This window comes from Electrona antarctica (assembly GCF_951216825.1).
Source record: "Electrona antarctica genome assembly, chromosome: 1".
Lineage (NCBI taxonomy): Eukaryota > Metazoa > Chordata > Actinopteri > Myctophiformes > Myctophidae > Electrona > Electrona antarctica.
Genome location: NC_136806.1, coordinates 14,856,134 through 14,928,222, shown reverse-complemented (window position 1 = coordinate 14,928,222; position 72,089 = coordinate 14,856,134). Strand labels below are relative to the sequence as shown.

General features: G+C 43.8%; 3 protein-coding genes across 4 annotated transcripts in view; 1 reads left to right on the top strand and 2 right to left on the bottom strand.

Annotated features, from left to right (window-relative positions):
- Positions 1-19,604, bottom strand: part of immt (inner membrane protein, mitochondrial (mitofilin)) — a 28,787-nt gene extending 9,183 nt beyond the window's left edge. Inside the window, exons 1-7 of one of the 2 annotated variants that reach the window (XM_079503236.1) lie at positions 19,378-19,604; positions 17,084-17,154; positions 14,679-14,868; positions 12,780-12,888; positions 5,101-5,199; positions 2,613-2,774; positions 1,121-1,254 (exon numbers count right to left, since the gene is read on the bottom strand). In XM_079503236.1, coding sequence (XP_079359362.1) covers positions 1,121-1,254; positions 2,613-2,774; positions 5,101-5,199; positions 12,780-12,888; positions 14,679-14,868; positions 17,084-17,154; positions 19,378-19,419 — 807 coding nt within the window. In that variant the 5' untranslated portion in view covers positions 19,420-19,604. The remainder of the gene's footprint in view (positions 1-1,120; positions 1,255-2,612; positions 2,775-5,100; positions 5,200-12,779; positions 12,889-14,678; positions 14,869-17,083; positions 17,155-19,377) is intronic. The other variant, XM_079503235.1, reaches the window with a different exon arrangement.
- Positions 19,605-27,567: 7,963 nt separating this feature from the next.
- rnf103 (ring finger protein 103) lies at positions 27,568-51,697 on the bottom strand. The gene is made up of 12 exons (XM_079514857.1): positions 51,649-51,697; positions 50,926-51,514; positions 49,451-49,632; positions 48,748-48,893; positions 44,190-44,344; positions 41,414-41,529; positions 39,786-39,855; positions 38,895-39,253; positions 35,064-35,196; positions 34,296-34,382; positions 31,974-32,176; positions 27,568-31,019 (listed from the first exon to the last, which is right to left on the bottom strand). The coding sequence occupies exons 3-12, from the start codon at positions 49,528-49,530 to the stop codon at positions 30,113-30,115; spliced, it is 2,256 nt and encodes a 751-aa protein (XP_079370983.1). The 5' UTR covers positions 49,531-49,632; positions 50,926-51,514; positions 51,649-51,697; the 3' UTR covers positions 27,568-30,112.
- A 16,889-nt stretch (positions 51,698-68,586) lies between these two features.
- The window catches only part of LOC306925331 (butyrophilin subfamily 2 member A2-like), a 13,817-nt gene continuing 10,314 nt past the window's right edge, over positions 68,587-72,089 (top strand). The window contains exon 1 of the mRNA XM_079504106.1: positions 68,587-68,661. Within this exon, the coding sequence (XP_079360232.1) occupies positions 68,607-68,661 (55 nt within the window). The 5' untranslated portion in view covers positions 68,587-68,606. The remainder of the gene's footprint in view (positions 68,662-72,089) is intronic.

Here is a 72,089-nt window from a genome sequence, read left to right as displayed (position 1 = left end):
CCCTAGTTAGCAGGGGCTGAAGACGTTAATAATATCACTAGCACACATCCCAAGCTAGCAGGGGCTGAAGACGTTAATATCACTAGCGCACACATCCCAAGCTAGCAGGGGCTGAAGACGTTAATACTATCACTAGCACACATCCCAAGCTAGCAGGGGCTGAAGACGTTAATAATATCACTAGCGCACACATCCCAAGCTAGCAGGGGCTGAAGACGTTAATAATATCACTAGCACACATCCCAAGCTAGCAGGGGCTGAAGACGTTAATAATATCACTAGCGCACACATCCCAAGCTAGCAGGGGCTGAAGACGTTAATAATATCACTAGCGCACACATCCCTAGCTAGCAGGGGCTGAAGACGTTAATAATATCACTAGCACACACATCCCAAGCTAGCAGGGGCTGAAGACGTTAATAATATCACTAGCGCACACATCCCTAGCTAGCAGGAGCTGAAGACGTTAATAATATCACTAGCACACATCCCAAGCTAGCAGGGGCTGAAGACGTTAATAATAGCACTAGCGCACACATCCCAAGCTAGCAGGGGCTGAAGACGTTAATAATATCACTAGCGCACACATCCCAAGCTAGCAGGAGCTGAAGACGTTAATAATATCACTAGTGCACACAGCCCTAGTTAGCAGGGGCTGAAGACGTTAATAATAGCACTAGCGCACACATCCCAAGCTAGCAGGGGCTGAAGACGTTAATAATATCACTAGCGCACACATCCCAAGCTAGCAGGGGCTGAAGACGTTAATAATAGCACTAGCGCACACATCCCAAGCTAGCAGGGGCTGAAGACGTTAATAATAGCACTAGCGCACACATCCCAAGCTAGCAGGGGCTGAAGACGTTAATAATAGCACTAGCACACACAGCCCTAGCTAGCAGGGGCTGAAGACGTCGAGCATCTAAAAAATAGTTACATCTTTCAGTTTGGATGTGTGCAACGTCTTATCCCATTTTGGGCGGGAACCCCTTTTGGTGTTAGCATTATGTTATGCTTTAGCTATTGAAAAATTTAAGAACGACTGACATAGAAACATAGCTTTTTCAGAAAACTGTCAGGATGTAGAAGACATTTTTAGAATCAAAATGGGTTATAATACCTCTGCTTCCATGGCCTCCTTCAGTTTGGATGTGTGCACGGCGATGGCCAGCAGGGCGGCCTCCTGAGCTCCGATGGCGTGCAGAGCAGCTTTGGCCGACGCGGCAAGTTTATCCTCAAGACTGGCAGACAGCGCTGGACACCACACACACACACACGCACACCATCAGTTTAACCCTATATACATTTGGAAATAGTCTATTTACAAGCTGTCGTATACTACTGACTCACCTGCCAGTGAGGAGCCCCACCGGGAGGACGACCTACTCCTCACCCCAGCTACATGAACAGTTTAGCTTGGTAGATCTGCTATTTTAGGCGAAGTGATGAGTTGTGTCCAAATAGCTCGGTTTGATAGAGGTCTTGCCTTTGGACCAAAAAGGTCATGGGTTCGATCCCGGGCACACTGCCAACTCAAAGTACGAGTTAGAGTAGCACGGTTCGGGTGCGGCAACTACTGGGAGCTGATGGTAGGTGTGCATGGCGCTCCACCTCAGCATTCCATCTCACATTGTAACAGGGACAGACTCCATCTCCCTGGGGGTCTAGCACATTGTAACAGGGACAGACTCCATCTCCCTGGGGGTCTAGCACATTGTAACAGGGACAGACTCCATCTCCCTGGGGGTCTAGCACATTGTAACAGGGACAGACTCCATCTCCCTGGGGGTCTAGCACATTGTAACAGGGACAGACTCCATCTCCCTGGGGGTCTCGCACATTGTAACAGGGACAGACTCCATCTCCCTGGGGGGTCTAGCACATTGTAACAGGGACAGACTCCATCTCCCTGGGGGGTCTAGCACATTGTAACGGGGACAGACTCCATCTCCCTGGGGGTCTAGCACATTGTAACAGGGACAGACTCCATCTCCCTGGGGGTCTTGCACATTGTAACAGGGACAGACTCCATCTCCCTGGGGGTCTAGCACATTGTAACAGGGACAGACTCCATCTCCCTGGGGGGTCTAGCACATTGTAACGGGGACAGACTCCATCTCCCTGGGGGTCTAGCACATTGTAACAGGGACAGACTCCATCTCCCTGGGGGTCTTGCACATTGTAACGGGGACAGACCCCATCTCCCTGGGGGTCTAGCACATTGTAACAGGGACAGACTCAATCTCCCTGGGGGTCTAGCACATTGTAACAGGGACAGACTCCATCTCCCCGGGGGGTCTAGCACATTGTAACAGGGACAGACTCCATCTCCCCGGGGGTCTAGCACATTGGTAACGGGGACAGACTCCCGCATTTTCGGCTGATAGGGACAATAGGCCCCTCCGACCAACATACCGGGACATACTTATGTTAGGGTTCAAGTGGTTAGAAGGTTAAAAGTCCTACTATTTGTCACATACATTGCTGTATGCAATGTATGTACTATTTGACCCATCTCTTGGAGCGGTATAACGCAGCCATGACACGCTCGGGAATCATTTGTCGTTGATCTAAGGATAAAAGCACCATGAAGCTGGAGGAGCGCCCCCTACCTGTCAGGCTGTCCTGCTCCGCCAGGTCCTGTTGAGCCAGTCTGGCCGACACCTCCTCCACGGGACGCTCCTTCAGAGGCTCCTCCCCCGCCGGTGGGGGCGGGGCTTCAAGGACCAGAGGCTCCGCTGGGGCCTCGTGGTGATGGCACTCTGTACGCACCTCTGGAACACACACACACACACACAGACACACACACACACACACACACACTTAACCGCTTGAAGCCCAGCAGCATGCCTATCTTAGGGGAGAATGTTCACCGACAATAGCCGATCTACAAGCTCACAACGAGAGATTTGGTGTAGACGGGAAAGAAAGTACGGATGTTGTAACTGAAGTCCGTTTCATTAAGACTAGAGGGTTTAACCTCTTTCAACCTGCCAGACCTGACGTACTGTACTTTGGGCATGTTGTGTGAAAATGTAAAAAGAAAAAAGAAATGTAGTTAAAATAGCTTATCTGTAAGTGGCTATTTTGACCATTTATTTTTTGTACTTAGTAATCACCACTCACATGTCTTGTAGATCGACTATTTTTGCTATTGTTGAAAGTATAAAATAGGGCTCGAGTTACGAATAAAACCAGGAATAAAGACAATTTATAAAGTAACTTTGCTGTCGGGCAGAAACCTTTTTTTTTTTTTTTCTTTTTTGTGGCTTTCGCCTTTTATTTTATTTTTATTAATTTTTTTATAGAGGGACAGACAGTAGGCAGGGCAGAAACCTTGTATCTCCATATTTTATGTACTTTCTCTGCGTTTGTGAATTAATGTCCTATTACGTCGTCATTCTACACTCACACAAAAGGAGCAAACATCGACACGCTCAATGCGTTTTGAGCTTGTAGATCTGCTATAAGCAACCATAATCAGGTTTCCACTCGACATCAATGATACAATTGATAAAATGGATACAAATAAGACAGTAGAGTGAATTAGTTTCAAGCAAACATACACAAAACAACAATAAGAAAGTGTGTTCATTAGTCTAAAGTTGCAATCCTTAAGTTGTATGTCCTACCCGTGCCAGTGCCATAATTTCTAACTGCTGAGTCAAAGTGCATTGAGCTTCATGTAATACCTCTTGACAACCAGTAGGTGTCCTACCTGACCATAGGATCCAAACATCTCAGTAGCAGACAACTCTTGTATCTATCAACAGACACACTTCTAGCACAGTGCTTCTCAAACATCAGGGCCCACTCGCGTTTGCGGCCCACCCATCTGAACTCTTATGGGTGGGCAGAGCATGTTTAATTTAAATTATCAATCAATAGAGGGTATGCGCGTGACACCATCATCATACCCGGAGGTTATGCGGCAACACTACAAGCCCATACATACATCCAAACAGAAAAGTACTGTCTGATTGCATTAAACAACGTTAAACTCACTTTGCTATTACAGAATTTGTTTTCATATAAATGTTATATTTTCAATTAAACTACTTGTGTTCTTCCAAATATGTTAACCCATTTAGACCTGAGGACGCATCTGTGTCATATTATAGCTTTAAACCCATTCTGGACGGGAACCCCTTTTGGTGTTTTAACTAAGCATTATGTTATACTTTAGCTATTGAAAAATAGCAGATCTACAAGCTCATAGCGCGCCACCGAGTGGCACGCTATGAACTTGTAGATCTGCTATTTTAGAAAAATCGTAAAAATGCGGCACAAATCTTTGAATATATATTCTTTTAGAGCGAACGTTTTTTTTATTTCGACGTCAGGCCTGAATATGTTAAGGCCCACAGTAACATTTTTACTCATGGCCCATGGTTGGGAAGCACAGTGCTGTAGCATTGTAGCCTGGTTTTATTTACAAAAAGAAAATCATTATAAAAAGGTTATGGAGTGCAGCTTTAGCAAGACGACAATACGGCAGTGAAGGAAGGGTCCACAGGCCAAAACCAACAACAATGTAGGCCTTTGGCAGACGCTCTTAATCCAGAGCGATTCACAGTAAGAAAGAACACAAAACACAAAACAACCATCAGTACAGTCAGCACACCAAGAGAACAAAGTGGAAGTTAGTCCCATATACTGTACATGCACTTGACAAACCATCCAAAGAATCTGACAGTCATTAGTCAGACAACACCGTCACCCTGTTTACAAATCACCTGTGGTGTCCGTGTGCGGTTAGGTTAGTGTTTAGGTCAGGTGTCGGACTAATGACTGTCGCAGTCTTGGTATGTCGGAAACACATGCCTGCACCCGTAACAACCACCACAACCAAACACACATGCACGTGACAAACCACCACATCCACAACCAAACACACATGCACGTGACAAACCACCACATCCACAACCAAACACACATGCACGTGACAAACCACCACAACCAAACACACATGCACGTGACAAACCAACACAACCAAACACACATGCATGATGAAGCCAGGTTTTAGTGGAATGAACAACATGCAGCAGACAGACATGCATGTCAGGTCAGGGGCGGGGCGGATCGGAGCGGGGCGGTCACCTGTAGGTGGCGTGGAGGTGATTTCGGTGTCGTGTGGTGCGGGTACACAAGGGACCTCGCTCATGCCAGAGATGACGTAAGACGCCTCGAGCGACGACTCTACAATTACAATGTACAATTTGTGCGACTTACACAGAGCGACGTACAATAATAAGGCAAGCTAAACACATAACATCAAATGCAGAGAGACAGACAGTGTAGTGTCTCAGTAAACTAGGATCACAGGTAAAACCAAGAACCTTAGCATCAGTCTTCTAAACAATATACTAACTTAACCTGTACATTGGAACTATAGGATATCGGGTAAACAATGAACATGAAGCACATATGTTATCTAAATTACAACATTGTGGTCAAGAAAAGAAAAACAAGCAAAGAAAACATTAGAACAAATTAAATGACCAAGGTTTTGTCTGCATAGTAGTCATATCTAGGTCATGTTCTAAGGGCTGAGGTGAGATCTGAAGAGACGGGACAGAGTCTTTCTGGAGGGCTCTGGAGGTGACACAGTTGACAGTTACGCCTTCCATAACGCCACCTTTTACTAAGACCCGAACCGTCACATTTAACCACATGTGTCGATTCTGGGCATGTCACAATTTAGGCATGTTAGCAGACGCTCTTATCCAGAGAGACTAACAAAGTGAAAAGTCAGGGTAATTGCTAAGGCTTTGACAGACACAGATGTTGAAAGTTGAAACATGTCAAGCTTTCTAAATAAACGATTTGTTTCTGTGTCTTCTAACATCAATATTTGACTTTGGTCAGAGCATCCAATATCAGAAGAACATTACTTTAAAAAACAGCTCAGATTCGGTTCGGTTGACAGTGTCTAAAATCAAAGCAAAATGCTGGTGACAGCGACAGTCTCACACTTTGACTTTGACTGTGTGCGTGTGTGTGTGTGTGTGTGTGTGTGTGTGTGTGTGTGTGTGTGTGTGTGTGTGTGTGTGTGTGTGTGTGTGTGTGCGCGCGCGCTTTACTCAAACCTGAAACCACTCAAGCCATCAATAATGTATCCTTACTATTGAATACAACACACTTCATGTAAATGCTGACTAGTACAGTACAGTACAGTACAGTACAGTACAGTACAGTACAGTACAGTACAGTGTTGGGCTCCAGAGGAACCAAAGGAGCCAGAATCGATTAGGTTTGGATTAGGCCTGTCACAATATTTACATAAACGCAATTATTTTGCATAATCGTCAAAAATCATTTCCATGTTGAAAAACACAAGTAAAAAAAAATCATAATTAATATTTTTCTTTGCATATTTCAGTTATTCGTCCCTTTGCAATTTTTTATTACGAAGCCAAAAACAGACAATTAAATCCGTCGTCACTCAATTATTTCTATGAAAATGTATCGACAACTTGCAGCTAGCAGTGCTAGCAGCTGGTATGTGGACTTCACGTGTGCTAGCAGCTGGTATGTGGACTTCACGTGTGCTAGCATTGGTTCTCAAACATTTTTTCGTTTTATTTCAAGGACCATCATAACTCTGACAATTATGGTGTACCCTGTAAGGGTCCATTTGGTTCCATTTGTACACTCTCAGAGTTACAGACCTGTAAGGGAGTCGTTAAGGGAACGGGAATCGTTAAGTCCTAAAGGATTCCAGCCCTATTAACACTTTGATTGCTACAAGATCTCGGCAGGCCTATTTGGATGTTGCTACCGTTTAACATTGCACAAAGGCCTTGTTCGGGGGCCCACAGCAAAATGTTCTCTTATAGCGAGAATCACACGCATACATCAAAAGAAAGCTGAACTTGTCCACTTCAATTTAAAAAATACATTTTGATTTTACCATGTTCCATTCTGGAGATATTGACCTTTTTGCAACACCTGCATTTGCCTGGAAGTGGTTATCTTGAACAGCGAGCAGAGTTATGGATGGTTTAAAGTCAGAGACATTGACAGGCAGATATAAAATTGAACCCAATAAATATCCTATACATCCTATACACCGAATGAAAGCCCTGAATGTGTACTTTTACGAGGAAAAGAGTAAACATTGATCCCATGTACAGTTAGACAGTAATTGGTTATTGAATGCAGCTTGTGCCCACCAGATAACTTCAGAGAAGACATGGACGTGAACTCCTCAATATTCACAAAATAAGGCCTATAGCAACATATAAATACTATATACCGTATGAAACAGAAGACTCTCTGCTTTCATAAGAAAAAAACTTCTACTGTAGTAATAATAAAAATCACACCCCTGTGAAGTGAGCGGTGCAACTGTTCTCTACAGTTGCGCGGTGCAATGGTAGAGAACAGTTGCACCGCTCACTTCACAGGGGTGTGATTTTTATTATTACAGTAGAAGTTTACAGACCAAACTGTAAATAAAAGGTTTACATGACTTTCTGTCTCAGTCCGTATATAGCGAGCTGTAGTGAATAAGTACAGAACAGTTGCAACGCTCACTTCACAGGGGTGTGATTTTTATTATTACAGTAGAAGTTTACAGACCAAACTGTAAATAAAAGGTTTACATGACTTTCTGCCTCAGTCCGTATATAGCGAGCTGTATTGAATAAGCAGAGAACAGAATATTGGACAGAGTTGCACCACTCACTTCACATGGGTGTGATTTTTATTATTACTACAGTAGAAGTTTTTGAGTGGTGTAAACCACTCCTACAACTGGCTTTTGTGTGCAGAAAAAAATGAGCATGGTTGCTATGTTCAAAATAATTTCTGACGTAATTAAATCACACCCGGGTGAACTGGATGACCGTAGCAACCATGCTCATTTTTTCTGCACAAAAAAAGCCAGTTGTGAAATCACATCCGGGTGTGATTTCATTACGTCAGACATTACGTCAGACCACAGCTGATCATGCTATATAAAACCTTACACCACTCAGTTCACACGGGTGTGATTTTTTTCTTATGAAAGCAGAGAGTCTTCTGTTTCATACGGTATATAGTATTTATATGTCGCTATAGGCCTTATTTTGTGAATATTGAGTTCGGGTCCATGTCTTCTCTGCAGTTATATCTGGTGGGCGCAATGTGCAATGTAACCAATTTATGAGAAACTGTACATGGGATCAATGTTTACTCTTTTCCTCGTAAAAGTACACATTCAGGGCTTTCATTCGTGTATAGGATGTATAGCATATTTATTGTGTTTATTGTTATATCTGCCTGTCAATGTCTGACTATAAACCTTCATAACTCTGCTTTTAGATGATGATGATGATTGCCTCATTGTCTTGATCGCAAAACATTGGGGGGGGGGGGGGGGGGGGGGGGGGTTCATGGGCACATTGGGCAGCAAAAGTCTTGATCCGTACGGCTATAAAAAGTCCCATTCCACCGTTCGGTTCAGAACTATAGTATAACGGTGAGACGCGTTGTCATCAGCTGATTTTGTTTTTCAAGCTAGTATAGGGAAACATGCCTGGGCATGCACGTTGGGGGCGATGGAGAAAAAAAAGCTTCGGATCACAACACCACGGTTTAGGACGCGGAAAAGTTCGTTATACATTACACCCGGGTCGATTACGTCCCCGATGCGTTCATTGCGGTCTTATCACTACAATTATAATGAATAAAAAAGCATTACAATCACACGTCCGAGTGATCTCCGATTATGACGGCTCTGCATGGCGATACGTGATCCACCAACGGTAGACTGTCTTTTGTCATGGCGGCCCCTCTCGATACTGTAGTTCGTTTGTTAGTTCGTAGTATTGTAGGCTCGGGGATCGTTTGGTCGCTACAGTATGAAGAAGGAAACATGCATCTGTCCATGTGTGTTGCAGACGTTATGCAATATGCAATGCAATGCCGATCGGATCCGGTGCATATGTGTTTAGGCAGCGTTCCGTTGATTATGTTTTTTTCCGAGAGCCATCTCGCAAGATCCTCCTTCTGGAGAAACAGGAGGGGAGGGGGGAATCGAGTACTATAGTGTTGGGTAAAAGCCAATAGTGGAGGAAAGCCTGGTGAGGCGAGGTTAGGTGAAATTTGATTCTTTTCACACACCGACTAGATCGGCATGGGCGCGTCCATTTTACAATGGCTTCTACACGTAAAGCGGCCCGACCTCCTGTTTTCAGGAGGGGAGGGTTTTTTGTTTTTTTTTCTGATCACGTGAGCGGGACTAAGCAGCAATGATAGGGTGATGGTTCTTCATTGTCCGGGTGGGTAAAAAGATGAATGAAAGTATGCTATAAAAAAGTGATTGAAACGTATTGATACGTGATTCGCACCCGACGTTTGATTAATTGATAACGTATTGATACGCGATTCGCGTCGGCTGTGTTAAGCAGACATTGTTGGAAGCACAGCCACGTCTGCAGCTGATAAGACAGAGCGAGCTGCTTTCTTTCCATACATACACCACAGAAGAATGGAGGTTCTGGAACGGGTCTTATCAGCCTTGGGAATGTTTGCACTGCAGACATACATGCACTGTGTCTGACCACACCTAGAATAATAACCGACGCCATTAGAGTCAGTGCTCTGGAGCCAGTGCCAACAGAATGCACGAAAAGGGCCGCGAAGGAAGACCCTGTGATTTGCCCCATGAAGCGGAAGTCGTCATCGACCATTTTCGAGTCGGGGCGCTAATCTAAGCGATAAAAACGCTAATATTCTAACCGGGAGGTCGCGATAATATTTTATTGAGCTCCTAACATCGTCCAGACGTTTTCAGATGGGGATTTCTGGGGGGGGAATTTTTTTTTTTTATAATTTTGGGTGTCCTTGGTACGAAAAAGAAAATCGAGAACCACTGATTTAGAAGCCATTTGTAGAATCGGCCTCAGGTCTTAATGGGTTAAACAGTTTTCCGCCCTGCTTCAAGACTATTATGTCTGATTGAACATTGAACATCATACATGTACCAGCGTGAGCTGTGATTAGTCTCCTTTTCAGTGAACAGAACAGACAACCCTGGGAGAGACGGTTTTCCCCCTTGTAGAATACAGAACACCCACTCTACGCTTTCAGCAAAATTTTCCGAATAAGTTGACTAAGAGAAATAGTCACATATTTAATACTTCCTAGTATCCTTTTGGTGTTAGCATTATGTTATGCTTTAGCTATTGAAAAATAGCAGATCTACAAGCTCATAGCTCATCTACGAGCTTGTAGATCTGCTATTTTTGAAAAATCGAAGAACGACTGACATAGAAACATAGCTTTTTCAGAAAACTGTCAGGATGTAGAAGACATTTTTAGAATCTGATCTCAGGTCAAAATGGGTTAATAGCCCCTAAACGTAAGAGCACATTCCAGGCCAGCATTTCCCAACCAATAATCAGCAGCCAACATACTGTAGGATTGGATGGTGTTTTGAAAAGGTCACGGGTGAAGAATAAGCTTTAGAGAGGAGCGTTGTCTGATGGACTGGTCCCTTGACTCCTTCAGGACGGTCAACTTTAATCGTTTTTTTTGTTTAAGTAGGAAAAGGAAATAGGATGTTCACTCTAGTCGTGACCCTCACAAATTGCCCCTCGAACCAATAATGGATCCCGACCCACTGTTTGGTAAACACTGTTCTACACTAATACGGCACCATTCTAAAGTGGTGAAGTCTACACCATATATAGACGCTACAGTCAAAACTAAAAGCTACACTACAGTCTTACCCTCTGTGACCTCTGGTGCTGCTGCAGGGGAAATCAACATTAAAAACACAGATTTGAATGAACCCTAACCCTGGCTACACACTACTGTAACCATTCTAAAGTGGTGTCATTCTTGGTGTGCAAAAGGAAGCTCTGAAAACTAGTGTAAATACAATTAGTCAAAGCATTATGTACTGTAGCTTGCTGCTGCTTAGCGGAAAATGAGAATTCAAAAAACATGTTTTCGTGACAAACAGATGACACAGCTTCCTTTCTCGACTTTCAGGGAGGTGTACTGTAGTTCCAGACTAACATCGTAACATTCAGAGATTGTGCAATAGTCGTTCTGGCTACGAGAGACTATAGTCTACAGTAAAACTAAAAGCTACACTGACTACAGTCTTACCCTCAGTGGCCTCTGGGGCTGCTGCAGGGGAAATCAACACAGTGAACATTAAAAAGGAATTAAAGATGGAACAAAGACAATAACAGGTAAGCCGGATTTACACTCATTTGTGAGCAGGTGTCGGGCACTGAAAGTAGCCGGTCTTCCAAGCTTGCGATTTGATGCGTTGAGAGCATGTAGATCAGCTCTTTGATGCGTTGAGAGCATGTAGATCAGCTCTTTGATGCGTTGAGAGCATGTAGATCAGCTCTTTGATGCGTTGAGAGCATGTAGATCAGCTCTTTGATGCGTTGAGAGCATGTAGATCAGCTCTTTGCGATGCACAACACCTGCACACAACAGTATAACTCCTAATATGTTACAGTACGACTGAAGAACCAGTCAGATTGAAAAAGGAGAGTGATGGTTTTCCTGGAGTTTAGCGGCTATAGCTAAGTGACTCGACTAGGAGTTTAGCGGCTATAGCTAAGTGACTAGACTAGGAGGATAGTTTAGCGGCTATAGCTAAGTGACTAGACTAGGAGTTTAGCGGCTATAGCTAAGTGACTAGACTAGGAGGATAGTTTAGCGGCTATAGCTAAGTGACTAGACTAGGAGTTTAGCGGCTATAGCTAAGTGACTAGACTAGGAGTTTAGCGGCTATAGCTAAGTGACTAGACTAGGAGTTTAGCGGCTATAGCTAAGTGACTAGACTAGGAGTTTAGCGGCTATAGCTAAGTGACTAGACTAGGAGTTTAGCGGCTATAGCTAAGTGACTAGACTAGTTTAGCGGCTATAGCTAAGTGACTAGACTAGGAGTTTAGCGGCTATAGCTAAGTGACTAGACTAGGCGGAAGATCATTTAGGATTCTGTCCCCGTCGGTGCAGGGTTCTTTGCAACGCTCAGCATGGTGACTCGCTTGCTTTAGCGCGCACGGCGATGCCTCTTGTGGCTCAGATCCCCTTCAGTTGGCACGCCTACGTCGGTGTCCCAACTCACTCCTGCACCCCACTCGTCCTAGGGAAACACTGCAACTGGTACGCAGTCCCGTTGCAATAATATTTTTCCCAACCCATGAATTAAATAAATCGCATCAACATCTAATAACATTATTTATTTTATTCGGAATGACGTTTGAATCCATTTTCGTACCACTTAGAAGGGAGGCAGCGTTCCTTCTAGCGCAGAGGTTCCCAACCACTGGTACGTGTACCTGTGCTGGTACGCGAGAAGGGAAGTTTTCCGTGCGTCACCAGGATCAATGGTATGGTGAATGACGATGATATAACATTATGTTGTGATATAATATAGCAACTGTCTTCCGTGTTTTGGTACGATGATGCGTGACCGTCACTCACCGCAACCTGCCTCCCATCGGGGGGGACGGGGGGCCCCAGCCATGCCGCTTCTGCGAACATTTTATGAACTGTCAGCCGGTCCGTGGTAATAGAAAGGTTGGGAACACAAACAAAAATTAGCAGCTACGCTTCAATCTAGCGTAGCTGCTAATTTTGTTTGTCGTCGTCGTCAGGTGTGAGGAGAGTGCTCCGTTTGTACAGTCAACGGAGCCTCAATCAAAGCCTCCCGCTTGCTCCACCTCGCGGCATAAAACGAGTGCATATTATACACTAACACTAGTGACGATAACAGTTTAGTAAATCCCCTCCTCTCCCCGCTCTCTCTCTCTCTCTCTTACGTTCTAGGGTCTGTGTTGTCTCGGGGGCGGGGCTCTCCACTGTCTTCTTCTTCTTCTTCTCTGCTTTGGACTCTTCAAACATCAGAGAGGGCGGCTGGAACAGCTCCAACTTGGAAACAACAACAACAACGTCGTCCAGTTTAACCACTTTAACCATGTAGATAAGCAGGCATAGTGTCTCCTGTAAGCCATTCAATTTAAGACCTGAGGCCGATTCTACAAATGCCTTCTAAATCACTAGTTCTTACACTGTAATTTAAGTAAAATGACAAAAATGCTAAATGCACCATGCTTTCCTCAATTTAATTGGGTAAATGTGCTTTTTTGTGTATAATAATCAGAATAGAATAGAAAAGACCTATCCTCAAACACTACAGCAACAGAAGTGAAGTTCATATGCAATAGGGTCTTGACTTGTGATTAAATACCTGCACACCAACGACAGAGAGAAGCACAAAAAATGGAGTTGGGACAACAGATGTTCAGGTCAGGAGGAGAACTACACCTCTACCCCGCCCTAAGCCCAAATCACAGGCGCTACCTAAACCCTGCCCAAACCACCCAGCAGCCTTATGGGCCTTGCAAACGGGGAGCGATAAAACGCGCCTATAGTTCATTTTCAAGCGCGGTCCCGTGAATTTGTTGTGCGCGTGCTCATTACGTGCACACGCCTGCGACTCACCAGGCCTGGATTCTGTTTAGCTTTTTTTAACGCTTGCGTTGTTGCGCCCCTCTTCAACAGACCTGGAGGAGACCTGTGTTGATCCAGACCCTCTTCAACAGACCTGGAGGAGACCTGTGTTGATCCAGACCCTCTTCAACAGACCTGGAGGAGACCTGTGTTGATCCAGGCAACAACGCCTGCGTTCCTCGCTTCACGTTTGCAAGGCCCTTTATGCTTCGCATTATTCACCCGTCTCTCTCTCCTACTCTCTCTCCCCCTTTCCCACTTCTCCGGTTCCTACTGGGGGAGTCTCGGTCCAGTCCACGAACCCGTACCAATGGTGCAAACAACTAGCCTGGGTTCCAGCCTGATTCGCTGCGTTCCGCTACTCAGTCTGGAAAGGGTCCTATCTCCAAGGTAGGCGGTAGGCTTCTGATTGGTCTGTGACTGTGGTGCGGGTTGGGGGGAAAAGAACACCAGTTTGACGTCATATTAATGCGCACTGCGCAGCTACTGCTGTTGTCCTGCAACATCCCAGTATCATTCACTAAACTCACCCCACACAGCCGGCAGTTTTTTTGAACAGCAACAATGTGGCTACATAACAGTTGACCTTAGGAAATAGGAGTCTGCTGCCTGCTGGCCGGACTATGAGCAGAGAGTGACAAAACAAATCCACGGAACGCAGCGAACTCAGGCAAGCAAAACAACCACCTCGCCAAACACTCCTGGCTCAGCAACCCTCGCGGAACCTACACCCCTTCTTCCCCTCGTCCTTTCCTTTCATTCAATAAACATCTTTAACCTTTCTCAAAGGTGGGGTTCTTGACCCGTGAAATATCAATGCTATGCTAAGCTGTCGTAATAGTGCAAAGTGCTAGCCTGGCTAATAAGCCAGACTCAAATCACACTGTCGTGTGGTATTTGAGTCTGGAGATGCTGTGTATGGATCTTGTTTCCCGGGGGGCGGGTTCAAACATTTTCTCTTTGACGCAATTGGTCACTGTCAGTCAAAGGTCTCAAGCATTGAACATCACTGTACCAAAGCCCGCCCATATTGCATACCGTGTCCCGATTGGCCACACCAGTTCTCTGGTGTAGGAAATGGGCGTACAATTGAGCCTCTCCAGACCGTAATCCGCCGGCAGGCAATTTTTTTTTTGCCAACCGCTGATTCGGTCTGGCTTATTAGCCAGGCTAGCAAAGTGCTGCATCATATTCATCGTCACACTGACCTGTTTTTTGACGGGTACGACGGTAGCTGGAATGGGCCCCAGCGCCATGCCAAACAGGCTGGCAGAGTACGGCACATTCTGCTCCACCGACGTACGAAACTTGGGGTCCCAGTTGGCGTAGAGCACCGTCCCGCCGACTCCACCGCCCAGCGTGACCACGGTCGCCGCTGCTATCTTACCGGCTGAACCCCTGGAGGAGAGGAGAGGAGAGGAGAGGAGATTCAGGTTAGACACAGGGAAGAGAGGAGAGGAGAGGAGAGGAGAGGAGAGGAGAGGAGAGGAGAGGAGAGGAGAGGAGAGGAGAGGAGATTCAGGTGTTAAAAGTGGTAAATAACTGGTTTCTTTCTAAACTAGCCTGGAAAAAACATCCATCAGGAGACCACAAGGAGAGGTAAACATCCATCAGGAGACCACAAGGAGAGGTAAACATCCATCAGGAGACCACAAGGAGAGGTAAAAACATGCATCAGGAGACCACAAGGAGAGGTAAAAACATCCATCAGGAGACCACAAGGAGAGGTAAACATCCATCAGGAGACCACAAGGAGAGGTAAAAACATCCATCAGGAGACCACAAGGAGAGGTAAAAACATCCATCAGGAGACCACAAGGAGAGGTAAAAACATCCATCAGGAGACCACAAGGAGAGGTAAAAACATCCATCAGGAGACCACAAGGAGAGGTAAACGCAAATTCCCATCGAAAGGAATTTCATCATTATACAGTATGTTATATTTTATTAACACATTTTGTGCCCAAGACGTCCACAGACATCCTGGGAATTACCGCTATGTGGTGCCCAGGACGTCTGTGGACGTCTTAGAGAAAGAAAAAAAAACACTTTGTGATTTTTATAAAAAATAAATAAAATGTCAAAAATAACATTGGGCACCCTGGGTCACTATTTTGAAAATGTTGAAAGGGCACACAAAGCGTTAACACTCTACCATACAGAATCCGATTGGAAAAAATTACATTTTTAATTACATCTCTTTGGGAGGCAGAAAAGCATTACATGGCAAGGAAAAGTACAGTAGGCCAGTGAGTGATGGCCAGTGCACAGTAGAGCCGACTTCAGTTTGCAGATAGAATGACACAGCAAAGAAGGGAACAGGAAATGTTATGAATTATTGACCCTTAATGGTTTTTCCACTGAACTCGACTGACGAGACCAGCAGGACCAAGTGATGGTCTGTTTATCTCTGGTGGAAACAGGATGGCATTTGATTTAATTCACTCAGTGTCTGTCAGGCATGACATAACATGACGGGAACCCCTTTTGGTGTTAGCATTATGTTATGCTTTAGCTATTGAAAAATAGCAGATCTACAAGCTCATAGCGCGCCACCGAGTGGCACGCTACGAGCTTGTAGGTCTGCTATTTTTGAAAAATCGAAGAACCACTGACATAGAAACATAGCCTTTTCAGAAAACTGTCAGGATGTAGAAGACATTTTTAGAATCTGATCTCAGGTCAAAATGGGTTAACCCATTTAGATATCTGTGTCACCTTTTAACCACTTTAACCATTATTTTTTAACTTTAGCTGTTGAAAAATAGCAGATCTACAAGCTCATATGAGCTTGTAGATCTGCTATTTTAAAATCGTAAAAGAATGTGTGCAAATCTTGTAATGTATATTCTTTCACAGCGTTTTTAACTCCAATATTTGCTTCTGTGGGGTCCCCTGGAACAACATATTTAATTTTCAGATGGGGGTCGCGGCCAAATACATGAAATAGTTTGAGAACCACTGATTTAGAATCATAGGATTTTAAGAAAACTGTCATGATTTAGAAGACATTTGTAGAATCTGGTCTCAGGTCTCAAGGAGTAGTTTGCCCAAAACATGACATCTTCCATCAATTACTCACCACATGAAGCCTTGAAAATGAAATCATGGAGCCATTTTATTTTTTTGTCGCATTCTTGAACCAATAATTCAGGAATGCGACACAGACACACAATTGTGTCAATTACTTGGGGCTCATTTGGCAATAACCTCACAGAACACATTGGAATTTGCTGATCTAGCTTTAATTGCCTGACGTTCCCAAATGTCCATGATCCAGAAAAATCATAACATAAACAAACGCATGTTTCACTTGTTTTCCAAGAGGGTTTTAAAGAGGGTTATTGTGTGTGTGTGACTGTGTGTGTGTCTTTTTGCTATGCCAGTCTAGCAGGCTACTAATTAATCATTAGTATCTTGTGTACACTCAATTGATCATGTCACACCAACAATTACCATCTTATAATCAAACGCAATTAAATCGTTAATCGCAATAATTTGAGGGACAAACTAATGGTACAGTAAAATGCCATAATGATGACTGACAGCCCTGTGTGCGTGCATGGCATGCGTGTGGTAGTTGGTAGAGGCCGACGGTACAGAGGGACCTTACCCCGACTCCCCTGCCGTGTATCGTCGACACTGCTGCAGAGGATGAGAGGGTCCTTTACCACACAGGCACTTCTGCAGGGAGACGAGAGAGAGACATAGACACACAGAGACAAGATAGAGAGAGAGAGCGAGAGAGAGCGAGAGAGAGCGAGACAAGAGAGGGAGAGACACGGAGACAAGAGAGGGAGAGACACGGAGACAAGAGAGGGAGAGACACGGAGACAAGAGACAGAGAGAGAACAAGAGACGAGGACAAGGTCAGAGCGAGAGACATGTAGAGAGAGGGGGAACAAGAGAAAGCAATGAGAGTGTTGATGACAATAAAGCATGCATGCAGATCCACCCGCCATGTGTGAACCAGTCTTTTCCAACCCGGGTTGATCCGGGCTCCCCTTGGGGAGGAGGGGATCATATCTGAAACCCTTTACTTGTACTTTTTGACAATAAAGCCGATTATGATTCAAGCCTCGTCTGTTTGTTTGGAGGAAGTCAAACATTTTCAAGCAAGTCTTGCATGTTGCATGTACATGTCTTGCATGTTTGGGTCATTATATAATCAAAAAAATTGAGAAAATCCAATCTCCAATCTTGCGATGCAACGTGCGTTGTGGCTGGTGCTTTGCCTCATGTGTGAATATGTCACAATGTGAATATAATGTCGCTGTTAAGACCACGTTTAATATACGATGATTTAATGAAATATTAAATAGCTTACGGTATTATATAAGCCTCTCCGGGGCGACCTTTACATAAATGGATACAATCTACAAATTGTGAGGAAAAGACAGCACTAGTCTGTACAATATGCCACTTGAAAACTGTATGATTGTGACTACTGCCAATCACATATCATTAATGCAGTGTTCCTTGAGGTGGGGGATCCCCAAGGGTCCTTCGGGGGTTTCCTTCCAGGGGGTCCCCAGCAACATAACACATAATTAGGAACTAAACAGACTCAGGGATGGGACCCTTTGGGGCGGTAACTCTGACAGTGTACAAATGGACCCTTGGGGTCCATTTGGTTCCATTTGTACACTGTCAGAGACTGAGTTAAGGGGGTCCGTGGTCTTGTATTATACAGAGCTGAGGGTCCATGGAATAAAAAACGTTTGAGGAAACCACTGCATCGAAGTACAGCAACGCATCAAGCATAACACTCAAATGTACACAATGTTCAATTCCACAGTATGTGCACACAAGGCATGTAGCCTGTCCTATCCACACTGATGCATGGGGCAATGACATGTAGCCTACAACATGTGGCATGTTGTTCCCCTGACTGCTAACACGAGTATTAACACCACTCAAACACAAGTCCACATAGACGTGGTACATTCTGAATCACAGTGGCTGGCAAGGTCAGGTCACACGCTCTTTATTACCCATAATCATAACTCCTTTCTCTCTAGTGTCTTCTATAGAACCCAGGCTGTGTACGCTCCAGCCACTTGAGAACCAACCCAGCCACTGACTGTCTGATCTCTCTCGTCTCGTCTTGTCAGGTATAAGACTGTCAGCAGTTATTAAAGTTTGTCTTTTACTGTCTTTGGACACCACCGGCAATGACCAAGACACTCAGACCCGCCTATAGCTCTCCACACACAGCGTTGATTTGCTTTTACACATGTCAATCTATAACTCTTTGCCTTTTGATTGGTGAACGGGCCAGGCCAGTCCGATGGGAACAACGCCTGTTTTCCACAAGCACGTGTGTGTGGTGGGTTTTCTTTGCACCCTCCTCCCTCCTCCATATCTGTGTGTATTTTAGCCAAATAGTGGCTATAGCTAACAATGTCATTCTCCTCTTTAAATGCACACCAAAGTGTCCAGGTGTGAGGCATCACGTTAACACAACCAAGCGCTCATAAGATGCAGTTTAGCTGCTGCTTAAGTTTAAAGCAAACCCCCCCCCCCCGAGGCCCTTGTTGTGCAAGCCTGTGCTGCTGTGGGTCATTGAATGACAACTAGCCTGTTAGCATGCTAACAGGCTAGCAGAGCAGTGCAGCCACTGAGGCGAACAGGGGTATAAAAAAAAGAAGACAACTAGCCTGTTAGCATGCTAACAGGCTAGCTAGCCGACCAGTGCAGCTATATAACCGACCCCCAGTGTGGCCAATCGGGTGCTGCGAATACATAACAATGATAAATGACAGCCACAGTTAGCATCATGCTAACGGGGCTACTGCTGGTCGCCTGATAGACAGCCTGCTCTGTTAGCGCTACACGGTCTGCTGCTTATATTAGACTGGTCTGTTAGCATGCTAACCATTATAGAAGCCATGTCGGTTAGCTTACCCGTGCTGCAGAGTTCGCCCCTTTCAGACACACACGCAGCATCGTTGCTTTGGTGTTTTTTTTAGAGGATTATTGTTGTTTTATTGATTCGATGCGGATTGGGATCAGTAAATCATTCTAAAAGCTAATGTCACCTCTTATTCAGAGTCTCTCTCTCACACACACACACCAACACACACACTGATAACACCAATGACAGCCACCGGAGAGGAGGTGTGTACGCACGCGCAGCCACACACGCACACACACACACCCCTCCCTATGACAAAAGGTCAAATAATAAACCATACAGTGGTTCAATAATCCCCACTGGACGGATTAATTGACTGAAGTATTTATTAACAGTTTTGCATAATGGGTACATTACATTTCACATGAAAGCACAACTCAATACAAAGACTGTTACTGTGGACACACTGATAAAGCATTATCCTTGTTTACAACAGCGTCCACAATTTTCAAGAACCCCACCACTTTGGCCCCTTTTCCACCGAAATTACTTTGGTTCTAGAACTGGTTCCGTTACTTTTTATGATGGTTTATTATTATCACATCATCTTCTACACCTCTTCCAACCTGAATAGTGACACGCCCACTTTGGTTGGTTCAGGGCAAGATTGAAGAAGTATTTTATTGTTTGGCCCTAAGCTTTTCCAGATCCCTAAAAGTATTTTACGGATCAACCCCCACGAGGGCCCCTGGGCCGGTAATATTTGCAGGGCCCCATAGCGCGCGTGCGCGCGACATTTTTGTGTTTTTCCGTGTTTTTATCATCTTTTTAACCTAAATTTAAATGGCCCCAGGAGCCCTTTTCATGGCGTCAAGCTGTCAAACCTGTTGCCTGTTGCCTGTCTGTTGCCTAGAAATGGATGTCTAGACACATCTTTTTATGTGGAATGTGTATTTTCAGAAATGTAATGTTAAACCTTGAACTAGTAAACTTGGCTGTTGGCTCTGTACTTGCAATATCTGCTCTTTTTAATCAAATGATTCCCGAGCACGGCACGGGCACGGCTGCAGCTCGCCGCTCCAAGAGATGGGTCAAATGCGGAGAACAAATTTCACACGACGTGTGTGACAAATCGTACGACTTTGACTTTTACCCCTTTACACCGAACCTCTTTGTCGAAAATACAGATCTACTGTCTGTCTGCAGGTAATAATCTCACAAACAGGACCAATCAGCAACAACTCCCGCGCGCCGTGCATGCTAGTGTAGCCCCCAGCCAAGACCCAGCCCGCAACAGCCCTGCCAATCGGGCTCAGCCCTATTGGCACGACAGGTTGTGCCGTGCGTTGGTCTGGCGAGTGGGAGACCCGGGCTCAATCCCCGCTTTCCGCACAATACTACACTAGCCAGGCCAAGGAAGTAGTAAGGTCAGTTTCAGGGTACAGTACGTCCTCCAGTTTTCGGTGATGAGGTGCATGGTGCATCACCTAAAACTGGAGTATGAATAGGCAGGCAGAAGGACACATTTTGTCACTCACTCATTCAGTGGGACACCCAGCTTTCAGAAAGATGTGGTTGCAGCAAATCATACAGACCTTGTATGGCTGAGAAAGGCCTTTCTCAAAAAGGCCTCCGTTGACATTGATTGGTGGATTTTGAACTTTACTGACCCCTCACCTTTAAACAAGCTATATATATATATATAAATATAAATAATATATGTACAGTATGAAACGCCCAGGATTCGTACCCAGGTGCACTACAGTGGCTATATAGGAATATCCCTTCAATCCAGGGAGATATTAGAGTTTTAGGTCATCAGGCTGAGGTTGTGTGACACACACACACACACACACACACACACACACACACACACACACACACACACACACACACACACACACACACACACACACACACACACACACACACACACACACACACACACACACACACACACACACACACACACACACACACACACACACACACACACACCTTAAAAGCTGATCTGCTACAAATTAACTTGGGATAAATGGGGCCGTGAGTCTTTTCCATGTAAGCGGTAAGCAGTGGTTGTCACTGTCAGCAACTGCAGCTAGAAGGGAGTGGCGGCTCGGCTGGCTCCTCATGTTGTCAGCATCTGCAGCTTGAAGGGAGTGGCTTGGCTCCTCAAATTCTTTCCACAAGTAGGTAGTGAGTCAGGCTGTCCATGATGCTGCTGCCGCTGCATTTAGTCAAATCCTCAGTGTTCATAGAACTCTGAGTGTACAAATGCCGGTGGTACACTGACTCTCAGAGTTAGTTACAGACTTCTTGTAAGGGTCCATTTGTTTCCAATTGTATACACTCTCTCAGAGTTACACTTCTTGTAAGGGTAGGCCTACATTTGGTTCCATTCATACACTCTCAGAGTTACAGATCTGTAAGGGTCCATTTGGTTCCATTCATACACTCTCAGAGTTACAGATCTGTAAGGGTCCATTTGGTTCCATTCATACACTCTCAGAGTTACAGATCTGTAAGGGTCCATTTGGTTCCATTCGTACACTCAGAGTTACAGATCTGTAAGGGTCCATTTGGTTCCATTCGTACACTCAGAGTTACAGATCTGTAAGGGTCCATTTGGTTCCATTCGTACACTCAGAGTTACAGACCTGTAAGGGTCCATTTGGTTCCATTCGTACACTCAGAGTTACAGACCTGTAAGGGTCCATTTGGTTCCATTCGTACACTCAGGGTTACAGACATTTAGAACCCCTGCTACTTTCGCAAGATGAATCAGTTTTGTTTCGTTCCACACCAGGTCATTACCTACATGAGGATTGGGCAAAAGCAGAAACCACATTTCTGTATTCAAATTAATGTTTGAGATTGAACTTACACATTTCCATGGATCTATGATGTATGCATGGAATAGCATTTGTGCCAGTGTTGTAGAAAATGTACAATTCAAGTCAATTACATCACAAGCTGTCTAAAACATCGGGGCTCTCAACCTGGGGGTGACCCCTTTAATTATTTTGGGGGATCTTTTTTGCAACTGAATGGCTGGAAAATGGAAATTTAGAGTTTACATAGTACATTCATAAACTTTCCTTAATGATTATATCTGGTTTCAGTATTTATTTATGTATTTTCTCTATTATTAAGGTTATTGTAGCGGTCAATTTGCATTGGTGGTTGGGCGAGGCGGGGGTCACGAGACATGGCCAAAGCATTTTCAGGGGTACCCATCCAAAAACGTTGATAAGCCCTGGTCTAAAAGATCAATTCACCCTAACAAAGTCCCCTCACTCAAGAACAAGACCCGAATAGCTACTTGAACTCCTTCACTCGTTGGTGCATAATGTGTCGACAAAAACAATACTGACTCAACATTAAGTTGACGTTCAAACATTCTGCTTTTATTTGCATGATTGGATGTCATGTTCCCACAGGACTTCTCCAGTAGCTGTCCTCACTCAGACACACAGAGGACGCCGGGGAATGGGCTGAACAATTAGATTCAAACACCTATTGTCATAAATAAAGCGAAGGAGATGCTGTGACATTTCAAAAGATTGATCTAGATTGTGTCATTGCATATACTGACATAATAATGTAAGGAACTGTTGGTTACATGACTTTCCATCTTGTGTTTTGCATTTCCCCTCCAAACAAATACAGTAGATGGTGCTATAAGCTCATAGCAGGTGCTGCCCATGAGTTTGGAAGAGCAGGCAATGCTGAGGTTCTGTAGCCACATGTCTGGTGAATAAAAAGTTACGGAAATTCAGAATGCCACAGTATATCTTCCTAACATTTTCCATAAAACGTTGATAAGATATGAACATGGCCCATGGGGACAATTGGGGAGGGGGGGGGGGGGGGTCCTATAGCTAAACAATTGATTTATATGATCCAAATAGAGCCTTACATGTCTACAACTCTGAAGTGTACAAATGGAATTATAAGGGTCTATTTGTACACTGTCAGCTGGATTGTATTGTTAGATTCAGGTCCCAGAGATTAAAAGATTGTGTCAAATTGTGGTCCGTAGCCGCATATCTATCTAATCTCTAATCATATACTGTACCACTACCTAACCTGGATTCATATCTATCTAATCTCTAATCATATACTGTACCACTACCTAACCTGGATTCATATCTATCTAATCTCTAATCATATACTGTACCACTACCTAACCTGGATTCATATTTATGTAATCTCTAATCATATACTGTACCACTACCTAACCTGGATTCATATTTATCTAATCTCTAATCATATACTGTACCACTACCTAACCTGGATTCATATTTATCTAATCTCTAATCATATACTGTACCACTACCTAACCTGGATTCATATCTATCTAATCTCTAATCATATACTGTAGCACTACCTAACCTGGATTCATATGTATCTAATCTCTAATCATATACTGTACCACTACCTAACCTGGATTCATATCTATCTAATCTCTAATCATATACTGTACCACTACCTAACCTGGATTCATATCTCTCTAATCTCTAATCATATACTGTACCACTACCTAACCTGGATCATATCTCTCTAATCTCTAATCATATCCTGTACCACTACCTAACCTGGAGCCCATATCTCTCTAATCTCTAATCATATACTGTACCACTACCTAACCTGGATTCATATCTATCTAATCTCTAATCATATACTGTACCACTACCTCTATATCTATCTAATCTCTAATCATATACTGTACCACTACCTAACCTGGATCATATCTATCTAATCTCTAATCATATACTGTACCACTACCTCTATATCTATCTAATCTCTAATCATATACTGTACCACTACCTAACCTGGATCATATCTATCTAATCTCTAATCATATACTGTACCACTACCTAACCTGGATCATATCTATCTAATCTCTAATCATATACTGTACCACTACCTAACCTGGATTCATATCTATCTAATCTCTAATCATATACTGTACCACTACCTAACCTGGATTCATATCTATCTAATCTCTAATCATATACTGTACCACTACCTACCCATATCTATCTAATCTCTAATCATATACTGTACCACTACCTAACCTGGATCATATCTCTCTAATCTCTAATCATATACTGTACCACTACCTAACCTGGATCATATCTCTCTAATCTCTAATCATATACTGTACCACTACCTAACCATATCTCTCTAATCTCTAATCATATACTGTACCACTACCTAACCTGGATCATATCTATCTAATCTCTAATCATATACTGTACCACTACCTAACCTGGATCATATCTATCTAATCTCTAATCATATACTGTACCACTACCTAACCTGGATCATATCTATCTAATCTCTAATCATATACTGTACCACTACCTAACCTGGATCATATCTCTCTAATCATATACTGTACCACTACCTAACCTGGATCATATCTATCTAATCTCTAATCATATACTGTACCACTACCTAACCTGGATCATATCTATCTAATCTCTAATCATATACTGTACCACTACCTAACCTGGATCTAATCTCTAATCATATACTGTACCACTACCTAACCTGGATCTAATCTCTAATCATATACTGTACCACTACCTAACCATATCTATCTAATCTCTAATCATATACTGTACCACTACCTAACCATATCTATCTAATCTCTAATCATATACTGTACCACTACCTAACCATATCTATCTAATCTCTAATCATATACTGTACCACTACCTAACCATATCTATCTAATCTCTAATCATATACTGTACCACTACCTAACCATATCTATCTAATCTCTAATCATATACTGTACCACTACCTAACCATATCTATCTAATCTCTAATCATATACTGTACCACTACCTAACCATATCTATCTAATCTCTAATCATATACTGTACCACTACCTAACCATATCTATCTAATCTCTAATCATATACTGTACCACTACCTAACCTGGATCCCATTAAATAGTGCTTCTAAAGGTTTTTCATGCCAGGTACCAACAAATTAATATGTAATTGGTTTGCAGATTCCCATCTGAAAATGTTTGTACCAGGGAGTCTATAAAGCTATATGATCACCACTTTGCAGATGAATTGGGAGGTTGTAGATTGGCTAATTTCAAATACCAGCCAACGTGCATGCAGGGCTTAAAGTGCTTAAAAATGATTTTGGTGTTGCAGTATATCAACGCCCACTTTGAGAACCGCTGTTTTTCTAAAGGATGTACAAAGACCGGTAGTATACAAGTGATGAGTGCAATGGTAGGAGATACATGTTAATGCCAACTCAAGGTACGGCCACGGAGCCGACTTGGGGACCCAACGCAGCTCCTCCAAGGAAAACAAACAAATGAACGGAGCTGAACGTGAATCCCCCCCACCGCCCACCCCTTTTTTTCCCTCACTGTATATGTTTCTTTTCCCTTTTTACCTCCATTATGATGAATTCCTGTTCTGTTCTTTGTCTATATAGAAGTGTCTATTTGTACGTCTCTAAATGTTTTTGATGAATTGAACATGGTGGACCCTATTGGAAACAAGTGTAATGCTTAATTGGGTCGTCCACTCACAGTTAACAGCCTTTGTATTGAGTTTGTGCTTGAAATGTACTGTAATTCTGCAAACTGTTAATAAATATTTCAATCAATGCAAGATATAATAATAATTTTGAGGTATTTATTTTTACTTTATTGGACTATTTCCAATTGTCAGTACTTTTACTTCATCATCATCATCATCTCAGAGGCAAATATTGCACATTTACTCCACTACAACTATTTGAAAGCTTTGGGTAGGCCTACTACCTGAAACTAAACCAGCTGTTCAATGCACTGAGGATGAGAGAAGCACAGCACCAACAGCCAAGTCATGCTCATCGCTAGCCTGGCTAATAAGCCAGACCGAATCAAGCCACAAATCATGACAATAAACACAATTTGTTTGGGCCAAACAAAATTTGAAAGAAGAAAAACAACAAAAACCCTGCCCATTTTTTCTTGTAATTATTTGTTCGGCTCAATTTTCTTTTGTTTATTTTCATGAGTTGTCACCATCCAAGTTGGCTTTGTCCGAGGCTATAAATACTTTCTGAAATGTCTATGGGAAAAATGTATGGAAAATTCTCTTCCGGGCCGGCCACTCGTCGGGGTGGGACTGCCACGCCCACGCTCTATGGAAGTATCAAGTATGAGCAAACCACGCCTGCAAATGTTTCTATGGCCAAGTCCTAACCTGCAATTTGTGAAACATTATGAAAGGAGCCCCAACAATGAACACAATATGTAAAATTATGTTTTAGTAATATAACCTTTAACCTTTGCTTTTATGACATTTCCGAGACCATTAAGATTTTATGGAAGATGCTTCTGAACATATTGCAATAGTTCGACCACTTCAAATGCTCCAATCTTAAAATAACTGAAAAAATAACCTTAGCCTACTTTTGTACTTTTACGCGACGCGTTGAGAGCTTGCAGATCTGCTATTTTCCCGGCGTGACCCCGCACTCGTTGGCTACTGGAGATGCGGCGATGACATGGATTTCTAAACACATTCTTTCAGCGCAAAATGCTGCGTTCAAGATCAGGAGAGTTCGGGGGAAAAAGCAATTATTGTGTATGGCATGGAAAGGAAAGGAGGAGCATTTATTTCACCATAGTAAATGCTGCATTCATGGTCTGGAGAGGGCAGTTGTTTTACAGACGGGAAAAAGGGCAGGGGTTGAAGCCCCCTTTGATGTCTATGTGTGCACGTGCCTGCATACAGAGAGGGCTGACAGTGTTTGTATGTGTTGATGACATGTAATTCTTTTATCCTATGTTGATGAATTGAATACATAGGTCCACAATGGAAACAAGTCCCCACATGCCGTTTACAATTCTGACTGAGTATTCTAAAAACATAAGTGATAAAAGTAATCAATCAATCAATGCCCCACGCAAATCTCACAAACCACGTGCGCCTCGCTTGTTGTGAAGTGATTTAAAGGTCACAGAGATGTGACCTTTAAACACACACACACACACACACACACACACACACACACACACACACACACACACACACACACACACACACACACACACACACACACACACACACACACACACACACACACACACACACACACACACACACACACACACACACACACACACACACACACACACACACAGTGACCGACGGTAATGATCCTTCCGCAGGTTCACCTACGGAAACCTTGTTACGACTTTTACTTCCTCTAGATAGTCAAGTTCGGGCGACACACACAAAGAAGCACATGCTCAGAGTTTGTTTTGTTTCCATTTTACAGTTCGGGGTCCAAACTCAAAATGTTAGTCTCTCGCCTTGGGGAACATGGGATCAATAATTCAATATGACATCACATATTAGCACTTGTGGCTCCCAACCAATAAGTCAAATAGCTGCATTCGACAGATAAGAGAAGGGAAAAAAAAAGACATGACATGAAATATATATATATCTTTTTCTAAGCTCATTTGTTTCAGAATGTCTTCATTATGAACGATAGAAGTTAGGCCTTACTGAACTTTTACTGAACTACATGTAACAACAAAATACAGGTACCTGACGAAGTATAATGGAACTAGCCTGGCTAATAAGCCAGACTAATATCACACAACACTGTCGCGGTATATTAGTCTGGGCTGGCTCCACTTGGATTTCATTTCCCGGGGGGGCGGGTTCAAACATTTTCTCTTTGACGCAATTGGTCAGAGCTACTGTCAGTCAAAAGTCTCAAGCATTGAACGTCACTGTACCAAAGCCCGCCCATATTGCATACCGTGTCCCGATTGGTCCGACCTGTTCTCGGTTGTAGGAAAGAGGCGTGCTACTGAGCCTCGCCAGACCGTAATCCGCTGGTAGGCAAATTTTTTTTTGCCAACGGCTGATTCGGTCTGGTTTATTAACCAGGCTATAATGGAACCACCCCAGGCCGTGAGCAGCGAGAGTATAATGGAACCACCCCAGGCCGTGAGCAGCGAGAGTGATACCATGCAATTGTACGAAGGTTTGTTGTGATTCTGGGTCACGGAAGACAATATGCTTCTCGTCGTGCAGGAAAGACCAGTATGATCATTCCTTACCTGCCGAAAACAGAAGAGGATTTGTCTGACCTGGCGGAATTTAGCTCATTCAGATTGGAGGATTTTGTAATGTTTCCAAAGTGGAACATTTTGTTCCACCGCCACATGTACCCCCGTTGTCTCATCATAGGTCAGTGGCTCTCAATGTGGGGGTCCAGCAACCCTCTGGGTTTCACAAATAGGCCCTTACAGGTATTTTAACTAAAACTAGAGCCAAATGGGGTCCTTATAATTACCAAGGTTGAGAAGCACTTCACAGACAATGAGACTGCATTCCACAGCAAGGCCAAACAAGACAGCATGCTGGAAAATCATAGTGTTATTTCTTTTTGACCAAACAGCAGAAAAAAACAGGGAAAAGCCTCTGCTTTAAATATTCTTTCAAATGTATGCCTCATGCAATGAGGAGGTTCCTTTATTTTGACAAATTACCTGCAACGACCGGTCTCACTATCTGTACTAGCAGTACACTTCCATTGACCATTTCAGAGTCTTGCCTTTTTTTTCTTCCTTTCGTGATGATGATGATGATGATGTTGTAGCTGGACGATAATAGCTTTCTTTCCACCTGTAGTGTAGTGCTTTTCTTTATCCTCGCGCCTCCTTACGTTGACGTTTTAGGAAGGAAATAAATATTTATGTTATTCTTGTCCTCTCCCACTGGTGTCCCAAAGTTCCAAGAGATATCATTGTCCTCACCAAGTGTCGGGGAAAAATGTTTTACATTTGCAAATGTTCTTCTTCTTATGACAAAAAAAATAAACTTGCTAGCTGTCTTCGCTAAACTCAATACACACTTCCAAGGGAAGCTAGGCAGCCTACAGTAACGTTCTGTCGTAAACAATGCTAACAATCCTTTTAGTACGGCCGAGAAGATGGACGTGGGGACTTTTGTTTTCTCCCCTCATGAAGACACGCTGCAACAAAAACGCCCACAGGGTCACGGAGAGACAGGGAACAGAGACATTAGTTTGGGGAACGGAGACATTCAATTCAAGATAACTGGGGCAGAAGGATTCTGTTTTTTCCTTGAAAACGTTGACAGAGGAGCTCAGAGATGCACAAAGTAAAATGAACAGAGTTCCAGAGAGGGAGTTCAGTTGTTACAACAACAGAAGACGAGGAAAAGAAACATGGCTTTTGTTGTTGATCGAGGACTTTTGAGATTTCACGGAGAATCTGTGGATCTTATAGATCACTAATAGAGGCTATTCTCTGTTACACTGTTGTCCAACAAAGTATTAAACGGGGCTTGTCAATTACTCAATTATACAATTGTTTAATGTTGACACGTTAATAAATAAATAAATGGTAAGAGTAATCAATAGGAGAGTCACTGAGACAACAAAGGGTAGTTACAGCCCTAGTTGATTTCAGGATATTCTCAACATGTCTAACGCTGCAGGAGCCTCGGCTAGGGATCCACACAGATCAAACCTCTCGACATCATCAAAAGTGCACGGTCAGACGACAAAGAGACAGCAGGAGAGGGGAGGACAGACGTCAATGGAGAGAGGAGACAAGGACAGAGGAGACAAGGACAGAGGAGGTGAGGGGGACACAGACATCGGAGGAGAGAGGAGTCGAGGTGGTTAAGCGGGGGACAGACAGACAAACAAACAGCACACAGTCAGGGGACAACTCTAAGTGGGGGATGTGTGGTACAGCACTGGGGGTCAGTCCTGGTCCGTAGTGTTTTGGTTCGGGGGGGCTGGGGGGGGGCTGCGTTTCTTCTTGTAGCTGGGCCAGCGGCACACGGGGCAGCAGTGTCGGCCGTTCTCCAGCCACACCACGATGCACTGCTGGTGGAAGGCGTGGCCGCAGGGCAGCGCCATCAGCAGCTCGTCACTCGCAAAGTTCTCCAGGCAGACCACGCACTCCGAGCAGTGCAGCACGGCCACCGGCCACGCCGACCAATCAGGGGCAGCGGAGGAGGAGGGGGGCGGGTGGTGGTGATCGTGGTTACACGACGATACGGGTCCCTCCTCGCTCAGTGGCTGCGGCGTTCCGTTCCCGTGGCGACAGTGGCGGCAGCACGTTTCGGAGGAGGAGACGGGACAGTCCTCGTCGTCGTCGCTGACCAAAGAACCAACGATCGGGCTCGGCGACGGATCGCCGCGTTCTTTGCTCGTCTGATTATTATCGGCATCCGGTTGTCGCGCGAGGCGACCGCTGCGGTCCACGAGGGAACAATCACTGTCCGCACTGTCCACAACGTCGTCGTCGTCGTCCCTTTTATCCGTCCCACTGCCGTCCCCCGACTCCGCCTCCTCGCCCCCTCCCCCTCCTCGCCGCTGGCGCCGCACGGCCCCACCACCCACGGCTCGGAAGCGCCAGGTGGGCAGCGCCTTCATGTAGTCCACGTCCACCAGGGGGCGCAGCCAGAGGTCGGGAAAGGCCAGGCGTTCCAGCAGGAAGTTGGGGTCGTCGTCGCCGCCCCAGTCGGACTGGTCGTTGTTGGCGCCCCCTTCAGGGCCGGGGAGCTGCTGCAGTGAGGCGGCCATGGGGTGCATCAGGTAGGAGGCGTACCAGTCCCACAGGCTGTTCAGCCACTCCAGGTTGGTGGTGTTCTCCTCCTCGCTCCTAGATGGGGGGGGGAAGGAAATGGTAAATGGTGCATTTATATAGTAGCGCCTTTATCCAAGGCTGGTGCTTCACAGCGTGCATTGCATTCACACACATACGACCGATCACCAATTATTTTACTCTGATCGGCCGATACCGATTGGCCGATACCGATGTTGTGCGTAAGGGGAAAATTCTAATATTTCCAAAATGATTATAATACGTCAAAACTGTTCCTTTGTGTGTGTGTGTGTGTGGGGGGGGGGGGGGCATAAGGGGACAATGTTTAGGCTTGTCACAAAGCGATATTATGGGTTATGGGTTCCATCTTGCGCCACCCTTATCCCAAAACGTATTTGCCATTTTTTACTATTTTGAAAAACATTTTAAAATAGTTCAACTAGCCGGCCTACATCAAGACGTGAGCTTGTAGATCGGCTATTTGAACTATTTTAAAAGGTTTTTTAAAATAGTAAAAAATGGCAAATTAGTTTAGGGATAAGGGTTAAGGGGTGGCGCAAGATATAGCCCTATATATATATATATGACTTTTATACCACTTAAATGGTATAAGTTAATTAGTTTCAACAGATCGGGTAAATTGTGAGAGATGGTGAGATAATAGTTCAAAGAGCTGCCAGTCAAAATGAGTAACAGTGAAGAAAGGAAGTTACACAGCTGTAGCTCAGGGTATTACAATATAACAATAATGTTATGGCCAATGGCTGGAAGATTGAACATGGATTCTATTGCTAGTCTGACCAGTGACCACTACATGTTTTAGTCTAGTTTTATTTGACTAAATCTACAGTTTATTTTGTTGGGCCTTGGTGGCGTCGTAATGCCTGATTTTACACTCTGTCGCATGCTGAGCTGCTATTGTCAGAGCGCAGCCAAACATAGAATGACTCGTCTTTTAGTTCTACTGGAAATGAACAGCGCATCCCGTCCGTCCGTCAATCCGTTCCGTACCTGGCGGCGCAGCGCCTCTTCTTCTCGAAGTAGTCGACCAGCAGGCCGTGGGCCAGGTAGGTGGAGAGGAAGAGGGCGGGGTGGGAGGAGTAGAAGGTCCAGTCCGCTCGCACCACGCTGGCCAGAGACGTGGTGTCTGCGTAGCGCAGCAGCTTCAGGCTGTAGCCGTACAGGGAGTCCAGGTAGGGCAGCTGGAGCAGGGCCTGGTGGAGAGGACAGTGGTGGAACTAGTGTTAATTTAGTACAGAGTCCAGGTAGGGCAGCTGGAGCAGGGCCTGGTGGAGAGGACAGTGGTGGAACTAGTGTTAATGAAGTACAGAGAGTCCAGGTAGGGCAGCTGGAGCAGGGCCTGGTGGAGAGGACAGTGGTGGAACTAGTGTTAATTTAGTACAGAGTCCAGGTAGGGCAGCTGGAGCAGGGCCTGGTGGAGAGGACAGTGGTGGAACTAGTGTTAATGTAGTACAGAGAGTCCAGGTAGGGCAGCTGGAGCAGGGCCTGGTGGAGAGGACAGTGGTGGAACTAGTGTTAATTTAGTACAGAGTCCAGGTAGGGCAGCTGGAGCAGGGCCTGGTGGAGAGGACAGTGGTGGAACTAGTGTTAATGTAGTACAGAGAGTCCAGGTAGGGCAGCTGGAGCAGGGCCTGGTGGAGAGGACAGTGGTGGAACTAGTGTTAATTTAGTATGGAGAGCCCAGGTAGGGCAGCTGGAGCAGGGCCTGGTAGAGGATGAATGGAACGAGTGTTAATTTAGTACAGAGAGTCCAGGTAGGGCAGCTGCAGCAGGGCCTGGATTGATTGATTGAAAAGCGAGAAAAACGTGTACAGTATAGAACTAGAAAAAGTGCCCTTCTGGGCACAGGTCTCCACCAGGAGGATAGGACTGTGTGAGATGTTTGGAAAAATGTTTAGGAGTATAATATAAACATGTTTTTTTGTTTTAGTTTTTTGCAACAATTTTCTTCATTTTGTTGAGGAAATGCAGAGCCAGATCACTCATAGCATCTTTGAGGATAGAATTCTGGATGAGCAGGACATGTGCAGCATTTTGAACGAAACGGGCCACTCCTGAAAACTTTGGAAGGCAATCTTAGCCAATCAGTGTAGAATCGGAGAAATCCAACAGACTCGTCTTGATCACATGACTACAGAGATCATGTGGACCGATTTGCGTGAGATTTGGATGAAATCTGTGCGACTAACATAAGCAATGTGTTTTGCAGAAATTGGCCTCATGGTGGCGCTATGACCGGCAGATGTGGAGCGATGCAGGGACAATGTTTTTCCATGGCCTCTAGGGAGTGCGCATACATAAGTTGTATACAGATCGATGCAGTTATAGCTAAAACAGGAATTGGCCTGTTATAGCGCCACCGTGAGGCTGATTTGGGGAAAAGAATTGTGGCATGTCGTCCTCGGCCTAGTGGAAATGTGCGTGTATAATTTCACGGAAATTGCACACTGTGTTTGTGATTTGTGGCATTTTGTTCTAAACGGACCAATCGTGTGAGCTTTGGAAGCCAATCTTAGCCAATCAGGATGAAAGATGGGAAATGGTGCCGCTCCGTGTTGATCACATGACTATGGAGATAGTGTATAACGAATTGTGTGATGTATGGATAAAATGTGTACGAGTAATCTACATAAATGTTTTTTGCCTAAATCGGCCTCATGGTGGCGCTATAACAGGCCGTTGAGGAATATTTGGGGCAGAGGTTCGTCGTTGGCATCCAGGGAGTGTGTGTGCAAAGTTTGGCATGGATCGGGCCAACGGTGCCAGAGATTAGCTGATAACGGACGGACGGAAGGACGGACGGACGGACGGACGGACGGAAGGAAGGACACACACACGGACGGAGTGCAAAACATACTCTCTCCCCATGCCTTCGGCCTGGTGGAGACAAAAATAGAGGGTGGGGGGGACTTTTACTCTCTTACAGGGGCCAGTTTCGAATTGAAGCCACCCGTAACTTGCCGTAAGTGCTCTTTGAGAGCGGTTTTGAAGGAGTCTAGGGATTCACATTCCTTAACAGCTGTTGGTAGTGCGTTTCACATTTTAGTGGCATATAAGAGCGAAATGAATTAAACCCCTTGTTTGAGCCGAATCTGGGTTGCACGTGGTTTGTTGAACTCCCCTCTGGTGTTGTGATTGTGGACTTTGTTGTGTTGACATTAACAAAGTATCTTAGTGGTGTAGCAAATCTTGTAGACCAGTTCCCCCATCAATGTTTTTTAGACAGATCCTGAGAGCGGTCAGGTTAGATGTATCACAGGAACCTTCCTACATGGTTTATTTCTGAAGAGAAACCCAACGTAATGTACCTACCAGCACTGGGAGCCAGGACACCAGCAGCAAGGAGTTGTACGTTCCAAGTGTTCGGATCAACACCACGAAGCGCTTCACCGTCGCTCCCTGACAAACAACAAATACATGCAGAAAACAACATTTAGGTGAGTTGAAGAGGACAGCAGAAAACTCTTCCTACTTCCGGGCAAGGACTGTCTAAAGAGGACGAGACGTGAAGACCGTACGGGCGACGCCATGTTGCTCCATGGTGCTCCATGGAAGGAAAGAAACATGCGCAGTTGAGACCAGGAAGTTGTACATGCCCAAATTTGTGCATGTACAACTTCCTGGTCTCAACTGCGCATGTTTCTTTCTTCACAGGTGTTACCAATGATACTAATTAAGGCTCTGTTTCATTTAGTGAAGGACCCCCATAACTCTGAGAGCCGTAAGGGTCCATTTGTACACGCTCAGAGTGACACACCCGTACAGGGCCATTTGGAACCCACTCTCAAGGACACTTTGAGACCCACTGGTGTAGCAGAGTGTTTCCAGTGTAGAGCCAACATGCACAATAGCAGCACCCTGACCATCCTGTTTGACCAGAATTGAACAGAGCCTTAATTTAGCATCATCGGTGACACCTGTGAAGGAAGTAGAGAAGGGGCCACAAGTTCTTTCCAAAATGGCGTGTGTGCATAGAGCCCATTGAGGTGAGGGACAGAGGGCAACGAAGAGGATGTAGCTAGCGGTCACAGAGCGTGAGGGTCAGACGTCACAGAGCCGTGTGAGGGTCAGAGGTCAGACCTGTGTGATGAAGAGGTCCATCCAGGCCAGCAGGTTGACCAGCAGCAGACTGAGGACAAACAGGTCGTTGACCTCCGGCTGCACCGAGCGCAGAAACGTGTCCATGGCTGCCAGAGACAGGAACTCCCCGGTGCTGCAACGCAACGCAACGCAACGCAACACACACACACACACACACACACACACACACACACACACACACACACACACACACACACACACACACACACACACACACACACACACACACACACACACACACACACACACACACACACACACACACACACACACACACACACACACACACACACACACACACACCAATATTAGAGCTGACTAATTCATACTAATTCATAGTGTTTTGCACTACTTTCTTTTTTGATCTAAATGTTTAACCCACGATTTTTCATCCCATTTTTTTCACCCAGTGTCAATTATTATTATTATGTAATCCTGGGCGCTACACTTCCTCTGCCAACCTGGGGGGCAAGGGGACTGACCTCATGCTTCCTTCTATGCATGAGGAGTCCAAGCTGCTTCTTTTCATCTGACAGGAGAGTTTCCCCGGCCGGACGTAGCGCGTGGAAGGAACATGTTATTCTGACCAGTTCCTTTCCCCTTCATCAGGCATGCCGGCTGACCAGGGGAGGGGTGTTGCACTACTTTGAACCAGGAGTGAGTTAATGTTGGGATCCTTTAGGATTTTAAACGATTCCGGTTCCTTAAGGACGATTCCCTCTTAACGGTCCGATTCCTTGACAGTTCCCTTTAACGATTCCTAGTATAGGGGGTCCCAAGGTTATAGGAGAGTTATGGTGGTCCTTGAAATTAAAACCACCCATATTGTAATTGTAGTACATCATCATGAGACAACTAATACAATACTTGTTTTGTTTTTTTCTTTGCCACGATGTAGACATATCATATGAGATATAACTATAAAATGATGCTTATGCTTCTACTCAAAACCTAAATTCTTTATGCAGTCAAACTGTGGTGGCAAGAAAGTTCACAGCATCACGTCACTGTGGTGTCGCGTTTTCGGTTTGTCAGCTGTTCTTTCATTCTATTTACGATTGTTTGGTTCACACACACAGTACTGTCACAAACAAACACCCCCATGCTGACTGTTCAGTCGATGAACAGCTGACACCCTTAAGGCCTATTCATACACCGAAAAGGTGGTCACCTTTTGGTCACTTGAGTAAGAATAGGCCTTTAGTCTCACCTGTTCCTTCCCACACACTTTGCCAAAGTATTTCACCCCATTTCCAGGCCTGTAGTGATCATACAAAGCACCAAGACAGACTTGAGCCAAGGTGTCACATGACAAAAATAACAGCTCCACAAGCTAACAACGTGTCACGGTGCATCGTGTTGTCAACTGGTAGATCTATTCTTTACACATCCAGTATAAAGTAGTCCTACATTTGAACATGTTGCATATATACAAAATTACACTTTTGTTTTGTTTTTATGAACAATGTATCTAAAAACAATGTATATCCAAATATTTGCCAAAACATTATTACTTTAAAACTTTTTCTAGGACTGGAGAACACTATTTTCCAGGAATGTAATGGCTGTACTGTACTCCTCCCCCATGCCGAGTCAGTAAACAGCTGATCCTCATGTGTCACCTAGTCTCACCTGTGCCACGTCAGTTTCAAATGTGTTGGTGTTGTGTGCATTAGGATAGCATTTAGAAAGGTTTTATTTGTCCATGCTATTCCTGTTGACTCCCAACAAGGGATCAGTGATGAGTGAAAGTGTGTTTGGTCAGGCTGGTTCTGCCTCCGTGTCGCCATGAAAGACTGACTGACGCGATGAGAAGCTCCTATTAAATGGCGTAATAGAGCGTCGCAGTCCCGCCCCCTACCATGGACCAGGAAATTAATCCCAATGCATTTTTCCCATAGACATTTCGAAAAGTATTTATTTAAAGACGGTTACGCCGCGGACAAAGCCAACTCGAGTTGTGACAACTCATGACAACACAAAACAATATTTTGGACCAAACAAATAATTACAACAAAAAAAGTGTTGTAACCTGCCGTTTTTTTCTTCTTTCTAATTATTTGTTCGGCCCAAAAAATTGTGTTTGTTGTCATGATTTGTCACGACTCCAGTTGGCTTTGTCCGCGGCGTAAACGTCTTTAAATAAATACTTTCTGAAATGTCTATGAGGAAAATGAACGGAGAATCATTTCCTGGTCCATGGTAGGGGGCGGGACTGCGACGCTCTATAGGCCCAGTGGCGGAAGGTTCCTATAACGGCAGTGGGTGCCCCCCGCCCCGCCCCCCAGCATGTTTATTTCTCCCAGATGGTCTAACAATGTCATGATTTGACCAATTTATTACCAATCTCGTACACCATTGCTAACGAAAGCAAGATCCTTGACCCAATTACAGCCACTGCATCTTACCTTTTAATTAAAGTAAAAGTAGTCTGAGGAAAAGGAACAGTTCTGTTCCCCGGCCCGGACATTGTTTTGGGCTATTTTGACTTGTTTGTCAAGTCTCAAGTCAGTGTGGAGATTACCCGGCGGCCGGCGGTGTTGCTGCCCCTCCCCTCCCCTCCCCTCCCGGCTCATGGCTCTTTACAGACGGGCCGACGGTACACAGACAGCAGCCTCTCCGCTGACTGTGTTAGTGTTGTGTTGCTGCAGGAGACGGAGTGTGAATGAACCGTGCGGTCACTGGAACAAAGCCACCGTATTAGCATTTGAATACCTGTTCTGTGAACACCGTAAAGGTGTGTGCCTACGTGACAAAATGACCAGGGGGAGGGGATCTTCAGCCTTAAAGGAGCATTCAGTGATTTGGAAAAAAAAAGGTCCACCCGGTAACAAGATGTGCACATGCACACGCTCTACAGTGGGGGAAGTACAACAGACCAACAGCATGCGCACCAATGCCCGCCCCACTCGATCATGATTGGAGGAAGGCCCCTCTCATCCTGATTGGATGAAGGCTTTGCCACCCAAAGCCCAAACCGAAACTAGGGTTTTTTGACCCCAGGGGCTCACTGGGGACAGGGAGGAACTCCTTATATGGTCATCACACTTTATAGTAGGGAGGATTATCCAAAAAAGAAAAAATAAGTGATATTTGAATTAGGTGAAATCACTGAATATACCTTTAATCTCAGTGGGTGCTATTTGGCTTATTATTTTTTCAGTGGGTGCCCAAGCCCTCAGGCACTCCCGAAGTTGACGCCGTTAAATAGGCCTGTCTGTCACAATTATTACTTAATCACAATGATTTGAGATAAATCACATTTATTTTTACCATGTTGAAAAATGCTCATAAATTTAAAAAACAATGGTGGAAATAGCAGATCTACAAGATCAGAACGTGTTGCATAGATTTACAGTTCACCGTTCACACTGCGCTGTGTCAACCACAGCAGGGAACCTTATCAATGTGTTCTACGTTGGTGCTCTGTTCACACTGCGCTGTGTCAACCACAGCAGGGAACCTTATCAATGTGTTCTACGTTGGTGCTCTGTTCACCGCTCACACTGCGCTGTGTCAACCACAGCAGGGAACCTTATCAATGTGTTCTACGTTGGTGCTCTGTCTATGGTGTTAAAATTATACTTCGAGTAATAGTTAACTCATTCTGAACGGGAACCCCTTTTGGTGTTTTAACTAAGCATTATGTTATACTTTAGCTATTGAAAAATAATTTTTATTTCGACGTCAGGCCTAAATGGGTTAAGACCTGAAGTGAGGAGGGCGACGTGGATGCAGGGTGTCGGGGACTGGACGTTACTGTGTGTGTACGTGCGCAATGACGTATGCACCCCTCTCTCTCTCCCCTACCTGTTGCCGTAGCGGTAGATGCCCTCGGGCATCTTGAGGATGTAGGCGGGGTCCTGCGTCACGCCGATCTCCGCCAGCCCGCTGTGGTTGTTCACGTCCCAGTGGCGCACGTCCACGAAGATGAACTCGATGCGGCCCGTGAACTTGACGGACAGCGAGGAGAAGAAGGCGGGCGGCTGCGGCAGCTGGGCGAACAGGAACATCTTGACGGGGTGGGCGGGGTCGGGCCGCCACTCCTCCTCCAGCTGCTCGGCGCGGCGCAGCGTCTTGATGCGCTGGGACACGTGCGATGTCATCCAGCGGAAGATGTGCTCCGTCTCTATGCGCCGCCCGTCGTACTCCTTCAGCATCACCTTGCCCTGGTCGGTCAGAGCGGGAAGAAAACGCACGTTTTAAAATCGGTCATCGGGGCCTGGGCTGTGGCTAAACGGTCCAGGCACCTTGGCTGGTAATCCAGTCTGGCAGTGTGCCGCGGGTTCGACTTCCGATCCCGACGGCCTTTACTGCATGTCTTCCCCCCATCTTTCTCCCCATTTCCTGTCCTACTGTCTGTCCCTCCATAAAAAAATATATAAAATATATATATATTTTTTAAAGTAGCAGATCCACAAGCTGGAAATGCGGCGTGACTCGTGGAAAGTTACAGTTTTGGACACATGAGGTTTCCACCCGACAGACGATTTGATAAGCTGTGATTTGAACAGAAATCGAACTATGGCTTATGATTATGATATTACAGATAGATACAAAATGCAATGACATATGCCTTAATCAAACATTTTTGTACAATGAGATGGCAATAGCATGTGTGAGGAACAGAAAATGAAAATAAATAAATAAAAAAGGACATTTTAAAATCAATTACATTTACATCCCCCTCCCCATTCCTACCTTGGAGGCTGACGTCTGTGGAACGGACATGATGAGGGTGGAGCGCTGCCAGCCACGCTTGGCACACGACCTGATGGAATAAATGGTAAATGGTGTATTTATATAGCGCTTTTATCCAAAGCGCTTTACATAGATTGTGCACTACATTCACCCACACATTCACTCACACACACACACACACACACACACACACACACACACACACACACACACACACACACACACACACACACACACACACACACACACACACACACACACACACACACACACACACACACACACACACACACACACACACACACACACACACACACACACACACACACACACACATATACCGATGGCAGAGGAAACCATGCAAGGCACCAACTTGCACATCGGTCAGCAATTAGGGGTTCAGAGTCTTGCTCAAAGACACTTGGACACTAACTCTGGGGGAGCCCACAGGGATCGAACTGGGAACCTCACGGTTCCCATTCGGCTGCTCTACCGGCCACTCTACCCCTGAGAGCCACTCCCGCACCCATGGAACCAGCACAACAACCATTGATCCACCATTAAAATAAGCATGCTCTGAAAAGGAAAGCGGCCCACTGGCACTAAAAAGAAAAAGAAAACCTCCCGTTGTTTTCAAAGGTTGGCCATTCATCATCATTGCAAGATGGCTATCAACCAATGGTTTACATTTATGACCGGAGCACTACTTTGACACCGACCGATTAAAATCTCTAACGTGATGAATATATTACATTACAGCATGTCTGGGTCAGCCTATCTATGTCATGTCAATGTCGTTCACAGACAAACGTTGCATGAATGCAACTACACTTTAGGTCACAAGTGTTGCAGCCATTGTCAGACAACAGGAAATGGGGCGATAATATGACATTAGCTTAGCACATGCAGGTGTGTTACATTCCTTGCGGTAAAACGACACCAGTCAGTGTCCCAGAGGGAAATATTAACTAGTGTGCTGTGTGTGCACGTACGTGACTGTACACCATGTCCCACATCTATTGTTCACATGGGATTGTGGAGGAGTGACTAATATCGTGTGTAAACAAAGGTGCATCTAAAAAAGTAGGACCCAAACCAGTAGTTGCCATGTCTGCTTATTATAAGCGACTTTTGGCTCGATTTTCTCTAAAGTCACTAATGTAAATATCGGTAGTTTGCGCGGGTCGTGTTCATTTAGGTTTGTTTCTAAAGTGTACAGTATTTGCCTACTTGGTCTTGCTTCCTAATGTTGTTTAAACCAGTGGTTCTCAAACATTTTCATGTCAAGGACCCCCCAAAACAATTTTTTGTTTGACCCCTGGAAATATTTTGTGCCAGGGAGACCCCATACAAGATTTGTGTTGTTAAAACATTTAATAAAACATTTCACCTTTAAAAAAAAAAAAAAGTCAGATTCTTTGAAAATAGCAGAGCTTGTAGATCTGATATTTTCAATCAGCCATGAGTGTGTGCTCATGTGGCCTAGTAGTCGCAGACCTGTCCGTTTATAACTCTCACAAAAAAACCCGACCGAAACCAATATATCAGTCTGGCCGATATACAGTGACAGAAAACTACCCCCAAAACGTGGGGAGCGGGGACTAAACGATCATGAACGGTTTTCTCACCTGTAGTCGTGGGAACAGTTGAAGGTTCCCGTCCGGATCCCAAACTGAGACACCTTCTGCACCATCTTCCCCCAGTTGGACTTACTGAGCAACGGACCTCGGTCCTGGGCTATCACCTACAGCAGGGGGATTCAACTAGATTAGGACGGGGGGGGGCACAACCAGGGACGGATTAACCCCCACGAGGGCGCCCAGGCGGTGGCGTAACCGTCTGGGCACCCGACTGGTAATCCAGTCGCAGTGTGCCGCGGGTTCGACTCCCGAGCCCGACACGGCCTTTACTGCATGTCTTCCCCCATCTCTCTCCCGTTTCCTGTCAGCCTACTGTCTGTCCCTTCAAAAACCAATAAAAGGCGTAAGCCGCAAAAAAATATCTTAAAAAAAAAAAAAAAAAACCCCACAAGGGCCCCTGGGCCGGTAATTTTTGCAGGGCCCCCATAGCGCGCGTGCGACATTTTTGTGTTTTTATCATCTTTTTTACCTAAATTTAACAAAATCAATGGCCAATGAATGGCCCCAGGAGCCCTTTTCACTGCGTCAAACCCAGTACCACGCGGTCCAATTTCCCTGAAGGGCCCCTGAGAGCCAAGGGCCCCTGGGCCACGGCCCCACTGGCCCAATGGCTAATTTGTCCCTGGGCACAACTGTAGGATCATTGGGAGTGGGGTGCGAATATACAAGGTTTCTGCACAATAACAACAGCACTGATATATCTATGTTTTGGCATCATCATGGTCAATGATGGGAGAGCCTCCCATCATTGGAACTCCCTACAGAAGTAAGAGAGACCTCCAACTATATGACCTTCGAATTTAACCTTAAGAGGTGGCTTAAAGCAAACCAAATCTGTAATCACGAGTAACTTGTATTATTATTACTAGCTTCATTTGTCACTGGTGTCACTTTTCACTGTAATTGTTCTGCCCCCTGTACTATGTTTTCTTGTTTTTGTATTGTATGTTTTTGTACGGATACCATTTTACCACTTTTTAACCCATTTTGGACTGAGGCCGATTCTAAAAAGCCTTCTATATCCTGACCTAAGCTTTCTGAAAAACTTCAAATATTTATATAGCAGCATCAAAGTTTTAATTTTTTTTGAATACTGTACATACTGTACAGAACCCCAAGAGGGGTTCCCGTCCAGAATGGTTAGAACACCAAAAGGGGTTCCGCCCAGAAAGGGTTAAGAGCCTGCTCAGGGACTACAGATGGAAATTAGCTTATGGCTAACTCTGGCCCATTTACATGGATTTGAAAAATGACGTGTTGATTAATGTGCATTGTCCCAGTTAACTCATTTAGACCTGAGGACGCATCTGTGTCATATTATAGCTTTTAACCCATTTTGGGCGGGAACCCCTTTTGGTGTTTTAACTAAGCATTATGTTATACTTTAGCTATTGAAAAATAGCAGATCTACAAGCTCATTGCGCGCCACTGAGTGGCGCGCTATGAACTTGTAGGTCTGCTATTTTTGAAAAATCGTAAAAATGCGGCAGCAGGGGGATTCAACTAGATTAGGACGGGGGGGGGGGGGGGGGGGGGGGCACAACCAGGGACGGATTAACCCCCACGAGGGCCCCTGGGCCGGTAATTTTTGCAGGGCCACCATAGCGACATTTTTGTGTTTTTATCATCTTTTTTACCTAAATTTAACAAAATCAATGGCCAATGAATGGCCCCAGGAGCCCTTTTCAGGGCGTCAAACCCAGTACCACGCGGTCCAATTTCCCTGAAGGGCCCCTGAGAGCCAAGGGCCCCTGGGCCACGGCCCCACTGGCCCAATGGCTAATTTGTCCCTGGGCACAACTGTAGGATCATTGGGAGTGGGGTGCGAATATACAAGGTTTCTGCACAATAACAACAGCACTGATATATCTATGTTTTGGCATCATCATGGTCAATGATGGGAGAGCCTCCCATCATTGGAACTCCCTACAGAAGTAAGAGAGACCTCCAACTATCTGACCTTCGAATTTAACCTTAAGAGGTGGCTTAAAGCAAACCAAATCTGTAATCACGAGTAACTTGTATTATTATTACTAGCTTCCTTTGTCACTGGTGTCACTTTTCACTGTAATTGTTCTGCCCCCTGTACTATGTTTTCTTGTTTTTGTATTGTATGTTTTTGTACGGATACCATTTTACCACTTTTTAACCCATTTTGGACTGAGGCCGATTCTAAAAAGCCTTCTAAATCCTGACCTAAGCTTTCTGAAAAACTTCAAATGTTTATATAGCAGCATCAAAGTTTTAAATTTTTTGAATACTGTACATACTGTACAGAACCCCAAGAGGGGTTCCCGTCCAGAATGGTTAGAACACCAAAAGGGGTTCCGCCCAGAAAGGGTTAAGAGCCTGCTCAGGGACTACAGATGGAAATTAGCTTATGGCTAACTCTGGCCCATTTACATGGATTTGAAAAATGACGTGTTGATTAATGTGCATTGTCCCTGTTAACTCATTTAGACCCGAGGACGCATCTGTGTCATATTATAGCTTTTAACCCATTTTGGGCGGGAACCCCTTTTGGTGTTTTAACTAAGCATTATGTTATACTTTAGCTATTGAAAAATAGCAGATCTACAAGCTCATAGCGCGCCACCGAGTGGCACGCTATGAACTTGTAGGTCTGCTATTTTTGAAAAATCGTAAAAATGCGGCACAAATCTTTGAATATATATTCTTTCAGAGCGAACGTTTTTTTTATTTCGACGTCAGGCCTGAATGGGTTAAATAAATTAATAAATGATGAATATGATGTGTACAGTACCTGCACCAGCCAGATTCCGTCCTTGGTGTCCTCCACCAGCTCATAGAAGTGCATCTCTCCACTGAAGGAGGTGCTGCTGCCGGCGTCCCCCCCGGCCTCCGTCTGTTCCTTCTCCCTCTTTATGGCCGAGTAGAGCTCTCCCTGCATCAGCTCTCCTGTAGAAACAACACAACATGAGTTAAAAAACACTTCTCTCTCTCTCTCTGTATGGCTGAGTAGAGCTCTCCCTGCATCAGCTCTCCTGTAGAAACAACAACACAACATGAGTTAAAAACCACTTCTCTCTCTCTGTAAGGCCGAGTAGAGCTCTCCCTGCATCAGCTCTCCTGTAGAAACAACAACACAACATGACTTAAAACCACTTCTCTCTCTGTATGGCTGAGTACAGCTCTCCCTGCATCAGCTCTCCTGTAGAAACAACAACACAACATGACTTAAAACCACTTCTCTCTCTGTATGGCTGAGTACAGCTCTCCCTACATCAGCTCTCCTGTAGAAACAACACAATATATGACTTCAAACCACTTCATCAGCTCTCCTGTAGAAACACAAATATATGACTTTAAAGTAACCACTTCATCAGCTCTCTTGTAGAAACAACACACTTTTAACCACATTAACCATCATTTTATACTACACTTTCCACAAGCTCGCAATGGTGTGGCGACGTGATGCGTTGTGCGTCACTGGCACGAGTGCTTAGTGGTTCTGTGAGTCTTATGAGGATCAAACGGCCTCTAGGACCACAATGTCCCCAGGACCTTTCTGTGTCATCCATTTAACACAATCTTTGCTAAGAATCGTTTTTCTCTCCACAACCCGCCTTTCTCAGAGCGAGGAAACTCGTCTTTGATTAATGTAATTTAATCCAGTAATTAAACATATTTTAAAGACAGCCTAGTACATACGGATCCGACATGCACGAGGCTGCGCGCACGCTTATTTGTTGTTGTTCCTCCTACAACAACAACAGCTATGGGGGGCTACACGTCCTGGTTAGTCAGGGGGCCCTTCTTCTTCTTCTTTGGTTTTTCACGCATTTTTCTGGCACTGGCGCCATGATTAGCCCTGGAGGGCTGGGCCTGGGATGGATTGTGTTAACCTTAAACAACCCCATGCTGTTTACACTTGTGACTAATAAAAGTATTCAATCAATTCAAGCTGGTAGTGCTTGTAGACTTTGGACTTAGGTGGGGCCAGAGAGGCCCCCACCTACTGTGGTATCAACGCTTCTGGTGCATGCAAGTCAAAACTGATACTGATACTGAGAAAGACATATCACAAGTCTAAAACTCTTTATTTGTGCCGTCATGTGCTGCTAAATTAGAATAGGATTAATATCATCCGTCGGGTGGAAACTTCATATGATACTTTTCAGAAGCTCAGAGTGTGACGCTGTAGTATGTTGTTATGAAGTATGGCGTTAATTTGCCAGTTTACCGTATCTCATTCTACAGTCTTGCTATTGCAAGAGTGCAAGAACAAGTGAGAAGTCATATTTCAGCTGGAGAGTTTGTGCCATTATCATGCATACATAATGATCCGACTGTGAGTGTGAAATGTTTTCTGCATTCTTTGGCATGGTAAGAATGTGCCTTGTACAGAAGTTCATCTCAACCCTTTTCATGTCAAGGACCCCCAAATTGATATGCATTTTCCGCGGACCCCCGTCCGCCATTTGAAAAGGTTTTTGCCAGGGACACTATAGAAGATTTTAAAAAAAAACATTAAAAATTGTTCTTTTGAAATCAATTATTTGACACACAGGGAGCCTAAGGATTTAAGAACTGAAGTGATATGCTCCACTTTCTTCGTAGTAAGGATTAAGGAATAATTAATCAAGTCTGATTTCGGGAGACCTGTAAAGAGACACCATTACAGTAGTCAAGTCTACTGAAGATTAATGCATGGACAAGTATTTTTTAGATCATGCTGAGAGTTCTTTAATCGAGTGCTAGGATTTTACTCTGAAAGGTCCCCCACTTCCGTTCCCCACCACAACCGGTAGGCATAATGTTCCATTGTTACCTCACGCTGGTCATGCTAACGTCTCTCTAGAAGCATTAATATTCCAAACGAGAGGCTTGTTGAAGTCAGAAATATGCCCATCTGGTCTAAACCATGGAGAGTTCTCTAGATTAGGAGATACGAGGCATTCTTTCTGAGCCGTAAACAAGGAAGTGAACGGCGAAACAGCAAGGAGTATGGTGCCGAAGGAGAGGCAAAAAAACAAACAAACAGAATTTTTTGTTATCAATAAAAAAAGCTCTAAGACGTGTGTACACGTCCAAGGTGACCTATGGTTGGATTAGACGTTTGTACACGATTATTTTTTTTACGTTTGTAAAGAATGTGTTAACTAGTGCCGTTTTTTTGTGCTGTATTTTTTAGGTGATAGTAGGCTGAACCTGGCGTACACTAGGAGTGCGGTGTCGAGGGAACGCTACAACAATGCAATGAATGAACACACAGACACACAGTGTCACACAGCCGCCAGCATCCCAGACTGAATTCATTCATTCTCCCCAAACGATGACAACGCAAAGCACAGGACAGAAACCAACCTACACCAGAGAGGACTGGAGACAGTGGTCAGCCTGGAAGCCAGAGGTTCTTAAAAAAAGCTGGCACGCGTGAAACGAGTGTAGAGAGTGAGGACGTTTTTAAAAGTAACTCATTAATATGATAATCAATCCGTATTTTGGGCATGTCATTATAGGTGAAAGGTTTCTCAGAACACAAAGCAACAAAGAAGAATGAAACTACCAGCTCACAAGACATCTACTACTACCAGGTCTCATCGCTGATCTGCTTTTCACAATTTTGGTTGGCATGACAGACATCGCTGTGCAACGACAACGTATAAAACACTTAAGTGGTTATTCAATTCGTTGACATTAAAATGGGCACAGTATATGTACACTTCTCGATTATTCAATTAATTGAATAATCGAGAAGTAACCATTCAGTAAGAAAAAAAAGTTGCAGGCCCTAGAAGAGTGTTGGATGAGAAGAGAAGAGAAGAGAAGAGGTTATTTGAGCCCAGGGCCATTTCCATATCAGTGTGACCCACTAACCCTGCATTGTAGTTTGTTTACAAAGTGCCTACAGATCCGGTTTATAGTAACTCTGTTGTCATAGATAGCATAGTCTATTACAGGTCATAACATTTCAATAAAGTCAGCCCACAGGCAAGATAAGCTTCTTGTGTGACCCAAACATTTTTAAGTTTGTCCTTGGCACTTGGGATGTGCGTGCAGCAGCACTGTCCTTTCTATATTGCCAATACATCCCGTTAAGGTGTTAACCACTCAAACCTTACATGCTTTGCTTTGTCGTACTTCAAACAGCGGAAAATAGCTGATCTACAAGCTCACAATGTGTCACGTTTGCCTTGAGAGCTTGTAGACTGTATGTAGACTGACTATTTTCATTATTAAGTATGTATTTTTGTAGGTTTGTGTCCCGGGGGAGTGGCATCTCAGCTGAAAAGGTTACGCACAAGTTGCTCAGAACAAAAAGCCACTAGGACCGGCTTGTTTGCTTAGAATTAAATGGAAAATCTCTTCCTTATTTTAATCATTATATCCTCCTCCTGGCACACAAGGTTGTTTTGGGTGCTTCTGCTGTGCCTGACGCGTGAAAAAAAGCCTCCACCATCCAAACAGTCAGGAAACCTGCTTTTCAGGTAGATGCATCCTCAAAACAGCTCGTGGGAATTTTAGAGGAAAGACGACCGCGAAAGAAAGAAACCAGCTGCTATACGACATCACACACACGCATACAGTATACACATGCAGAGCTCGTGCATGCAAGTGACCAGGGAGAATTTGTGTGAACCACGAAAATGCATGTGCTCAACAAAAACTTATAGAGTCCAAAAATACACCTGGATAACAAGGTAATCTACTAATCTATAATAGTCATAGACACAGGACTTTAGTGCCTGGGGGGGAAACAATTTAACACTAAGAGAGGATTCTATGACCTCTAATGTTGACACTGGCATGAATGGTATGCGAGACATCTGCACAGGGTTCTTAAACGGTAAACCGTTGAACTGTCCCAACCCTAGTTTAGATAGTTAGGGGGAGGTTTCTGATGAACAAAGCAACTTAGAAACTGCCTGGGGGGCACACAAAAGCCTGAGCATACGTGACAATTCCCATGCGGCCGTTCTACCATTGCCGCCATTAACCACTAAGCCGAAAGGGATATCCCTATGGCTTGGGGGGATGTTAGACTTTGTTTAGGCTGAGTTTTTTTAGTAGGGATGGAGCTTGATACCCGATACCCGAAAAAATCCGATAACAAGCTTAACAACCCTTTATCAATAAGCTTTGTTATCAAGCAATAGCGGCCCATGACGTCATATTTAAACAATCAAGAGGCGATCAAGAAATAAATCTAATCGCCCATGCTGGCGCAAACATGTCGGTCTAAAAGTGTATTGATACTTGCCAACCAGCACTGCCCAGGTAAACAAAAATGGCACTTTTAAATGGCGTTACACATATTAACCAGTTAGCAGTTTCTTTAAGATCCGGGGTCTACTTGCCTGACTTCTCCACCAGCTCGCTGACGTCTCTCTTCTCGGCCAGGCCAGAGTAGCCCAGACCGCGGCACTCCAGGATGGTCCGCAGCTTCTTGAAGCTCAGTGTGACCGGGTCCACCAGCTGCGTGGCAAACAGGCCCGTCTCGTACCTGTTACAGAGAGAGAAGTAGTCACGGTTTCACCATTATTCTGCACACATTTTATTCTACAAAACTATGGATGCATAAAATAAAGTGAGCATTTGTTGATTAGAGGTTTTTTCCCCCCACACAAAATGTGTTCACTGTCTTTTTTCTTAACAGCTGCTGCCTTTTAAAACACGAATAATACAGTAGCCAAATTATAGATGGTATATCTCTTTGGAAGTAAATACATGTTTAAACATCTGTGTCGGCTGCAGGACCTCGTGTCTGCAAACAGTGTTCATTTTGTTGACTAAGATTAAGACTAAACAATTTCAGAAGACTACATATGACTAAGACTAAATGGTGTGTCATTCAAAAGGACTAAGACTAAATGGTGTGTCATTCAAAAGGACTAAGACTAAATCAAAATCAGCTGGAAAAATCTTCTTTTGAACCTGATGAGACGTTTCTTTGGTCACGATTATACGGAGCCTCTACCATTAATTCTTGTGTGGTTTTTAATAAATCACGTTTTGCTTAATAGCAAAACCGCGTTACAAATATCCCATCTCTCCTCGTACCAGACGACCGCCTCGAAGAAGCGCGCCAGCACGAACAGGACCAGGAAGTAGAGCAGCAGGAAGAACAGCTTGAGCCACATCTTCTGGTCTCCGTTCTCCGATGTGCCCACGGCCTGTAGGAGACGACGATTACTCGGATTCACTCTGGTCTTGGTCAGATGTCGTCGCTGGGTGTCATTGGTCTGTAGTACCGAGACAAGAACACCAATATAACATAATGCCTAAAACACCAAAAGGTGTTCCCGCCCAGAATGGCTTAAGACCTGGAACACATCTGTGTCGCTTTAGCGTTTAACCACATTAACCATTATTTCGTACTACTACTTCGTAGCTATTGAAAAATAGCAGGTATACAAGCTCATAGTGCGAGCTTGTAGATCTGCTATTTTTGAAAAATAATCATGAAATTGTGTGCACATCTTTAAATATCATATTCTTTCCCAGCAAACAAAACAATAAATACATAATTCTAGTATTCTACCCATCATTTCTCTCTATTAAGTCTATTTAGTGCTGCACGATTAATCGAAAAAAGATTGCGATCTATAGATTCAGACAATTTCATTTCTAAATTTGAGCAAGAATCGTGCAGCACTGGTTGGCTGTCCAGTTCATTTTAGTTACTATGTTTTTGCTACAAGAGAGACTTCAAGGGAGGTTTAAGTCGAGCACTTTGGTGTTGTCTGTTTAAAGCCACAATAGTTGGCTCCAGGTGCCACATTTTGAATGGAGTAATGTCCGTTCAGCAACGACAGACTAAAGACAACAAAATTATAATCGTGATCTCAATTCTTGTGGAGGAAAATCGAGATTCACATTTGAGCAAGAATCACGCAGCACTATAGTCTCTCTCAGAGTTCTGCTAATATGTGGCACTACAAGGTGCCCATCTGGTCAACTGAACTTTAATTCAACGCAATATCCCTGAAAAGTGTTCTCCCAGCATGTGAACATTCTGGAACATTTTGTTTTAAACATTTTAACAACTCAAATCTCGTCTGACTGGGGCCTGGGGTGTAACTGGCACAACATAGTTTCAGATGAGGGGGGTCTATAGCCAAATTATGCCATATATTAACATTAATTTGGGGCTCTTTCTGACATGAAAAGGTTTGAGACTGGTCTAATAAATAATGTATACAATGAACAATGTTATTAGTCATTTAGCAGAAGCTCTTCACCAGAGTGTAAACAATGAACCTAACAGATCAGACTAAACAATATGCTAACTGTCAAAAGAAATGCTCTAGTTCTGTACATTAAACCTGTACATTGACCAATGAACCTAGCATCAGTCTAAAACAATAGTGTAAAAATTATCTGTACATTGAAACTACAGATAGCCAGGTAAACAATGAACCTAGCATCTGTCCGAATAGCAGCATAGCATCTAAATTACATTTCAAGCTTTGTGGTCACGAATATAAGCCAGTATACATTTAAACATCCTCCTTGAAATGAAAACGATTCGTTACCTTCCAAACGACTCGTCCTCCTCTGCGTTGTGTGGAGCGAACAACACCAGCAGACAGTTAGATAGATAGTACAGAACACTGTGTGAACTTATAACCGACGTTATAAGCTCCTCCGACGGTTGAAGTCTAATAACGCTTCATCTTGTGTCCGAGGAGGCGGCGATCACATCAGGGACATGTTCATCTCCATTCTCAACAACATGAATGTCTGTCTGTTGATCCCCTCCTGCTTTGAAGACAATTAGCTTTTTTAGCAGGCAAACACACACAGATACACACACTGCATATGGGCCTTTAGTGGGCCTCGATTCGTGTGGGAGAGAAAACAGCCTCGCAGGCAGCCCAGACTATAGGGCCTGCTGTCTGCACTGGATGGAAGACAATACGCTTATAATGAAGTCCTGGTTCGTGTTGTTTTGATGGTAGTCCGGGTTGTTGTGTTGTCGATAGAGTCAGAGAGATGAGGATGAGGTGGTTGGTTGTTGTTATTAGATCTTCATGATGGCTTCCATTCCATTCCAACCTCCAACCTACCTAGGCCTGCTCTCTGCTCTGCTCTGTGCTGAGTGAGGGCTGTTGCCAGGTTCTGCTGTTGTGTGAGAAGGAAACAAGCAAGTCTATGAAAACATAAAATAATTAAAGCACCACTTTTCAACTTATCTTCATATAATTGGTCCTCACTAACAATGTTCATGATAAAAATACCACAATTATTTTAGTCACCGTTTGGCATGGCCCTCCATATATATATCTATGTGGCCCTCTACCAGATTACCGCGTTTCGCGAAAACCGACTGCACGGTTCAGCCATAACAGCTATTTTTGGCGGAAGAAGGAGGAGGAGAAGAAGAAGAAGAAGGAGAAGAAAAATAAACACAAAAGCAATAAGTGACCAAAGCCACTTCGTGACTTCTTGGTCCCTTAAAAAGGGGGCTTTATTATTGGCATTAGAAAACTGTCTATACTATGTTGGAGAAAATGTGGGGAAATCGGAGACCATACACACGTTTTTTGGGACTGTCCAATAATTTCAAGGTTTTGGAAAAAGGTTAATAAGGAAATCGAAAAATGTTTAGGGTTGAATATTCATTTTGGTCCTGAGTTATGTCTGCTTGGAATTATACCAGAGGAGGTGCGTGATTGTAGTTACATATTAAGGATACTTTTACTGATTGCTAAGAAAATGATAACAGTAAATTGGAGGGAGATAAAACCACCTACTATAACCCAATGGAAACAGAGACTGAAGCAGGTTTATATAATGGAAGAAATGACTGCAAGGTTACAATTCAAAATGGAAAGTTTCATACATAGGGGCCATCCAGATGAGGACGATTTCGGTGTTTCTCGGGCAAGTAATTAGCCGATCTGCCCTTTTTGTCACACGGAGACGGCGTTTTGGGGACTTTAACGGCTAATTTTGAAACTACCTTCCAGAGTGGGAAAGTTTGGAGACGCGACTTTCACGTCTCCGTGTGTACAGCGAATGCCGCCTAATTTGCTGAAACGGTGATGTCATAGTCCCCTCGCCCCCTCCAAACTAACCAGTGTTAATGGTTTATTTCACCATAACCACTTACATATAAGTATCACAGCTATTTTATATTTGCACATAATGTCTATAAATCTCTTCTCCAAAAATAGCCGATCTGCAGCCCGCACGCACGCAAACAATTGAGCAGGCATGCACGAGAGAGGAGTTGTGTGTGAGGAGCTGATCACAGATAGAGGGAAAGTGTTATATTTGGCCTATTATTTATGCTATATATTATTGACCGCGTCTGTGTCAGTCTCACAGTCACAAAGAGAGAGAGAGAGAGAGAGAGAGAGATGCTGCGTGTTAAAAAATAGGCAATGATTAGCACTGTGCTGCCAGCAGGTGGAAGGAATCAAGCAATTATCTGACATTCAGAGGTGTTGCGCACCAGCGAATATATATATTTCAATCTCCAAAGTCAAACTCATAAATTCACAATGTACCATGCCGCTCCTCGTTGTGAGCTGTGTATGATGATCTGACCGAGAGAAGGGGCGCGCACGCTCTCTCTCTCTCTCTCTCTCTCTCTCTCACACTCTCTCTCTCCCTCTCTCTCTCACACTTACTTTGTGCTTGCTGCTGTTTTCAGAAGAATTAATCCAAGGTTTGTCATATATTATGGTTTAGTAGGCATACACTTTAGCTGGTCAGTCAGTGTGTGCAGACTCAGAGAGAGAAGCAGCACTGCTCTGCTCATTAAATTGATATGACCTAGATATGTCATATGCGCATCTGATCAAGATAATTAGTTATTTGGCAACACCTGTGTGAAATACCAACGCTTTCATATAGCCTACTTTTAGAAGCTTTTTCTTTTTTTTGATGGCCATCTACAGGCCAGCCATGTGTACTGCATCTTTATCTTGAAAACGGAGCAGTTTACCGGTCTCGAGTGGACGTCGTACATAATTAACATAACCGCAATGTAGACGCAGTAAAGTTTTATATCGTTCACAAAACTTAGGCGGGGAACAGCCCGCGACGTCCTCGTGAAGGCAGCCCCTTAGATGGACTTCTGTGATATTGTATTTGGGTGTTTCGGTGTATGTGTAGAGGTTGTTAGGTCTGTAAAAGTGTCGTGTAGTGGTTGTTGTGTCTGTAAAAATGCTTTGAAGAAGTTGCAGGTGCCCGGTCTTTAGCCGGCCGTGGGCTGGGGGGCGGGGGGTCCGGGGGCCTCCGGCCAGTCATCTGGTGGCGGGCTGGGGGCCTCTGTCTCCACGGGGTGCGAGCGAGGGCTGGATGCAGGCCGGGCCTGTGACAAATAAGGTCATATATCTGATGTATATTGTGAGTCATGTCTCCTGCTCCTTTCCTGCCTTGCCTTGCACTCAACTTGAAAAATGCTGTACTGTTGTCATGTCAAGCTGTTTTTCTGTTTATCTTTGTGTCTGTGTGTTTTTGTTTTTTGTTTTTGTTTTTCATTTGTTTTAGTTTTCTGGGATTCTTGATTTTTGTTCATTCATTATTTGGTGGAAAGACTTTTTTGAAATAAAAACAAAGTTAAAAAAAAGAAGAAAACTGTCTATACGTTTACATTGCTAAAGCAAGGGTCGAAATATAATAAAGCAGTTGAAAATGGGGAACCAAAAAAAAATAATCCATGAATCCATGAAATTAGGACTAATAATAATGAATAATCGGTAGGGAAAACAAGTTATTTTTTTGGGAGGGTAAACTATTAATATACATTTAGTATAGCATAAAATATAAATTGACCCACTTGTCCATGAATAAATTGGGTTACTTGACGATGAAAATATTTAAGAACCACTGGTTTAACAACTTAGAAAGGAAGCCCAAATAGAGCATAGCAGAGATTTAATAAAAATGTTGAAAAAATTTAACTTTTCAGAAAGAAAAAGCCCAAAGTCGCAGACATGGCAACACTTCTGATCAGCTGCTGTGCATAACAAACTGACGTCACGGCACAGCAGCACTGTGCTTCCTGTTACACCAGCCAGCTGTTACTGTAATATTCCACAGGATGGCGCTGTTGGATTATTTTTTTAATGACATATCGGGTCTTTCTTTCTTTGAAATGAAATGAAATGAAATCTATATTTACCCAGGGTATCTGGGCTAAGCTCAAGAACTTGTTTCCAGCCAGGCCCTGCTCATAGAACACATTTCATCGTAGTGGTTGATGCCTTGTTCAAGGGCATTTCAGCGGTGGTAATTTTAACGTGTCGGATGGCTGATTCGAACTGGGAACCTTCCGGTATCTAGACCGCGCCGCTATCCGTTCGGCCACCGCTGCTTTCTTTCTTTCTTGATTGAAAGATATGGATGAATACATTGATTATTAAAACACTTGTTTATTGACAGATCTGGACGAATACATTGATTATTAAAACACTTGTTTATTGACAGATCTGGACGAATACATTGATTATTAAAACACTTGTTTATTGAAATATATTGACTAACCTACATTGCACAAACATACTGCCATACAACATTCCACCATAATACACTGTATAATACAATAAGGGCCCATCCACACGTTTAAGCTAGCTGTGTTGCTCATTCCATGAATGCCTGGTCGTTAAAAGCTGTACCTCGTTGTAAAGGTGACTAATCGACGACAAAAGTGATATAAAATACAATACCAATTAGTATTATTATAGGGGAAAAACAATAGACCAAAGTTAAGTTTCCAAACCTTAATATGTAGCATATGTGTATGCAATGTGTGATAGGAAAGTATCGTTTTAGAGACAGACAGCATGGCTTAGAACTTTAGAGACAGACAGCTAAGTTGTATGGGTTATTGATTGATTGATTGATTGATTGATTGAAATATTTATTAATAGTTTGCAGAATTACAGTACATTTCAAGCACAAACTTAGACTCTAACCCATTAGAGACAGTCGCACTGAGGAAAAGACAGGAAGCAGAGCTGGAGGTAGCAACATATTGAGGTTCTCTCTGGGAGTAACAAGGATGGATAGGATCAGGAAGGAGTATGTTTTGGAGATAAAGCCAGATAGTGACCTTTCATTGTCACAGTGGACTGACGTGTTCTTCAAACATCTCCATCTGTTAACATAGTAAAACACAAGGACATTATGGGTTTAATAAAATAGCTGATTATATATTTTAAAATGGAACGCTCACCCAAAGTTCAAGTGTAACAGTGGCCTTCATTCATTTATCAAACTGTGGTGTACTGTACAGTACTTATCATTTATTTATAGTATTTATCTGTACCATTGTACTGTGTGTGTGTGTGTGTGTGTGTGTGTGTGTGTGTGTGTGTGTGTGTGTGTGTGTGTGTGTGTGTGTGTGTGTGTGTGTGTGTGTGTGTGTGTGCGTGTGTGGAACAGGATGTGGACCGTTTGTGGACATAGAGCTGAACTATAGGCTATGACTATAGGCCCGTACAAGAGAAGGACATATAGCCTACATGTAGTATGCACGTACGCACACGCACGCACACGCACACACACACACACACACACACACACACACACACACACACACACACACACACACACACACACACACACACACACAGTTGCCGTGTGCAACAGACTTATGACTTATGTTTCTCTCTGTCTCTCGGTGCGCGTGCATGCTGTTCTCTCCTAATAAATGAATCCTCAGGTTCACTCTGTGTAAAATGCTGTGTCTTCTCAATGATTCTCATCACAGATCCAACATGTTGAATCTAATGCATGGATAGTTAGTTAGGTTAGGTTCATATAATATAAGGTCTTTCATGTTGTCCTGTATGGACTTCCAGACAGTTTTTGAGGCCTGTAACAGAGGACAGAAAGGGTGTGTTTTTTTACACATTAAATCCACATTGCAATACCCAGCGTTATCTAGTATGAGAGTGACGACACTAGCGTTGACCCCAATTGTAACATTGGAATGCGGAAGTGCTCATTTCATCTCACTGGAATAGTTCCATATGTTTGGAACTATTCAAATGTTTGGAACTATAGCCTATAGAGCTCTGGCAATACCTATACGTAGAGCCGGAAGCTGATTGGCTGCAGACCTTGTTCTCAGAAAACAAAACACACAAGCATCTGTGGTAAAAAAAACAAAAAAGAAGAAAAAAACAAAAAGAAAGAAAAGAAAATACTGAATTTTTGCAAGCATGCCATGCTGTTATTGCACAACACACTTTCTGTTGTAACACTTTTCTACTTCATACTGTATATTGGCAGATCATAGAACAGAAACAGTGTTTCTTTTACCCATAAAAAAACCACAAACCATGGTAGGTACGTAGAGCAGGAAGCAGACCAGCGGTCTATACTTAACAGACGAACATCTGTGGTCAACATGTAGTTTCCTTACACAATAGCCTCTGCATGTTGCACTTTGTTCTAAGGTCAACCGCACCAATGCAACATCCTTGCAACTGCCATTGAGGCTAATTGGTTGCAAGTAGCCTAGTAGTAGGCTGTGAAAACACTGCTCGATTCACACACGTGCCGGTCACACACACACACACACACACACACACACACACACACACACACACACACACACACACACACACACACACACACACACACACACACACACACACACACACACACACACACACACACACACACACACACACACACATCCTTCCCAAGTTTGTTTGTAGACGTAGCTGCACTAAACAGAGTTTAGCTGTATGTCTCAGAGTGACAAATAATAAAGATCTTATATCTGATCTTATCTTAGTACTGTAGTTGCATGTTGCAAGGAGTTGCATGGCCAATCATTGGTGCGGTTTGGACTTAAAGTTATAGAAGAACCACTGTTTCAAAAAACTATACATTTATAGTTTATTGTGTTTCTACAATCATCTTTGTATTATAAATGACATGAATGTGAACACATTGATGCTGTGCTGTCGTCTATAACTCTAAAGTTCAATCAATCAAAACTTGGACTCATATGCCTCACACCATGCGTATCTGTTATTAGAATGCCTTATTCTTCATGGAAAAGTCATCAATTATGGTTTGAGAAATATAAGTCTGTAGCCTGGAAACCAGACGAATGTGGCAGACAGTGCAACTGACCTGAGTGTGTCTTCAGCGTGGAGTAGATGACTTGTTCTGCTGGAGTCTGGTCTGGAAAATAACATAACAAACATCAAGTGTTACTACAGTGAAATAAAGGGCCCTATTTTCCCTAAACGTCTTTGCCTTTTTGTTTTCCTTTTTTTTTAAACTATTTTTAAAAACATTTTAAAATGGTTCAACTAGACGATCTACATCGACACGTGAGCTTGTAGATAGTTAAAAGGCAAAGAAGTTGAGGTATAAGGGGTAGGCACTGACGAAAGTCTACACACGACTATTACTGCAAAAGCTCTGGTGTATTTCTTTTTATTGTCATCTGAAAGTCATTACAGAGATGATTTCACAAAAGCAGCACTACAGGGAGATTATATGAACTTACTTACTTAGTACATGTCTTATAGAATAGAATAGATGTGAGTGTAGTGTGACTGTACCTCTGGTCTGCCTGGGTCGAGCTGACCGTGCTATTCTCACACTAGCATAAGTCAGATCTACTCCACTCTGTCTGTCCGTCTTTGAGCCTACACAGCAGCACAGAAACATTTAATCATCATCAACAGACAGACAGACAGCTGTCATCATCAATATCATCATCAGCTCATAGTTCTAATTATAATTAAGTAACATTAATTACCTATCAAGGAGGTGATGTTATGTTATGTTACAGGGTACAGTATCTCTAGCGGTTATTAACTTGGTGTAAAGGTAGGTCTGTAGGCCTGGGCCATGGCTCAGCGGTCCAGGCACCTTGGCCGGTAATCCAGTCTGTCAGTGTGCCGCAGGCTCGACTCCCGATCCCGACAGCCTTTACCCACATGTCACCCCCCCATCTCTCTCCCCACCTCCTGTCAGCCTACTGTCTATCCCTCCATAAAAAAAATATAAAATAAAGGCGAAAGCCATAAAAAAGGTACGTCTGTAGCTGAAGAAGCACCGATAATTTTTTCACACAGACTGGACAAGTGTGTGTGTGTGTGTGTGTGTGTGTGTGTGTGTGTGTGTGTGTGTGTGTGTGTGTGTGTGTGTGTGTGTGTGTGTGCGTACGTGCGTACCTGTGTACTTGTTCCACAGACACAGACCCAGGACCAGCAGAATGACACAGACTCCAGCCCCCACCAGAGGGTAGACATATTGGGTCACATCAGAGGGAGAGAGAGGGTCTGGTTGGCCGTTGTGTTTGGAGGCTGGAGAATCTGAAGCACAGTGAGACACACATTCCTCTTATTAAACACACACATTATACGTTGCTTTTAAATGACAATAATTTTAATTCATTCTCAGGAGATATTTGCAGTTTTAAATTTTGGACTTTAGGTCCTTCCTAGTGGGACTGTAGGAATCTAAAGGCCTTCGGTGATGAGGTGACCACCAAAAAGGTTGTCACCTCACCTCAATAGGAAATAGGCCTTAAGGATGGGCGATGTGGATCTGATGGTAGGTTGGTCGCTATAGCCTGCGTCACCGAAGGCCTTTAGATTCCTACAGTCTCACTAGCAAGGATTAAAATCAATAAACCCATTCTAAAGTCCTACTATTCAAAATGTAAAACTGCAAATGTAGCACTGCAGCTAGATTCTGGTTTGGTCTCAGTCTTATGATTAACACAACATTTAGTTTTAGTCCAATTTGAGTCATCTGAAATGGTTTAGTCTTAGTCTATTCTTAGTCGACTAAATATCAAAATATTTCGTTTTTTAGTCTCTTAGTCAACTAAATGAACACTGCCGGACAGGCCAAGCTGGGGATATGAGATTATAGCAGGTATTACTGGTGTTGACATGACATGCATTTATGAACTGGTGAGAAAACCTTCACATCGCACCAACTCTACTGACTACTACAGATTGTGTGCAAAACTTAAATCAGTACACGTCTGTCTGTGGTCATGCATGCGAACAAGATGTATGAATCAGCTTTTTCCACATTCCAGATCCGATTGGCTATGACATAATTCAAAGTGTCGCGGGCCATGGGTAGGCAACCAGACCTGTGCTCTGAGGAGGACATGTTTCTAGTTCAGCATTACTTCACTATCTCACCTGTCACTCCCATCCAGCTCTCTGGTGACTCTCCACGGCCATAGATGTTACACTTGTAGAGTCCTTCATCAGACTTGGAAACACTGATGGTCATCTGTCCTGTAGCCTCACTGCTGATGAAGGTTCCGTTTTTATAGAAGTCAGCTGCATGGAGGTCAGAGGATGGTTTACCAGTTGAATTGTCTCTTGGCAGGCAGTGGAAGGTGGCTTTATTTCCCTCTGGCACAGGAAGTACAGGACTCTGTAGGATCACATCTCCATCTAGAAGCAACATGTTGAGTTATGAACATCTATAAACATAACCAACATGTTGAGTTATGAACATCTATAAACATAACCAACATGTTGAGTTATGAACATCTATAAACATAACCAACATGTTGAGTTATGAACATCTATAAACATAACCAACATGTTGAGTTATGAACATCTCATCATTGGTTATGGTGACTTGAATGTATTCTTATATTATCATCACTTTACCCAAATAGAGCTCAATGTGTTCTTATATTATCATCGCTTTACCCAAATACAGCTCAATGTGTTGTAGTCACATGACTCAATGTTAACCTAATAACAGATGTAAATGAACCTATCTGTAGTATGGAATGATAGAATATGAACTATGTCTGTCTATAGCCACTACAACATATTGATTGATTACACTGATGTAATAATTATATTGAATGTACCAGAGGTTGTAATGTTGATGGATGGGCTGCTGTATTCTCCTGATGTGGACTGACACCAGTAAACTCCACTGTCCATGACATACATACTTAATATAGTACAGGTGGACTCCCCTACACAGAATCACAATGAAAAGAACGTAAGAGGGATTTCAGTTGAAAGTATCAATCAATCAATCCACGCACGCACGCGCACACACGCACGCGCGCACGCACACGCACACGCACACGCACACGCACACGCGCACGCGCACACACACACACACACACACACACACACACACACACACACACACACACACACACACACACACACACACACACACACACACACACACACACACACACACACACAGCATACATACCATTTGTGTTTCCCCAGTCAGGGCAGGTTCCATTCTTCCTACTGTCACGTCTTCTCACAGTCCACTCCTGTGTCTTCTGTTCTTCCTCACAGTTCAGTGAGATGAATTCACGTTGAAAGAACTGAGATCTGTCAGGACTGACTCTGATAGACACTGGAAAGGGGGGGTGGTACAGGAAGGGAAATATACATTACATTCTACCGTACCTGTAAAGATCTCTTCATCAGAGCTATATGGTGCTACAGTATATGACACATATAAATAACAACATTGATATATACTGTGTGTGTGTGTGTGTGTGTGTGTGTGTGTGTGTGTGTGTGTGTGTGTGTGTGTGTGTGTGTGTGTGTGTGTGTGTGTGTGTTAATCAATTATCAGAATTGAATATGAGTTATGTGACAGTCTGACAGATACATTTTGATCACATGACTACATAGATTTGCTGTACCAATTGAATTTGGGTGAGGTTTGGACAAAATTCAAAATGTCGTTAATTAATATTGTCATGTGGAAATCGGCGTGGCCTATTTGGGTGTAAGGAATCAAAGAGGAAATAATCCTATGAATATAAGATTTCCCTGCTAACCCACCAGTGCATCCACGGCAATGCCCCCCCCTACTTGTCACCCTTCAATCCTCAACCCGCTCCCTCCGCTCCTCAAACACCAACCTCCTCAAACCCATAAAGACAAACCTACGCACCATGGGTGACCGGGCCTTCTGCTCGGTCACCCCCGAACTGTGGAACGCTCTCCCCACCCACCTGAGAGCCCCACAGTCGGTTGACACTTTTAAAAGAGGACTAAAAACTTTCCTTTTTACCAAAGGATTTTTATAGCCTTGCCCTTATGTTTTAAATGTTCCTTATGTTTTAAATGTTCCTGTTTTATTAGATGTTTTTAATGCTGTGTTGTTTCTTCTGCTTTTATTTTTTATTTGCTGTAGCACTTTGAGATTCCAACGAATGTAAAGTGCGTTATAAATAAAATCCATTATTATTATTATTATTATGATCTGCGGTTCAAAACGTGAATCTGCCTGTTACAGCGCCAACACGAGGCCCATTACAAAAATGGATGCTTGCATTTCTTCCTTGGCCTAATGTTCCGTCTCCCTGTTATATTTTTCATTACATTAAAGTTTTACTTTATACCTGTCTACCTTTATTTTGTAGTATGTTATGTCTCCGGGTTTCCTGTGTTGCTCTTGTTACCTGCCTTGTCTCACCTGTCCTGTGATTAGCTATACGTTTTGCATTTGTCCTTAGTTTCACCTGTGTCTTGTTACTCTCTAGCTGTTGCCAGACCTGGGCAGACAGGCGCGGCCATTTCTGCTGTCTGCCGGCGTCTTTTCCGGGTTTTTAGACAGCTGGTGGATGGAAAAGAAGCTCCACCCACACGGCAGGGGGCAAGCGGCATTCAGCCGCGTGGGTGGAGCTTCTTTGGCCTAGGAGATAACTTCACATGCAAGAGCAACATGTGACTACAACATGTGTCTATAATTTTATAATCTGACAGGGAACTGGAAAAAAAAAGAATAAAAAAATACAGACAGTGTTTCCAGACCTGGGCAGTCCGTTTTCCGCCGTCTGCCGGCGTCTTTTCCGGTTATCTCCTAGGCCAAATTCCAATAGCGCAAATCTCAGCCACTCGCTCACTCACACTTAGGGTGCGTTTGGAAATGCACCCTGAACGCACTGGTGTGCTCTCTTGTTGTTCGTTTATTCAGTGCACTCGGTGCGTTGTCGTTCGAAAATCCAGTGCGCTGTGCACCGGGTGTGCCGAGTGCCCGCACTGAGCGACCCTACCCTGAAGCTGGGGTTGCCCGGTGTTGGCAGTGTGAATGCGTCACAGCTGTGGTCGTTCGTAAATAAGGCACACTGTGACGTCATCGCCCACCACACTCAACAAACTGACCACATTCCTGGTGCGCATTTCCGAACGCACCCTTGGTCACTTCAGCAACTTGTGACTGCAACTTGTTCCTGTTCGCAGATGACTCAGCACTGCTGGTCTCGGACAGGGACAAACTGCAGGTTGAAAATGCCCTCAGCTCTGAACTCGGTAGAATCTGCACCTGGCTCGCTGATAACAAACTATCTTTACACCTGGGAAAAACTGAATCCATTCTCTTTGGCTCTATTAGTAATCTCAGCAAGGCAAATGGCTTCTTGGTTAGAGTGGGTGACAATGTTATCACACGTAAAGATGAAATTACCTACCTAGGTTCCATCCTGGAGGCTAATCTTTCCGGTGATAAAATGGCCACCAACGTAATCAAAAAAGTCAACCATAGAACAAGATTCCTCTACAGGATCTCCTCACTGGTCAACAAAAACACCTTGAAGACCTTAACAGGAGCCCTTGTACAGGGATTCTTTGACTATGCATGCACCTCCTGGTACCACAGCACCTCAAAGGCCCTTAAAACCAGGCTCCAGACTTCCCAAAACAAACTGGTCAGGCTCCTACTTGATCTAGCCCCCCGAACCCACCTCACCCCTGCCCACTTCGACAGGCTGGAATGGCTTAGGGTCGACGACAGAGTACAGCATCTTGCAATGGGTCTGGTCCACAAGATTCGATACACCACCAAGATACCCATGTACCTGTCTAGATACTTCCTTAATGTTAACGAAGTCCACACCCACAACACCAGAGGGAGTGCAACGAACCATGTACAACCCAGATTCGGCACAAACAAGGGACTAAATTCTTTTCGCTCCTATGCCACCAAAATGTGGAACGCCCTACCAACTGTCATTAAGACATGCGAATCCCTTGACTCCTTCAAAACCGCTCTCAAAGGGCACCTACGGATGGCTGCAATTCGAAACTGGCCCCCGTAAAATCTGAATCCCCCCCCGCCCCCCCCTTTTTTCCCCCTCACTGTATATATCTCTTTTCCCTTTTTACCTCCTTTATGATGAATTCCTGTTCTGTCTATAGAAGTGTCTATTTGTACGTCTCTAAATGTTTTGATGATTTGAACATGGTGGACCCTATTGGAAACAAGTGTAATGCTTAATTGGGTCGTCCACTCACAGTTAACAGCCTTTGTATTGAGTTTGTGCTTGAAATGTACTGTAATTCTGCAAACTGTTAATAAATTATTCAATCAATCAATCAATCAGCATGGTGGTGTTACAGTGAAATTGGTGACCTAACGAAATATGTGACCATCTTGTGGATCTTGTGGACACACAATTTACATGGAGATCTTTAAATACGTGGCCTAAATACCGCTAAGTTGAACTCTGCTAAAAAAACAAACCACAATAATTTACATTCGGAAACTGATTATGTGATGTCTACACGATTGTCACATATTTCATCAGGTCACAAATGTTACCATAGCACAGCCATGCGAGAGTGACCGAGTGTGAGTGAGCGAATGGCCGAGATTTTGGGTATTGGAAAGTGGCTCTAGTGTTCCTAGTGTTTTCCTTGCTCCTATAGTGTTTGGCATTTTCCCAGTTGTCCTTCTGTTCCCTGTTTTTGGTGTTAATAAATACTTTTGAACCTGTTCCTGACTGTTGTCCTGCATTTGGATCCTATAGGGTATAGGATCCAAATGCAGGAACTCTGGTCTCGGAACCGTGACAGTGGGAATGTTCGTCGGGGGTGCCAGAGAGGGCCTGGTACCCTCAGTTTAGGTTTTATGTACATTTTGTTTTCATTTATGAAAATGAGATGTGCCTCCTCTCCATTTTCAATTCCCCCCTCAGTCATTTGAATTTCATCCTGGAGCCGAGCCTGATATGTGTGTGCAAGGTTTCTCTGCAAACTGACTTCTGGTCTTGTATCACACTACACTACCCATAATGCAATGCAATGAAGTTAACTTATCTCACCTTCTGGTTGAGCAGGACCACAGCTGATGAGGATACATACCACTGTAGAGACACAGACAGACAGACAGACAGACAGACAGACAGACAGACAGACAGACAGACAGACAGACAGACAGACAGACAGACAGACAGACAGACAGACAGACAGACAGACAGACAGACAGACAGACAGACAGACAGAGATCTATGTGGTGAGAACCAGACGTCATATCTTTTATTTTATCTATAGCCTATGTGCAATTGCGCATGCATAAAGTGAGTGGCAAATTGATTGGCAAAGTGAGATTTAACGTTGTTTAATGCAATCAGATAGGACTTTTCTGTTTGTAATGGATGTATGAGCTGTCAAGGCCAGAAAGTAGTTTTTTGTTAGGCGTTCCCGGGATAACTTCCAGGTATGATGATGATGTCACGCACATACTCTCTATATCCTAATGTTGTTTACTACTCCATTATTTTCAAAGACTGCATAATTGATATCTCTGCTGTCGGGAGGAAATCACCTAACTCCAAAATGGAGGACATCTTTTTCAGGAAATTAAGAAAACCGTATATTTTTAAAACAAAGCAATACTGCCTCCTCAAAGTTGTGACTTTATTTATTGTCAATTACTTCCATGAGAGGGGGAGAGGTGATGGAGTTAGTTGCTTTAGCAGACAGTTTGAGGGGTCCAATGGAGTTAAGAGGTTTTGTCCAAAGCACTTTTTACTACTTTCCATTGGTTCAATATTTTCGCTAAAAGAAAAATCAAAAACCTCAAAAATGGAGTTATGAGGTTTCCTCCCGACAGCAACGATATTGTATTTGGCCACGGACCCCCATCTGAAAAGCGTTTGTGCCAGGGATCACATGAGAGAAATCTTTCAAGACTTTTCCAAAAATATTCAAAACTAGCCGAAGAATAAAATAGGGTTAAAGTAACCACTTTAACCCTATTTTATTCTTCGGCTAGTTTAAACGTATTTTGATGTTGTATTAGCTGATTTAACTGGGAGTGGGGACCCCCTGGAACCCCCTCAAGGACCCCTGGGGTCCCACCTCCCCAGACCCCTCATTGAGTACCACTGCGTTGTTGTTGTTAGATTGTTAAATAAACATCATTAAATACATTAAAAACATCATTAAATACATTTAAATGAAAATTTGCACAAAGCAAAGTTCTCTGATGGACTGCCTCGGTTAAATAAAGTTTATTAAAGTGAACTGAAATAAGTACTCACGTGATATTATGTAGGTTGGTGCAGATTTCATGTTGTTAAACTGACTAAATGACACTGACTGAGAGCAGAGCTGTGTGGTTTCACATAGAGCCTCTGCTGCTGGGTGGATGAAGATGCCATTTCCTTTATGGCAACACGCACACACACACGCACGCACGCACGCACGCACGCACGCACGCACGCACGCACGCACTTCTGCAATTCTAAACTGGCCCCCGTATCTGAATCCCCATCCACCCCTTTCTCCAATAGTGCTAGACGCTTCTCCCTTTTTCCCCTCAGTGTATATGTTTTTTTCCCCTTTTTACCTCCTTTATGATGATGATTTCCTGTTTTTTTGGGCTATATAGAAGTGTATATTTGTATGTCTCTAAATGTTATGATGAATTGAAAAATGTGGACACTATTGTACAACGTAAACAAGTGTAATGCTTTATGGTGTCGTTCACAGTCTTAGTTGTGCTTGAAATGTACTGAAATTCTCCAAACTGTTAATAAATATTTCAATCAATCAATCAATCAACACTACTCCAACAGCCATGTTTGGTGCCCACTACTCCCCAAGGTAGAGCAACAGTGACCTCTACTGGTACTTAAATGTAGGGTACGTATTAGGCTTAGGCTACGTGATATTTTTTGGTTAGAACAAAAAGTTTTTTGTTAAAAGGTTAAATCCTTCTTCTGATAGTAAACAGAAGCCAATCAGGAGTGAGTACCGATTTATCAGCTTCATTTTTATATTGTTCCTGTTCCAGTCTCGGGTTCCAAATCAGCACAGCTCATTTCTTCGTGTCATCACTTGTTTAATCGAGGCATGGAGACCCCTAGGCTGTTACTGAGCAAAGCAATGAGTAGCCTGTGCCTACTGTACAATCACAAATATTGAGCTTTTTAACTGTTGTTTTAACCAAAGAAAATCACTTACCCTACCTTTAATTGTGTGTATGTAATGAAATGAAATGAAATCTATATTTACCCAGGGTATCTGGGCTAAGCTCAAGAACTTGTTTCCAGCCAGGCCCTGCTCATAGAACACATTTCATCGTAGTGGTTCAATGCCTTGTTCAAGGGCACTTCAGCGGTGGTAATTTTAACGTGTCGGACGGCTGATTCGAACTAGGAACCTTCCGGTATCAAGACCGCGCCGCTATCCATTCGGCCACCGCTGCCACGTAGGCCATCGTCAATGTAAAGTATGATAACCTCCTCAACATGCATCATCAGAGGGAGTGCAGAGGGAGTGCAACGAACTCCTTCAAAACCGCTCTCAAAGGGCACCTATACGGACGGCTGCAATTCGAAATTGGCCCCGTAAAATCTGAATCCCCCCCCACCGCCCCCTCCCTTTTTCCCTCACTGTATGTTTCTTTCCCCTTTTTACCTCCATTATGATGAATTCCTGTTCTGTTCTTTGTCTATAGAAGTGTCTATTTGTACGTCTCTAAATGTTTTGATGAATTGAACATGGTGGACCCTCTTGTAAACAAGTGTAATGCTTAATTGGGTCGTCCACTCACAGTTAACAGCCTTTGTATTGAGTTTGTGCTTGAAATGTACTGTAATTCTGCAAACTGTTAATAAATATTTCAATCAATCAATCAATCATCAACACACAATTTCCACCGGCTCAGGAACTATGGTCAAAGAGATTGTGATCCGGTTTAGAGAAATGGGAAACACGTACTCGTCGTGGTTCCGGTGGTGTGTTCCGGTTGGCGTCAGACCTCGAGTAATGTAGTAATGTCTTTACTCTGGTCAGTGGTCAGTGGTCACTCACTGGTCAGACCGTGGTGATGTAGCCTGGCGCGGCCAGACTCATAGCGAGGGTTCACTGATGTTTCCTCCCCGCATATGAAGAATCTTCAGTGAATCCCCGTTATGAGGCTGGCCTGGGCTGGCCAAGCCAGGCTAGTAGTGATGGGCCAAACGGATCATTTCAGTGAGTGAGCGATTCGATTCACGCTCACGGCAATGATCCGATTCAATGATTCGATCACGTTCACGGTTCAGTGGCGCTTCCGGTCCCTGCAGCGAGCACTATGGCCCAATCCCAATCCACTCCCTTGCTGACTCAATGAGCCCTCACTGATTTAGCTGCGCGTTCATGTGAAGTCTGCGAGGGCTTGAGGGATGTCCCATTTGAAATCGGTAAGTCAGTGAGGGCTCAGCCCCGCCCCTTTATGTGCCCTTTGCCAAAGTCAGCATCGATGCTGACTTTAGCTGACTTTGGCAAAGAAATTACCCACAGTTCATAGCGTTACCAGGGGAATGAGGGGGATCCTCCGAACGTCAATCATTTAAGTATGCAAATTAGTTATGGTTAGAATGTCAACAAACACAATAGTGCTTTCTCACTGTTCTCAAAGGGAGACGGAATTGAAGGATAGGCTATATATTTAATAACAATAATAATAATAAGGGAAACATGATGAGAAATGACTAATGAGCAAAGTAAAATAATATGGAAATGTAATTTATGATGAATATTATTATATATGAATATTACAACCCCTATCACACAGGAAAGTGTATTTATGAAACTAATAATAAAACGACATAAATAGACATGATAGACATGTCATGCATGTAGGCACTGGCTGTGAATAAGGACAGGTTTTATAAAGTGATGCAAAGTGTCATGAATGGCGGACTCATCTTCAAAGTGCTGTCCCATTCCTTTCACAACAATTTGGAGCCCTTGCAACCTCTCACCCTCAAGCACTTATACAGCTGACGTCACTAAAGTCAATGAGGGTTCAGGGCTCAGGGCTTGAGGGAGGCAATTGGGATTGGGCCTATGACAGACAGTGTGACTGTACTGTAGCTGTAGCAACACTCACGACTCAGCAGCAGCAGGCATCGGCGTAACTCGGGACACGCATGGTCCAGTGACGGACGGCAGTATAACCTGCACGGAGGATGGGTGTACATTATTTCTACATGCTTTTCCTTATAATGTGGACCAGGCCAAGCTGTTACAACACATCTGTGATAGGTAACGTTAAAAGTGATTTTTTTCAGTAGCTCCTAAGTAATGAGGACTGAAAAGAGAGAGAGATATATTACATTCCGTGTAAATCAACCAAGATCTTTGAGACAAAAGATTGTCAGAGAGAGAGGGGGGAGGGGTCGGCATCTGAAATTCTCTCTTGTTGACATCCCATTGTACCGCCTCCAGCATCTCGGTTGCCTAGCTGCGCCTCCCTACGCGCCTCGTAGGCGCAGCTAGCCAACCGAGATGTCAACAAGGAGGGACCGAAGAGAGAATTTCAGAGCTGCCAAAATGGTCAAGCACAGTTTAAAAAGGTAACAAGACAACTCACCCCTAAAGCCACTTTTGGTGAGTTGTCCAGACAACTCACCCCTAAACGTGAAGACATCTCACCCCTGCTTTTTTAGGGGTGAGATGTCTTCACTTTCCGGGGTGAGATGTCTTCACTTTTGGCCACTTTCGGGGTGAGATGTCTTCACGTTTAGGGGTGAGTTGTCAGGACAACTCACCGGGGTGAGATGTCTCGTATTCTTTGAGCTATACTTTACTGAATATTTCACAAGAATATAACACAAGAGTCAAATGTACGGTCAAATGTAATGTAGTTTATTTAAATATAGAAACATTGTAAACAAAGTTCAAACAGCAGTTTGTACAAAAAATATAAAAAAAAGGTAAACATCAAAAGTTTAGAAAAACATCAGTTTGTACAAAAAAATATAGAAAAAAGTTAAGTATAGAAAAAATGTAAACTAAAAAATATAGTAACAAGTTGTCATAAAAAATAAAAAAAAACATCAGTTTGCCAAGAAAGCGTACTGGTCGTTTCACTAGTCGTCGTGGCATCTTGACTGTACTGGCTGTACTGAATTTTAGGCCTCTGTTCCCTACCTTTTTAAAGGTAGGTTAAGCTCCACCCTTTTTTACCTCAACGACTGTCGTTCAGGTCATTTCATACTGTATGAGACAACGACCCCATTAGCCCTCTAATGTGACTCCAACCAACCAAACCTGTTTGATGGCCAGATGTGGGCCTATTTCGCACATGCTAATATGCCACCATCATCGTTGTTGGGGGGTGCTTCACCATGAATTCAAGGCTTGTGTGTGTGTGACTGAATATGTAGCCTTTGAGCTATACTTTACTGAATATTTCACAAGAATATAACAAGAGTTAAATGTACGGTCAAATGTAATGTAGTTTATTTAAATATAGAAACTACAGGCTACAGATGTAAATATATTTATGACACAGTAAAATGTTGAATTCGCCTTTAAGTATGTCACGGTCAAATGCATAATAAACCTTACAAATACAAACATTATTGTTTGTATGTAGGCTACCCAGTAGCCTACCCATATGATTAGATGAATGTGCAACTCACAGTCAAGCCCCTAGTCAGGGACCTCTATGGAACGATGATTGATATTGCTTGTAACTTTATAATTTTTATCAGACATAATAATGCTATATAGTTGTTTAAAAAGTGACATAGTACTGCTTTAACCCATTTAGACCTGACTTCGAAATAAAAAAAAGTCTTCTGAAAGAATATATTCAAAGATTTGTGCTGCATTTTCACGATTTTTTCAAAAATAGCAAACCTACAAGCTCGTAGCGCGCCACTCGCTACGAGCTTGTAGATCTGCTATTTTTCAATAGCTTAAAGTATAACATAATGCTTAGTTAAAACACCAAAAGGGGTTCCCATCCAGAATGGGTTTAACTGTCTCATTCTGTCTCCTAAAACTCAGACTTTCTGCAGCATCTAACTAAATAAAGCTGTCTTCTTCTCTGCTCTCAATGTCAGAATGACTTATAGAGTTACAATGTGTAACTTTGTGTATGTGGAAAAAAGCCTCTCGATCACTCTCTACTTACTAGAACTATGCTTGTTATGGTTAGACCGAATAAATTGAGTTTGTTTAGCTATCCAGTGTGCAATCATTAATATATGTGTTCCTGTCGGGCGCCCGCTGGCCTAGCGGTCCAGGCGCATGCCACACATAATATGGCTCTGGCCTGACTGCGTGTCACGGGTTCGAGTCCCGTTCATGACGACCTTTGCTGCGTGTCTCTCCCCTTCTCTCTCTCTCCCTCTTTCCAGTCATGTTTAGCTTGGGAGGCAGGGTTGTTCCTGTCTACCTTCACTTGTATAAAAAGGCAAAAACATTTATTTTACAATATGCAATCATTAGCGACATTGTCACTCGTGTGTGTGTGTGTGTGTGTGTGTGTGTGTGTGTGCAAACTTCTGAAGAAATGTGAACTGAACCCCTCTCAATTTGGTTACTCCAGAAGAGTCCAGATGGCTGTCACTTTTCTCACATGCTAATGTAACTAGCAATAGCAAGATCATTGTCCGAAAGTTCGCTTCGTTTGGCAGGTGTGAAGGCTCATTCGAATCCTAATGCGTGTCTAATGTGTCTGTCTGTCACTGTGTGGGGATCCGAGTGGAGACTTTCTTCATCTTGTTTAAATATAAATACTTCAAAATTAAAACACATGTTTAGCTCAGCATGATCTATAAACTGTATAGCTAACATGGAATATGCATAATAATTGTGATCGGATCATCAATGGGACTCTGGGAGTAGGCTATCTATTGTAAACTTCGGATCATTTTGCGCTCCCGTCTCCGCTGTGCCTCGTTCATGTGCCCAAAAAAAAGAACAGTGGCGCGCGCACACACACACACACACACACACACACACACACACACACACACACACACACAGTAAGTCTCCGACGACACACTGCATCCGTTACTCTCACTTTACGTGAAAAGTCTATTTTTTAACATCGGCTTCTGAACACATTGATAAAATTCCCTGCTACGTTTCCTTGCTTTCCCTGACACAGCCAGTGTGAAGGCAAACCGCATCAAATTAAATATACAAGAATCCAAATTCTCCGCCCATACGCATTTGAGTCTACAGAAGTATTAGGTGAGAATGTGACCTAATTAGCAACTTTGTACAGCCGTCTGGTGGCAGTGTCTACTCCTTACAAGTGTTTCACCGGATTTTACTGTTAAATAAATAAATAATTAGCCGTGACTGCGCACGTCTGTAGGAACCGATAGTTAGATCCGAAATTGAATTATGCCTACTGTAATGGGTGCCACGGAAAGTACAGACAACTCACCCCGCAATGTCAGAAAGTGAAGACATCTCACCCCGGAAAGTAAAGACATCTCACCGGGGTGAGATGTCTTCACTTTCCGGGGTGAGATGTCTTCACTTTCCGGGGTGAGCTGACCGGACATCTCACCCCGGACATCTCACCCCGACATGTCAAAAAGTGAAGACAACTCACCGGGGTGAGATGTCTCGTATTCTTTAAAAATACTTAAAGGGGAATACCACTCATTTTCGACATTTTACTATGTCATTAATATACCTTAGAGGTGTTGTGTGGAAATAATAAA

Excerpts from the sequence above, each read along its gene's own strand:
- rnf103 (XM_079514857.1), bottom strand. The coding sequence starts at position 49,530 with ATGTGGCTCAAGCTGTTCTTCCTGCTGCTCTACTTCCTGGTCCTGTTC. Across the intron at positions 41,530-44,189 it reads ACGGAATCTGGCTGGTGCAG|GTGATAGCCCAGGACCGAGG; the intron begins GTACTGTACACA and ends CCCCTGCTGTAG. Across the intron at positions 31,020-31,973 it reads AAGAGGCGCTGCGCCGCCAG|GAGCGAGGAGGAGAACACCA; the intron begins GTACGGAACGGA and ends CCCCCCATCTAG.